Source organism: Natator depressus, chromosome 3 (genome assembly GCF_965152275.1).
Source record: "Natator depressus isolate rNatDep1 chromosome 3, rNatDep2.hap1, whole genome shotgun sequence".
NCBI classification, from domain to species: Eukaryota; Metazoa; Chordata; order Testudines; family Cheloniidae; genus Natator; species Natator depressus.
Genome location: NC_134236.1, coordinates 127,647,798 through 127,715,299, shown reverse-complemented (window position 1 = coordinate 127,715,299; position 67,502 = coordinate 127,647,798). Strand labels below are relative to the sequence as shown.

Genomic DNA, 67,502 nt, shown 5'->3' with positions numbered 1-67,502 from the left:
ATACTGAAATGTATTCTGTCTGTTGTGACTGTGCAGTGTACTTGCAGAAGTCTGTCCATTGTTGTGTGATTGCCTGTTTTCAATTATTATTTTCTTAATATTTTACATCCTTTTATTTTTTCTTCCCTAACTGTGATTCTCTAAAACAATTTTTCAAAAAAATATATGATGTCAGCCTGAGCCACAATTTTCCTTCCTTGGTAATGTGTTAATTGCATTTGTGAGCTTGTAGTTACAACTTCAATGAAAATCTAGTCTAGACTCTCTGGAGTTATCCTTGTTAGTCTGTGTTCCTTTCACAACCACCCCCAATGTTGTGAAAGAAACAAATTAAATGGGGCAACATCTGGCTTTTTCAGCAAAATAATTTATTCTGATTAGAAAAATCAGAGCTGTGAGCAAGAGCCCCCCACAGTTCTTAGCGTCTACCTTCTCCCAGTTGGGGTTAGCTCCCTTTATAAGTGATCTTCATTTTAACAAGTTTGTTATTCACACCCATCCTGGCCTAGATCCCTGCAGTTAAATTCAGGAATCCATAAATCTCTGTTACCCCAAGATGCTCCTCACTCTGCTTTCATGTTGAGCTTGTTTATATGATATTACTTAGTGCATTAAATCACTTTGCCAAGTAATAAATAATAATAAATGACAGTTCTTTAATGTTACATCCCTGTTCTCCCATCTTGTCTGTAGTTTGTATAGGCCAGACTGTAAAATTTTAGGGACAGGAAATCGGTCAAGATTTTGAAGAGCAGCTAGTGATTTTGGGTGCCTTAATTTTCAGGTGGTCAACTTGAAACATCTTAAAGGGGCTTGATTTTCAGTGTGTGGAGCCTTAGCCCATTCTGAAAATCAGACCCCTTCAAGGTGTCTCTAGTTGAGGCACCCAAAATCACTAGTCACTTTTGAAAATCTTCACCTTTGCCTTTGGAAACACCTATGGAATACAATGTGCACCAGGGGCATTGGAGCTTACCAAATTATGCAGTTCAGTGGGTATACATAAAAACTCCATTAATAAACAGCAATACTGTATCAAACAAATATACAGTAGTACCTTGTTAATCTGCACTGCACTGAAGAGGATAGGGGAGGCCCAGTGCACACGGGTGAGGTTTCTGACCTATGAGTTCCAAGCTTGGGGAGGAGTATTCTTAACACCAGGTAATTTTAAGTGCCCATGTCCTGTTTCCGGGTATTACTAGGAGAGAGATTGGGAAGTGAAATTTTGCTCCCCTAATGCCCGGTGGTGAGCATGTCGTCAAGCACATTAGCCTGCCCTCAACAGAGCAGCAGAATCTGTGCTTCAGTGACCTGCAAACCCAATTGTCAATGCAGATTTTTGGTTTTCCCAAGTGGAGTAAACATTCCAAGTATCATAGTCCTCTTCTTATGGACTGAAAAGCCAACCCTACTGAGGAAACATTAATGGCCTGGTTTTCATTGTGACAGGTTGGATCGCAGAAAACCCCTTTCAGAGTAGCAGCCGTGTTAGTCTGTATTCGCAAAAAGAAAAGGAGGACTTGTGGCACCTTAGAGAGTAACAAATTTATTTGAGCATAAGCTTTCGTGAGCTACAGCTCACTTCATCAGATGCATTCAGTGGGACTACCAACTGATGTGCCAAGACTACTTCTGCCCCGGCCTTCCCTGCCAGCTTGGGACTCCAGAACCCTGCCTGGTTGTGCCAGACACGCTTGCCGACTACAAACACAGACCCAGGTCTGAACCACATCCTACAGATTGCAGGCTTAATTGAAAGCAGCTTAAGAAGTGTTCCTGTCTTTAACACTCAGATGCCCAACTCCCAATGGGGTCTAAACGCCAAATATATCTGTTTTACCCTGTATAAAGCTTATAAAGGGTAAACTCATAAATTGTTCCCCTTCTATAACACTGAGAGAGAGAGATGCACAGCTGTTTGCCCCCCCCCCAGGTATTAATACATGCTCTGGGTTAAATAATAAGTAAAAAAGTTATTTTATTAAATACAGAAAGTAGGATTTAAGTGGTTCCAAGTAGTAACAGACAAAACAAATTAAATTACCAAACAAAATAAAATAAAACACGCAAGTCTAAGTCTAATACAGTAAGAAAGTGATTACAGATGAAATTTCACTCAGAGATGTTCCAGTAAGCTTCTTTTACAGACTAACCTCCTTCTAGTCTGGGTCCAGCAATCACTCACACCCCCGTGGTTACTGTCCTTTGTTCCAGTTTATTTCAGGTAGCCTCTCTACCCCTAAAGGATATCTCTTGAGCCAGCTGAAGACAAAATGGAGGGGTGTCCCAGGGGTTGAAATAGACTTTCTCTATTTGTGGGTAGACACCCCTCCCTCTCCCTGTGAAGAATCCCAGCTACAAGATGGAGTTTTGGAGTCACATGGGCAAGTCACATGTCCATGCATGATTCAGAACTTACAGGTAGCAGCCATGGTTCACATGCTACCTTGAACGTCCTCAAGTAGACTTCTTATGAGGATTGGAATCTTCCAAGAGCCATTGTTCGTTAAGTGTTTCTTGATTGGGCACTTAATTTGCACATTCCTTTCTCAAGAAGCTGACCAGATGCTTTACTAAGGCTACTTAAAATCAAGCAAGTACACAGCTAATATTCATAACTTTGAATACAAACATGATACATGCATGCAAATAGGATGAATATATTCAGTAGGTACCTTTACAGAGATATGTTACATAGCATATGTAGCATAAAACATATTCCAGTTATGTCTTATATTCATTCATAAGCATATTTCTATAAAGCATTATGGGGTGCAAAGTCACACTCTTTTCTTAGAGGGCCCCTATTTGTAGGCAGGCAGCAATGCAAGTTTAGCAGAGTTAGTTTACAAGGGAGCACCAGTAACATGTTGTCAGTCTATGTGAGCGCTCTAGTGGTACTAAGCCAATAGATCCCCACCTCTCTGCTCCAACTGAAGTAAGTAGCTTGACCTAGAGTGTCATATGGGTAAAGCATTTGAGACTTTACTGTCATAAACCACCATCCGTAAGAGCTTCCACTTGTAACCTCTCATTGTCAGCCTCAGCAAGGGCCAGATTCAAATAGCCAGGGGTCCCTCTTAAAACTGACAAACACCACTGTTTCAAGCTCCCACCTAGAATTTCTGGTATCCTTAAATACCTTCCCTAGGCACCCTTAACTGGCAAAACTTCTCCACTCTCAATGCTGAGTCTGTGTATGAAACAAGAAAAACTTTATTAGGAGAAAAGGGAACACAGCATCAGCCTGGGAAAACACAGTACCAGTATACCTATGCAAATGATCAATAAAACACTCCCACAGGGTAACTTTGGCAGTAGTCCTCTAACTGTTCCCCACCTGCCGGAGTGAACATCCAACAGGCACATGTCTTTTTACCACGTCACTTCCCTCTGCCCCATCAGCTAAACCCCACTCATGGTTTGGAGTCAGTGGTTAAGGTAGGCCTGTCTCCAGTCCCCGATGGAAGTGCTGCCAGATCCTGTCCTGAGGTTCCACCACCTAACCCAGCTATAGCAATTTCAGCTTTATTTCATGGCTGGGCGGGGGGGGCTCACTGGAGTTCACTCAGCCCTGCTGCTGTCCTCTGCAGCTTCAGCAAAGAGCCCTCTCTGCATTGCACCCTACCAAGGAGCCACCTCTCATTGTTGAGTCCTCCCAACAGTGCAGGATCCTCAGTGGAAGAGAACCAGTAGCATATACAGCCCTTGATCAGAGTCCTTGCCAAAAAGTAAGGACTCTTCCTCTGTACTCTCAGTTCAGTTCCACTAAACAACCAATTCTGAGTTTGTGTACCATAATGGTGACTCCCAGGGTGTCACTGGAGGAATTCTGGGTAGAAGGTTTATACAAATTTAGCCATACTTCTCACTTTTCATTAATCAATGGGGGCAGAGAGCTCCTCTCAGTCTGGCGCTTCCATCTATCTGGAGTTCTGGGTAAATCACTTATGCAGAGGAATCAGCTTTGTGGCCATTCCTTACCTGTTCACCAACAGATGGGAGCAGAGAGCTCCTTACCCTCTAGAGCAGAGATGGGCAAACTTTTTGGCCCAAGGGACACATCTGGGAATAGAAATTGTATGACGGCCATGAATGCTCACAAAATTGGGATTGGGGTGTGGGAGGGGGTGAGGGCTCTGGTTGGGGGTGCGGGCTCCGGGATGGGGCCAGAAATGAGGAGTTCAGGGTGCGGGAGGGGGCTCTGGGCTGGGGCAGGGGAGGAGGAGTTTGTGGTGTAGGAGGGTGCTCTGGGCTGGGATGGAGGGGTTCGAAGGGCGGGAAGGGGATCAGGGCTGGGGCAGAGAGTTGGGGTGTGGGAAGGGGTGCAGACTCTGGCTGGGGGTGTGTGCTATGGGGTAGGGCTGGGGATGTGGGGCTTGGGGTACAGGAGAGAGCTCTTGGCTGGGATCGAGGGGTTTGGAGCATGGGAGGTGGCTTAGGGCTGGGGTAGGGGCTTGGGGCAGGCTCAGAGGTGCAGACTCCAGGCGGTGCTTACCTCAAGAAACTCCCAAAAGCAGCGGCATGTCCCTTCTTTGGCTCCTATGTGGAGGTGCATCCAGGCGGCTCTGCATGCTGCCCCATCCACAGCCACCACCCTGTCTGCAGGCGCCACCCCTGCAGCTCCCATTGGCTGTGGTTCCCAGCCAATAGGAGCTGCGGGAGCGGCGCTTGGGGTGGGGGACAGAGTGCAGAGCCCCCTGGCTGTCCCTACATGTAGGAGCCAGAGGGGGGACAAGCTGCTGCTCCTGGAAGCCGTGCAGAGTGGCCCTCGACCCTGCTCCCACACTGGAGTGCTGGAGCCGCTGCTTCCGGGAGCTGTGTGGAGGAGCCCCCAAACCTCCTCCCCGGCTGGAGCAGGGCAAGTCCCAGATCCTGCTCCCCAGCGAGAGCTCGAGGGCCGGATTACAACAGCCGGTGGGCCGGATCTGGCTTGTGGGTCGTAGTTTACCCACCCCTGCTCTAAAGCTTCAGACCACAGGGCTTACACATTTGTGTGGCTTTTCCTGCCCTAGCATGAGAGTTTGTTTGTCATATAATAAAGATGGAGTTGATTAAAGCATGTCTGGTCCTGGCTTAGTACGTCATTGCAACCACTTGGAACTGGCAGCATTAGACAAAGCTCCACACCCCATGTGCATCCTCTCATTGGCATAATTATTAACTGTCTTGATAGTCACCGCACTAACATGAGTCATAAACTCCTTTTTGGGTGTTAATGTAGGTGCACTGTATAACTTTGTAGGAATTCCATTGTAAGGGCCAGGCTTTCATTGTAGCACATGAAGGATTATGGGCATACAACTCCTGCTGTTAGTAGGGCCTTCAGTGCATAGCAGTCCTTGTGCGCCACAGGGAAATTCCATTCAGAAGTGTCTCATGAGCAATGGTACCATTACTCCATGTACAAGCGCTGAGGATAATCAAATTCACTACTTATTAATTTAGATGCATCATGTTTTCTTCTTCATGATAAGTGTTTCCTGAAAGCTGCCGTTCTCTAAGGCTGGAATTTTGAAAGGGGTTTAAGGAAGTTTGATCCTCAGCTCCCATTGAAAGTCCGTGGGAGTTGGGCCATCTAACTCCCCTGCATACCTTTGGAAACTACAGCCCAAGCTAATTAAGAACCATTTATTATAGTGTCTTGATGAATGACACAACTAGGGTGACCAGATGAAACGGACAAAATATCGGGACACATGGGGGGTGGGGGGTGGGGAAAGTGGCCAGAGCAGAGTTGCTGAATCAAAAAAAAAAATGTGGCCAGAGCGGCCAAAGCCACAATATTCGGACAAATGGCAACCCGGTCGGGATGCGGGACAGAGAACTAAAAATCGGGACAGTCCCAATTTTATCGGGACGTCTATCACCCTAGACACAACGGATATGCTATCAGCGCTGGTTATTCATATACCATGTGATTGGGCACTGTATAAAAATCTGGAGAAAACATAAGTGCTTTCCTAAAGCATTTACAATTCAAGTAAAAGCATAGGAAGAATAGGAATAAGCACTGGACCTAGCTGGTAGGAGGGAATGCAACACATAACCATGACTGAGTCTGAATCTCTGCTTAACTCCTCTTATTTGGAGTACTGCAAAGAGGATACTAGTAGTGCCAGAAGGAGACCATTCTGCTACACCTTTTATCTTTACTATTAGCGTTGGGGCACAGATGATGAGTGACAAACGGAACTCTGCTTCTAATGTCACTGAATTTGAAGGGGAGGTTAATTGTAAAGGATCGCACACAAGACACAGGGCAATGAGAACATTTGCTCTGCAGGGCCAAAACAGGCCCCTGTCGGGGGATGAGTTCTTCAGCGTGAGAATCGGAGAGCGTAAGTCTAACCAACGTTCACACCGTGTGATTCTTCATCCCCCTCTAGTGGCTAGACAGTTTATGACTCTGTTCCTTTGTTTGAGCTAATACAGCTGGTCCTTTAGCTCAACCAAAAAACATTTACACTTTTAGATGTAGAGGTCTTGGATTCAGTTCCTGGCCTAGGGCGTCACTGCATATAGAAAATTTAATGTAGAAACTGTAAGTACTTCACGAAGATTCAGGGCTAAAAAGTCCCAACCTTTCTCTAAAAGAAAAGGAGGACTTGTGGCACCTTAGAGACTAACCAATTTATTTGAGCATGAGCTTTCATGAGCTACAGCTCACTTCATCGGATGCATTCAGTGGAAAATACAGTGAGGAGATTTATATACACACAGAACATGAAAAAATGGGTGTTTATCATGTACACTGTAAGGAGAGTGATCACTTAAGATGAGCTATCACTGTATTTTCCACTGAATGCATCCGGTGAAGTGAGCTGTAGCTCACAAAAGCTTATGCTCAGATAAATTGGTTAGTCGCTAAGGTGCCACAAGTCCTCCTTTTTTTTTTTGAGAATACAGACTAACACGGCTGCTACTCCGAAACCTTTCTCTGTCACCCAAGATTGCTTGATGGATTCTCACCAATGACTTTCAGGTAAAAAGCTCTTCAACCTATTACTTACAATCTGAACCATCCAGTGCCTCATTGTACTCAAAGCTATGTAGTACTGTTACTGTGCAGTAACACCATAAACTAGTAAGGCTTGGGAGCAGATACAAACACTGCTTAGTCCACTTGCCTGTTTTGATTTGGAAGGAGCCTTGAAACACATGATATCAAGGTACTTTTGCAAATTCCATCCTGAAGTTCCAAAAATAGACAAAATGAATGTGTCTACAAAAAATGAAGATGCATTCAAGTACTAAAACAGTTACATCTGCTCTGTCCTCTACTCTTTCCCTTTGTCTATCTGTGGTACGGAGATATAAAGCAATGTGACACTCCTGATAAGATAAGATACAATTTAAACAAAATTTTAAAAACTAATCTCTCTTCCCACCTCTCTCCCTGTCATAGATCATATATAAATTCATGTTGTCTGTGATAAATCCCTCACTTAATTTGTATAATGAAGCCCTTAGCACAGGCTGCTGGCTGTGAAGTTGTGCCAAAACACATTTAAACCTGGTGCTATGGGCTTTTCGCACCATCAGTTCTTATGGATTGCTCCTAACTTAAATGAGTTTAAAAGCATTAAGTCTCTGGTGATTTTTCATAGCATTGCTCCCTAAAGCATAGCTACTAACAGAAAGCAATAACAAAAAAAATGGATTTTAGCACAGCCTAAACGAATGCAATTTGCCAATCTCTGTGAGTGACATTTCCCATAAAATCTTTCTCTGTTTAACCAACCTTTTTATCACCTCAACACTGTGAATAAAACAAAGCTCCTACAGATAGACACCTGTGATGGAAATACCTTCTAACAAGCTGCTCCTACTAGTAAGTGGGCCTGAACCAAAATCCCAGTTCTGCAGTGTTGAGGTGTTTGGAATCTGATCCCAGATGCACACAAGAATTTTGCAAAAGATTCCTGACTTTACAATTAAAATACCCAGATCCAAACACCGCTGAAATCTAGATCAGGATCCAGATTTTGTGACTTCCTCAGAGGTCAGATTACATGATAGATCGCCTAGTTTATTTTGATTAACTTTTAACTTCCCCTGTCTTTTCCACATCTTTTTTGAAGTATACCAACCAAAACTACGCTCAGGATTCTTACTGTTAAAGTAAAAAAAGGGATAATATAACCTTTCTTGTTCTTTATGAAATCCCTCTGCAGTATATACATATCCCAGGAGTGAATTGGCCTTTTTCAGCAGAATTACACTAAGAATGTATAGTCAGTTTATTATTGACAGTTACCCATATGTCTGTTTCCTTAGACATGATTGTTTTCTAGGAACATTCTCCCCGTGTGTATTATCTTATGCTTCTGCACACTATATCTCATCTCACATTAGTCCAACAAGATCTCCCAGTTGCCTAGTTAAATGTGTATTTGTGTTCTGCTTTCTTCTTTACTTGCTAGATCTCCCAGATTTATATCATCAGCAAACATTGCTGAATTTACACTAGGTCTCTAGTGAATATGTTGAATAATATTCATTGCAGAATGGATTCCTTTCATATCCCTGCCCAACCAACCCTACTCCCTCACCTACCAGCTCATCCTGATGTACAGAACAGTCACACCATTGATAACAGCTAGTTGTTTCCTAGCTGTCAACTGTTTTTTGTCTACTTTTATTGTATTATAATTCAGAAAATAAATCTCCAGCCTCTCGGAGCTTCCAGAATGGTGGTGTCTGAGAGGTCTTGCTGAAATAAAGACAAAGTATGTCCCTCACATTCTCGCTACCCACCCACTCCACTGCACTGAAAAAGAGTAGCAAGTTATATTGGCATGATCTGTGTTTCATAAACTCTTGTTAGCTGTAACTCAGGTTTGTCCACAACCCTTATGTCTGGGAAGACAACAGCTCTATAGTAATATCTTATCCTTGATGTGACTCTTATCAGCTTAAACAAAGTTATGCCAGAAATGAATGGGCCCCACTATAATTTGAGTCTGGTGTGAAAATGAACTGGTCTGAAGTGGGGTTGGTGCAACCTGTCTCTTAGGCCGTGTTTACACTGGGAAAATGTATCATGCATCATGTTACAAATATGTTAACTGACACATTTTAACTAACATGGTGTTGAATGTGACTCAAAACAAAACCTAATGTAGACAGGGGCAAGTCGTGTTTAAAAATGTGTTAGATGGTCATGGATAATCCTGGGGAACTTTGTTCACAGTGGCTATGTCTAGACAATGAAGAAGAGTGCTTGCAAAAAGGGCTGTGTGTTCTTAACTCAGGTTAGCTAACTTGGGTTACAATAGCAGTGAAGACATGGGAGCTTGGCCTTTTTAACTCAGGTTAGCTGTTTGAGTTCAACCCCAGATGCCCCTATCGGCTTTATCTTGAGCTGCTAACCTACGTTAAAAGCTGACTTGCCATGTCTTCACTGCTATTATAACCCTAGTTCTTTCACATAAGTTAGCTAACCTGCGTTAAAAACACACCTTTTTTCAGGGAAGACATACCTGAAGTTAGCTTGACATAGTCAGAAAACCCCCTTCTTGCTCTGTAGACATATTTTAACACCTAAGAATCATGTTACAGCATGGCCAGCTAAAATGATTGCAAAGGAGTGAGACTGGGTCTACCTGACTGTTAAGGGGACTCCACAGTCATGTGGAGCTATTTTTAAAAGCACATTTTTGTCATGTGCACTGGACCACTAGTGGCTAGATTGTGTAAATCATGTTAGTTCATATATTCTGTAACCTGGTATATTTTCCAAGTGTAGACATGACCTTGATTTCACTTCAGGTCTGCTCCTGCTCCTGTTGAAGTCAATGGCAAAACTCTCATTGATTTCAATGGGACCAGAATTGTGGTCTTCAGCTACAAGGAAAACTGAGAAAAAACTGCCAGTGTTGCCAACTCTTGCAATTTTCTCACAATATTCAGTGTAGAAAGCCCCAGCTTTTGGAGTCTTGTGACTTCCAGAAGATCTCAGGTTTCATCTTTTAAAAAATAGTTCCAGCCCTCCTGGCTGCAGTGAAAATCTTGAAAACATGAAGACTCAAAACTAGAAACTCAAGAACCAGAAGGCAAATAAAAAGAACCCCAATTTTATTATTTTTAAAATCTCTTGATTTTTAAGCCAATCTCCTGATTCTTGGGAGCCTTATTCCCGTTTGTTGAATGCTTGAGATTGGTAATACTGCAGATCACGGACAGAATGCCGTAGCAAGACACAGATCTCAGGGGGAGTTTGACCCAGGCTTGGAGTTTAGCAGCTGTTATGTAGACATGAAACATCTGGATGATATTAATTTGGATTGATCAGGTAGTAATGATCATAAGCCACTTATAAAATATTGAGCATTTAAGATAAGGTAAGCTATTACTTTTAGCATTTTTTGTTCAGTTCTATTCTTATTTGGCCTGATTCTCATTTACACTAACAACCTTTATATGCCTCTGGCAGCAGATATCCCACTTTAAAGCCTCTTGATGCAAAGGGGCCTTAGTGTAAATGAGAATTGCATGCATTGAGTCCAGATAGAACTGTGGTTGAATCACCTCTAGTATAAATCTCCCCATATGGGAGCACAGCATAATAACAGCATGCACCCAGATATCCAACACTGAGTTGTTTCTCTATTTGTTCCTTTTAATTAGCCCCTTCAGTCCCCTGATGCATTCAGTTTATTACTTCAGTTGTAAACAAAACACTATTCAAGACCGTCTGGGGTTAATTAAGCTGTAAATATTCAGTCTGGCTGCTAAATGGTCATAAAGTACTATTTGTAACTATAGGACATTCAGTAAAAAGAACAGAATTTAATTGTTTGATGTAAATATAACAGACTGGGGTTTTTTTTTTTTACTATCATTTAATCGATAATTAGGTGCAGTGCATGTGAATGTGCTTTTGATTTCTATTGAGACATGCCAAAATTTTAGCTGCCCATCTTGGAAATCTCTCCCACTTTTTCCTGCTCTTGAACCCCCTTTTCTCCAAGGGCACTCTGGGTGAAATTAAACCAACTGTCCAAAAACAGAGGCACCTAAAATCACTAGTCAATTTTGAAAATCTTGGTCTTAGCTCTGCGTTAGGCACCTAAATGAAAGTCTATGGATCTGCAGTTGCTTAGCAGCTCTGAACATGAGACCACCTATTTAGGTAGCAAAACATGTATTTAGGTGTGTGTGTAACAACAGAAAAATGTGCTTGAAAAGAAACGCCACTCACCAAATTCAGTCAGAACTAGAGAGGTAGGGACAGATCCTCAGCTAGTGTAAATCAGCCAAGCCTATTTCCTCCAGATGAGGACCTGGCCCATAGTTCATTACACAGATCAACAGTTTCACATATTATTATTCTATTAAATGGTGCTGGAAATAGAATAGTTCACTGTTGATTAAACCCAGGCATGTTAAGCTGGACACTGGATAGTTTTAAGAGCTGTGTAAATCCCCAGACACATAGACACTTCCATAGGCATCTTTATCTGTCAAGTGATTTGTAATACTGACTAATTGATTCAGAAGCCATGGTAAGGGTTCTGTTTCTGATCTCACACCCATTTTGTTGGGGAAATGCAAACAAACATTAATCTGCTAATGTCATCAACTGAGTACTAGGTGCTAGAGGAAGCTCTGACCCTTTAAACCCCATAATCCTCAAGGGAGCAACAGGCCCATCATCTGCATTAGCTCCTAAAACTACTCATTTTAACTAGTATAAATTAGATTGACTGGGCGACATTCTGCTCTCTGCTACACAAGACCATCCCATAGATTTCAGTGTAGGGGATTACACAGGTGTATCAGAGCAGAATTTGACCCATTGTCTCTAAATGAAACAAACTGGAAAACGGATTGGAGGGTGAATCTATCTGAGTGATACCTGTTCCTGGTCCTAGTCTGAGATTGAACTAGGTGCAGTTTGGGCCCCAGTCCTGCAATGAGCTCTGTGGCTATAACTTGCTATTCATGCAAGGGGCTATTGATCTAGGTACTTATAGGGCCCCTGTCACTGTAGTATCTGAGCACCACACAATTTGTAATGTATTTATCCTCAGAATGCCTCTGTGCCTTAGAGTAATATGATTATCCCAATTGTACACGTGATGAGCTGAGCCACAGAGAGACTACATGACTAACCCAAGGTCCCACGGGCATGGGGCGGCAGCAGAAGGGAACTGAGCCCTGGTCTCCCAAGTCTCAGGCTAGTGCCGTGCCCACTGAACCTTCCATCCTCACCGCATAAGCCCAGTGTACATGTTGCTCACTGAAGGCGCAGGGCTTCGGTTTTACTATTGCATGTGTAACTAATCACCTTTAAAATAAATAAATAAATAACAAGCTCTCCTGCAAAGGTCTAGTCACTAATTAAGTGGTGACACAGGGAAGCATGCAACAAAATGAAAAATAATTGAGACAAAGAAGCCATCTGTGTTGGGTCTGGGATTTGTTTGGGGTTTTTTTTAATCAAGCCAATTAGCATCTTGGCATCTTTCCAAATACTTTATACTAAAATTGGGAATCATAAATCATTCACTTCAGTCAATTGTGATCTGTATTGTAATTGCTCAGAGCCCAATTCTACAGCCCTTCTTCAAACACAGTCACACTGACGTCAGTCATATTGTTCATGAGCCAGGCTCTCTGACATGAGTAAGGGTTGCTGGGTCAAGCCCTTATTTTTGCAGTGCTGACACTCTCCTCCTAATATTAGCAAACAGAACTCTGATGGTTTAAAGGGTGGCTCTACACTGAAAGGTGATGTCTTCTTATTCAGCAGGATCTGTTCCCTGTTCCCTGTGTGTATTCAGAGTCCTATCTGCTGACTTTACTAACTAAAAGAAGTACTCAATACTTTTACTCATATTAGGACTCTTGTCTCTTACAACATTGTTCCCTGGGCCCCCGCTGTTCTACCAGTGCTAACAACCTCAACTACATGTTTCTCTGCTCCCCAGTGTACATCTTCCTGCTTGTCTCTGGGCCACCCTTTCTTCCTGGAACACTCTCCCAGGATTGTTCCATGGCAAATCATGAGGTGAAGTTAAGGAGATGGGTGACAAAAGGATTGGATGAGCATGTGATGAGGATAGTGGATTGTGAAGAAATGAAGTGGGAGAGCCAAGAGTCAAAGCTGATGGGGAAGGAGGTTTAGAAGTAGCTGGAGCAGACTGTAAATGACAGCTACATGAAGAGAGAGAGAAGAGTCAGATGTAGTGTTGTTCAAAGGAAGCTAAGGAGTGGGAAATGAGAGAGGGGATGGAGATGGTAAGAGAAGAGAAGTGTGGGATGACAAAGGGTACCACTCTGTCACCCTTCTTGTTCAGTTTACATTTGGGGTTATTAGCAGGATTAGTTAGAAGGCATGGAGTGCAGTGTCTTCAGTATGCTGATGACACCCGACTGTACATCTCTGTCTCATCCAACTTGGATCATGCAGTTCAGCGCCTTAGCCAATCTCTAATTAATACAGGGGCATGGATGAGGGCAAGTGGTTGAAGCTAAGGAAGTGATGATGCTGGGTTAGGAGAAGCAGCCAACGGAGTTGGTGGAGCTAATATTGGTCCCTTTGATTGAGAGTGTGTCTATTATTAGTTACTAGGGTTCATAACTTAGGGGCAACTTTAGACCCCCAGTTGTTGTTGGATGATCCTGTTACAACAGTAACAGTGTCTGCTTTTTACCAACTACAACTGAAAATATTAAAACATGGAGAATGCGTTTGCTTGGTATTTGTTTGCGGTATATTGAAAAAATGCAAAAGCAGCCCCTTGCCCACAGGAACTTTCTTCTGCAATTCCCTGGTCCTTACTAACTCTCCCTAGTACAAGGTTGTCTTTTGATAGAAATATTTTTCCTATATGCCTTTCTGTAATAGACCCTTTAAATTAGGTACAGACAAGCAGTTGTATCCAAAGTTATCCTTGTTATAACTCCACTGCATACCACAGATAAATTTGACGCAATTTATTTGTGTGGCTATGACTGCATGAAGACTTTAGTCCTTTGGGAGGAAGGTGTAAATTAATCCCATCTGTGTAAGTAAATTGTGATCAAAGATTAAATGTGAGTCAGACTTTGTGGTGCAGAGTGTACAAAATGAGACAGGTGTGGTCTGGATTGTGGATCCAGGAGGCAGCTCAGGAATGTGATTTATTGGCCAGGTTGGTGACATTGCCTGGCTTGCAGATTCCATTGGGAAAGCTGTTCTCAGATGCATCACATTTCATAGAGGCTGGTGGTTAGCCAAGAGCTAATGTGGCTTTCTATTATTCATTTTTGGATTGTTTACACCATTGCAGTTTAGGCTTAGTGGAACTTCCCTCTTGATCCAGGTTTATTTTTCCAATTGCATCTCCTTTTTTTCTGATACTTACCCCACTTACACACATTGACATGAATGTGGCATCTCACGGAATGCCATATCCATGCAAGTTACCATAACTTTGCCAACTTTACATCCATTTTCTAATAACTCACGCTCAATGACTACTCTACACCACCACATTACTCACTGACGAGCTTTGCCATTTGTTCATGTGTTGAAAGAGCTTAAGAAAAGGCATGATACAAGGACTGGGAAGAAAGGACTTCCTGCTCCCAAGATGGTTCTTGCAATAATTTGCAGGCTGCCCCACTGACACCCTCCTTTCTTAATTCAGATCTGTAGGGGAACCATGTTATTTTCACAAATAGACAAAAGATAACAGGCAGTCAAGAGACCATAAGTCTGCATCATGCCTGATAACTGAGGCTAGGACTTTAGCCAGGAACATCCAAATGCCTGTCCTCACATTGTAATGAAGTAGTTATGCCATCAGCAATGCAGTTCTGAAGAAAAATGGCCCCTTCAGAATTGAAAAGGACCCACAAGAATGATTGAAAACCTCACAACACTCAGAACTGGACTGAACACCCATCTCTGTGCCCAAGCTTTCCTGTAACAGTACCTCTACTTGCCCCAACCACCACCCGCATTCAATACTAATTTAAAAACAAGCAGAGAAACAGAAAACTAAGCCTGCCTCTTGTCAACAGGGAAGGAGGAGAGAGATATCATTCATGTTCTCACATCTGGGAGATGTTCCGATACTATGAGGATAGGCATCTGTATAGGAACCTAGACAGTTCCTGAGATTGTTTGTATACAGAAAACACATAAATAAAATCAGGGAGCAGGTCCAACAACCATAGAAATCAGCTGCAGAATTCCCATTGATTTCAATGGTGCACAGTCAAGTTCCAGGAGAATAAATTAGCTTTTGATTAGTTTGGCCAGGAGTTTTGCTTCAGAGAATATTTAAATAAACAAAGAGGGTTAGCTGTTGTCCTGTCCACAATCTCTGCGATTTTAGGCCTCTGCCATCAAAAGAGATAAGGAGGGACGCTACTTGCCAATAAAAAGGTGAGGTTGTTGTGAAGGAAGTTACTTTAGGATCTATTTACTACTCAAAAAGGGTCAGAGGTGTCTCTCCCAAGTTCTCTCTGTTTGCCTTTAATTTGTGATTTCTGAAAAATAATAAATATTTTTTAACTCGACTGTTGAGTTGCATTCATTTCCTAAAATGTTAAAATTCAAAAATAACTTCTCATAAAGAAAGCCAGTCACAGTGAGCCAGTCACAGTGTGTTTGCATTGAATGCAGAGGGAAGTATTCTAATGATCACCTGAAAGTCAAGGAGTCTGAGACATTATTTTCCTGATTTTTTTTTTAAAGGATTCATTGACTGAATTTTCATCTGATTGGGTCACAAGGTCATGATCACTCAAAACTCCAAAAGTTAGAGGGAAGGCGCTGGATAACTCACAAGGCTGCTAATTGGTCACTGAGGATATGTCTACACTGCAATGTAAACCCAGAGTTAGTGGGACTCAAGTGACCCATGTTAGGGAACCCTGGGCTTGAGCGCCGACACTGTATTTTAACCCTCCCTTAAGAATTTTCTGACCCATGCTCAAATCTAAGGCTCTGGTATCCACACTGCAGTGTGCAAGACCCAAGTCAAAGTAACCATATCCCAGAGTCCCTTGAGGGCTGCCCTCCCCCGCCACCTGAAATGTTGCCACTCTATCGCTACGATCCTGGTGCACTGTGGGAAAACTTTACTGCCTGCCCTGCACATTACCTGGAAGCAGCTCGCTTTGCAAAAGGCTTGATCAGTTCTCTCTCCATTGCAAACTGAGAAAGCTCTCTGATAGTGTGCTTGCAGATCGATGATCAGAAAATAATAGGTTAACACTGACCTGAGCTGCTGCTGCCTACTAGGGCGGTGGTTTGGGAGAGGGGCTTCCATTTTCAGTACAGTGGATTGCAGATTGTTGGGATAAAGAGGCTTCAGGAAGTTGTCCCATGGAACTGAGGGATACTTCCAGATGAGTCCTGGGACTTGAGTCAACTGGGGCTGTGGCTAGACTGCAAAGAAATAGGGGTCAGACCCTGGGTCTCAGCTTGACTTGAGCTTGGATCCTCCAGCCCTGCAGGGTCTTGGAACCCTGGGTCCAAGCCCTGGGATAATGCAATTGCAGTGTAGACATAAAAGGGAATAGCCTTGAACACAGGCTCAAGCACAAGTTTACATACCCTCATGGTATGTCTACACTGCAGTGTAAGCCCAGGGATCAAACTCAGACTCAAGCCTAACCCCCCTTCTGTTACACATAAATTGCTCTAACCTAGAGCTTGGATCCAGGGTTCTGGGACCCCATGGAGTGCAAGGTCTGAGCCTGAGTCAGGCTGGGATCCAGGGTTCAAGCCCTATTGCTTTGCAGTGTAGATGCAGCCCCATTGGACTCATGCTCTGGGAGTTCACCAAAAGTATTCCACAGTCCCATAGGCTGACTTCCGTTGTCCTCTTGATAGTCGAGTTAGATGGAGAGTCAAGTTTTCCCACACTACATCACGAACAAAGGACGAGGGTGGCCACATTCTGGGAGGGCACTAGGAAGTCTGGGATGCGGATGGTTGGACTCAGGCCCACATAATGCAGTGTAAGGCCAGGCTTCAACAGTTCCTAAGCTGGGGCTACAAATGAGTGTAGACACTCAGGCCCTAGGTTAATAAACCCAGGGTCTGCTAACTCAAGTTCTACTCACCCTGAGCTTATATTGCAGGGTAGACATACGCTGCCTGAAGCCTTTCATTTCTAGTTCTGATGGGGTGTGACTGAAGGTCATTATAATCCAAAGGCTCTTTGGTGGCCTTTATCAAATGCATTGGTGATTTGACAATTCCTAGTGGACAATATCCACACAAAATCCACAGTCACAACTGGCACTAACCTGTATTGCTTGTTAGCAGTCTTAATAGAGAAGCCAGTGTGTGAAGGGATTTAGAGATTGAATTATGCCCTCTCACACTCTAGAGGTGCTCCTTCCAGATCAGGGTTGAGGCATATTTGTAGAACAGGGTGAGGATGGATGAGCTACTGATGTCTGTTCTATACCTGTTCTTTGGATAATAGTTGCCTTCAGGCCCTAGGGCAATGAATCTGACAATCTCATCAGCACTAAAAATTCACTCAGCTAAAAAGATGGGGAGGGGGGAAGAATATTTCAAAACCACAACAGTCAAGTCATAATCTAGGAATATGAAAGCCCAATACCTCTGAGTGCTGTTGGAGATTAAATCTCCCAGAGTTAAAGTTAACACAAAAGATCTTTCATTTGCTGCAACTTGTTTCCATGCAATTTCAGTTGGAAGCAAGGAGAATACTGTTTGCCAGCTAAAATGAACATCCTGCTGTGGGATATTTCTCTCTTGCTTTCATAGAGTTGTTGAAACAATAAGTGCCCTGTCGTCTGCAAAGTAAATTACCTTATCATAAAGTACCTGCAATGGCATTTCTTTTTGGCTTTTTATTGAACCCCAAAGAAAGCTATAAATACATGGAACTGGAGGATACCAACTTGCTAACCCAATGTGTAACCTTGATTTTTAATTGTTCAAGTTAATATTAAATAGTTATATCTAAGGAGGCAATAAATCATACTTAGTTGCTCAGGGTCAAGCCTCTAGGTTGGTTACAGACAATTTAATTTAGTAGAGGACCTTGGATGACACTTTGAATGATAAAACCAAACTTTATTTAAAAGAATGATTAGTTATGCAAACAGGCAAGCAATTAACATTTACACAGGTACTACAATTATACTCACATTAAAAGATGGAGTGGTGTAACAGGGTGATCAGTCCACTGATAATCGAATGAAGTTATCCTTAAGCTGTTAATTGGACTCCCCCAATTTAGCAAGGGTACTCCTTTTATACCCTGTTAAAATACTAATTAAAATTAAAACTAGCTATTACCATAGTCACATTTCCGCCACCTGTTTATTGGCTCTTTACAGTACAATATTTAAATTAATATGTGCACCAGTATCCTTCCCATACTGTCAATATTGATAGCATTTTAATAAAACATTCCAAATTCTCAAAAACACTCATTAGAAACCTGCTAAAATCAGTTATAACCAAAACCTCCCCACAACGTAACCCTGGGTCATGTCCTTGCTAACTTCAGTTTTCCCATTGTACTTTCTCCAACTTATCTCTAACTTTTGCTCACACTAACAAACTCAATTTCCCAGGCTCCTCTATACTGAGCCTAACTTCAGCAAAAGCCTAATTTCTACATATTTCTTAACCTAACACATTGTATGGGTTACACCTGTCTTGCTAGTGTAACCAGTGTAGACATTGGTGGCTCTTTAAGAGATTTGATGGTGGTAAAGATGATGATGCTTAGAGAGACAGTGGAAAATGTGACACAAGTAATTCTCACTTAAAATCATGGGTGTTGGCAGGCAGCTTCCATACGCACCATGAGTCTGCTTTAAATTTCCTATGGAGTTTGTTTCTTAAGTGATTTGTTGTATGTTTTTTATTCTTCATCCAGCCTTTTATTAACATGCTGCCACACACTTGTTGTAGTTTCCTGTAACAATTGTGTTACTAATGCCACTCTTTGTCATTAGATATTTTCCATATACAAAGAACAACAGATACTTTCATTCGAATTACCTTTGGTATCATTCTTTATGTTAACATAAAATCTTCAGAAGAGAACACACAGTGTGTGTGTGTCTGAGACAGTCTTCCCTGAAATGAACACAAAATGGTCATCTTTGCCAAGTTCTTGGTGGTTTAAAGGACACAGCACACACAAGCCAAAGATATAATAATTACATATACCGAAGGAGACTATGGGGGTGAAGAGGTTAGCAATGTATCTGCCAGTGTGAGTATAAATTTCATATCATTAGCTATGCTCTTGGTTGAAAGAAACTTATCATGGTGGGTGGACTATTTTGCAGAGTAACAGACATTTTTTACTCTACGTCCATGTACATACTCATTAAGGTGGAATATTTCTTAAACACAGAATTTAAAAAACATGCATAAGTTGTTCTGACGTTTTAAAAATTAATTATCCTTTACCTTATCATTCTCATATGTCAAGATTGATAGGATTTAATTGTGTATACTTTTAGACCAACTCTTGTTGCGTCAAAAAAACCCTATGTTTTTTGCCTATGCAAAGGGGTAGAACTTATCACTAAAATAAATGCATGTCTGAGACATATTTAGTGTGTTGCCTACTACAGGAAGAGCAGACTGCTCCTCCATTTGTGTAATATAGCATTAATGAATAATCAAGGCAAAGGCAGATCGATAGCTGTCATGAATATAGGGGGAAGGGTAGCAACCTTTATGTAGGTTTCAGAGTAACAGCCGTGTCAGTCTGTATTTGCAAAAAGAAAAGGAGGACTTGTGGCACCTTAGAGACTAACCAATTTATTTGAGCATAAGCTTTCGTGAGCTACAGCTCACTTCATCAGATGCATACTGTGGAAAGTATAGAAGATCTTTTTATACACACAAAGCATGAAAAAATGGGTGTTTACCTTTATGTATGCAGTAGCATGTAATCCCTCCTTGGCAGCTGTACTGGATTACCTTACCTGTAAAGGGTTAAACAGTTCAAATAATCTAGTTGGCACCTGACCAGAAGGACCAATGAGGAAAGAAGATACTTTCAAATCTGGGGGGGGGGAAGGATTTGTTTTTTTGTTCTGTGTGTTGTTCCCTCTCTGGGTGAAGGGAGAAGCCAAGCAGGTACAACATCTCCTGAAAATATACCTGGAATAATCCATCTAAAACCACAGAAACTGTGAGTAGGGCAAGGAAATGCATTAGGTTATCTTTTCTTTTGGCTTGTGAATTTTCCTATGCTACAGAGGTAGTTTCATTCCTGTTTTTGTAACTGTGAAGCTGTCCCTGGAGGGGAATCCTCTGTGTTTTAAATCTTTTTATTACTCTGTAAAGTTACCTTCCATCCTGATTTTGCAGGTGTGATTTTTTTACTTTTTTCCTTTAAATAAAGTTCTTCTTTTAAGAACCTGACTGTTTTCAGTGTCCTGAAAACAAAGGGTCTGGTCTGTGCTCACATTGCTAAGGCAACTGGTTGGTAGTTTATTCTCAAGCCTCCCCAGGAAAGGGGGTGAAGGGGCTTAGGGGGATATATTGGGGGGGATAGGGATTCCAAGTGACCCTTCTCTGAATTTTTGGGAAAATCACTAGGTGGTGGCAGCAATACCGTTCAAGGACAAGGAAAGGAATTTGTGCCTTAGGGAAGTTTTAACCTAAGCTGGTAGAATATAAACTTGGGAGGGAGGGTCTTTCATGCGGGTCCCCACATCTGTTCCCCAGAGTTCAGAGTGGGGGAGGAACCCTGACAATAGTACTGTCCAATTATACACTTGAAGAGTATAGTGCTTCAGGAATAGGAATGCAGCACCTCAGATGACAATCCCTCATGAAAAACCCTAACCCAAAACAGAACTCCAGAAGATCACAAGAAATAATTCATTCCATGACGATGCTCCTAAGGGAGAGTACCGTTTGTTCTGAATGGAAAAGGAAAATTACACAGGTTCTGCCAACAAATTGTCCAACTGAAATGGTATTGGGGACCTAGGCATCTCTGGTCTCTCCATAAAATAACTTTGCCACCTCAGCAGAGATCACTTCAGGGCAGCTTTCTAGAGGATAAACAAGACTGCATTATGTTTGGTTACTGTTAACAGGGATGTGTAGTAAGCAATTCATGCTGGTAAGGACTAGTGATCCTTCGGGCCTTAAAATCTATGATAACTGTGCAGCCTTTGGGCCAAACTCTAATCTGTGTTATACTCATGTAACCATGGGGTTGCCTGGTGTGATGGAGTGTATAAACCCTGCACTGGATAACCCTGGGTTAACAGGATCCTGAGCCCAATTCAGCCACGGGGTTGCACTTGGTCTGGTGTCAGGCCTAACTGGTGATCAAATACAGCTGAGAAGGACCTGGGTCTTTGTGACGTTATTGACATAAACTGTGACCGTATAGATCATTGTTGCAACCGCTGTTATATATTTGCAGCAAATATTGTACAAAGGCTGTCCTGTGAGGTGTCTATAAAAAGGTTATGATTTGCTGGTTATGATTATGCTATCTGTATGTGTGTATCATTTTTGTAGTTGAAGATATGAATATTGGCTATGTACTTGTATCTCAATGTGTTTTGATTCTAAGTAGCCTCAGTGAAGCATTTGGTCAGCTTCTTGAGAAAGGACTATTCTCAGTAAGTGCCCAATCAAGAAACACTTACCTGACAATGAACTTTGGGAGATGCCAATCCACATCTGAGCTTTCCTGGGAACGTTGTAAACATGTAAACAATGGCGTCGGCGTGCAAACTGAGTCATGCATGGACATGTGATTTGCCCATGTGACTCCAAACTCCATCTTGCTGCTGTGATTTTCCACAGTAAGAACAAAGGGGTGTCCTTTCACAGGGCAGAACATATAAAAGGCCCTGAAAACCCCTCCATTTTGTCTTCAATCCTGCTTCTTACTTCTGGAGGAAACTTGCTACAAACTGAAGCTCTGAACAAAGGACTGAATGACCCATCCCAGCTGTGGATGTACTCCAGAGACTTGATTTAAACCTACAGTTTATTCTGTCACTGCTACAAGCCTGAACCAAGAACTTTGCCATTACTGTATGTAATTGATTCCATTTTACCAATTTCAGCTCCCATCTATATTTCTTTCTTTTTATGAATAAACCTTTAGATTTTAGCTTCTAAAGGATTGGCAACAGCATGATTTGTGGGTAAGATCTGACTTGTATATTGACCTGGGTCTGGGGCTTGGTCCTTTGGGGTAGGGAGAACCATTTTTCTTTTATTGCGGTATTGGTTCATAACCATTCATCCCCATAATGAGTGGCACTGGTGGTGATACTGGGAAACTGGAGTGTCTAAGGGAATTGCTTGTGTGACTTATGGTTAGCCAGTGGGGTGAGACCAAAGTCGTTTCTGTTTGGCTGGTTCTGTGTGCCTTAATGGTAAAGAAAACCCAGCCTTGGGCTGTAATTGCCCTGCTCTAAGCAATTTGTCCTAAATTGATACTCTCAGTTATGTCCCACCAGAGCCAGCATCATTACAGTCTTCATAAAGGAAGGCACACAAGGCAGTGGGGAAAAGGCCAGAGACAAGACCAAGTTGAGAGAGAGAGAGAGAGAGAGAGAGAGATGGGAGTTTCTTCCATTGGGCTAAAGGCAGAGAGAAGCCTGGAGCAGAGGGTCTTGAGCCTCAAGGAAGCCTGGGCAGCCGTGGGCAGTGAAGCCTAGGGCTAGAGGTGGACTGTCTTGAGCCAGGAGGAAGTCAGAAGCAGTGAAACCCAAGAGGCAGTGACAGTAAAACTTAAGGGATGTTTGGACTGAAGTTTGAGAGACTGCAGGGAGAAAGGGAAGAACTCTGCCATCACTCTTGGTAGTAGAACAACTCAGTGGGGAACAACTCGTCTTCTGAGTGAGGAGGAAGCCCAGGGGAGAAGATCCGTGGAAGTCACAGAACTGGAGCAAGCTGCTGTGTCTGACCCTGTCAAGGCTAATTCCCCACTGTGGCATTTCAAGTGCAGAAAGTGTGGACCGGCAAGGATTCTAAATTCTAAAATTTAATACTGGCCACTCCAGGCTTGTATTAAACTTCCAAGGTTACAGCTTCTCTCTGAACTTGGATGGGTAGATGCTGCCACCACCCAAATGCAAAACCCCTTGGAATCCATGAAGGCACACTTGGGAATTCCTTACTGTGGGGTACCCTTAAGCCCTTTTGCCCTCCCTCCAGGGAAGAGCTGAGAAAGAAAACAAAGGAAATTAGCTGTTGCTCCCAGCTAATTAAACAACATATGCCCAAACCTCTTAGGACACCAAAAATCCAATCCTGTTCTTAAAAAAGGTAAATTTTATTAAAAACAAAAAGAAAGAAAATACATCTGGAACTTAGGCTTTTGCTAGATTTAAAAAACCCACTTACAAAAATTAAACATCAAGAATTACCTTCTTGAGGCCCAGCTTAAAGGTTACAGGCAAAACAAAAAGCATTTGGGGTTAGCACAGAGGAGTCCACAAGCCAATAAGAAATAAACAGAAATAAACCTAATCGTGCCTTTCTAGACATTTTCTGATTTATGAGAACCACAACACCCAGACAAAGGGAAGTTTTTTCCCCAATTTTAAGAAGTCAGGTGCCCACTCCCTTTCTTTTACCTATGCAGGGACTTTTTTAACCCTTTACAGGTAAAGCCAGAAGAGAACAGCCACCAAGATAGACTTTATAGCTAACTGGCTGGCTGGGTGTCCATAAAAAGGAGCTACCCCGCCTCTCATTTATCATACACCCTGACACAAGGGCAGGAACTGGACCTCTGGGGAGAAGCCCTGGGAGGTGCTGTTCATTACAAAGAGCCCAGGAAGGGGATGGGGGGAAAGGCTAGTGGTAGGAAGGAGTCCAGAGAGGCAGCTGCAAGGTGTCTGATGGAGTAGGCCTTGGCTGCCCATCATGGGGCCCCTGGCCTGGAGCCCGGCTGGTGTAGAGGGTGGGCCTGGCTTTCCCAACCAGCCAGCAGGAAGATGGCATGAAGCCCCTGCCCTCAAGGCATAAGGATGATTTGAAAGGATTTGGAAGGACCTGGGGGCTGAGAGTTGGGTCTGAGGACCAGATGTAAGGATGCTGGATTTTCTGCTGGACTTTCTGTTACCCCAGAAGGGGAAGAACTAAAGCATGACCTGGCGAGTCACAAGAAGAGGCCAACCACCATTAGATCAGAGTGACTGTCAGCAGGGGCTGCTAGAGAAGAAAGAGCTGGTGTGGAAAGCCCAGCTGTTAGGGGTTGCATCAGCAGTGAATTCCTTCTTCTACATATGGGTGCAACTAAGAATAGAATTTGGCCATTTAAATGCACCAGATCATTGCATCTCAGGGCTAAATTGGTTCTGACTTATGACCATAGGGAGAGCAGAATTTGACCCCCTAGTAAAGTATATTACATCTAAAATTCCTTGTATCTGAGCATATGTTAGAAAGATTGAGACGGTTTCCCACTTTCTCTACGACAGCAATTTTTTCACCATACCCAGCTGTTAAATCCTGGAAACCCCACTGAGATCTGCTAATACAAAAAGATTTTGAACATGAAGTCACCCCTTTTCCATTGATGGAAGTTAGTCTCTGGGGTATATGTCAGCACATAGATGAACTGGCAATGCCATGGTAGGATTAAAAACTGCACCATTCAGCTGAAACAATAAAGAAGGAAGGATTATTTTCCATCTTGATAGGCTATATTTTTTGCCATGTGCATGCGCCAATAAAAAAAATACCCCACAATTTCTGGGGATGGGGTGGAAGTTTAGGGTAAAATAAACCAACCAAGGAAGCACAATGAGTAATCCTGCAGGTTTCATTATGAGATATTAATTCTGTGATAGGAGCTATATTGTTATCCACATACCAAGATGTTTTATCTAAATCACCATCAATGTGGTTCAGGAGTTTATCTGACCCCAGAGGATGCTGCTACAAAGGGGAACACAGGTTAGCCCCTTTGGTGACAGTTTAGTCTCACTTATCATTTGAGCAATACTCATTTGTCTGGTTGACTAGATCAGGATCAGCTGTTCTGAAATAGAAATGATTTTCAGTCTAAGGCTGTTCCAGTGCTTTTTCTCCAGTGTAAAATTATTGCATCTTGGCGCCTAGTGATTTTAAATGCAATCATTATTCACTTTATTATTCATAGAAGCACTGATTTACATTGCTCCAGTTTAAGGTAACCAGATGTCCCAATTTTATAGGGACAGTCCTGATATTTGGGGCTTTGTCTTGATATAGGTGCCTATTATTTCCCACTCCCAGTCCCAATTTTTCACACTTGCTATCTGGTCACCGTACTCCAGTTGCTAGTAATTGGAATCTAAATTTTGAATGCTATGGGTCATGTATGATGGTACTCAGAGAGCTGGCTGACTGCATGGTATTGGTTCGCCTCTTTGTTTCTAGTTACTGCATTGCACTGAAGACAACTGAAATATATAAAGTATTTTCTGTTTGTCTGAATTAGCCCTTGGAGAAATGCCTGGTTTACAGTTTATGTTAGGAGGTGAGTATGTACCATCAGTAAAGCCCATTCTGACTGAATCTCTCTCTAGAATGAGCATCACTTCCTTATGAGTACTTATGATTATATCTGAGCAAGTTCACCAAAATTAATTATAAGCCTCGTAAAAGGTCTTTGCACACACAGACATAACCTCTTCAGGTTGCAGTTGAACACTGCATTGCTGTAAATAAGCTAGATGTGCTTGTCCTGTGGTGCAGTCCCTTCTCGGTTACGGTTTAAAATAAGGCATTTTTGTTTATATGGAAAGAAAAATGAACAGATTCCCCAGTTCTTCACTAGTGCTCTGTGAAAACACACAAACTCCCGCTGCATGTGGTTTGTCACAGGGAAAGAAAAATGTTTTGGGGGTTTTTTTAAGTCCCTTGTTAAAATATTGGCAGTACATCGCTGGTGGAGGGCAAGGGTTTCTCAAGCTGGCGCAGGCATTTCCTTTTCTAGATTTGGAAACTTAAGACGACAGCTCAAGATCTAACCTCGCTTTCATAAAGGGTGCATTTTGCTACCATTTAAATACAATGAGCACTGTGGAAATAATCCTTGATACATGTTATCACCTGCTATAAAAAAAACCAAAAACACTCCAGCTTTTCAGAGGCCTTCTTAAAAGCTTTTATAGTCTTCCTAAGCACCATCTGTGGGAGTGTTGGCAGTTGCTGTAAACTTTTGCAGCTGACATGCCAAGACAGTCTGGAAAGCAGGGAACGAGAGACCACAAAAAGGAAAACCAGACCTCCAACTCATCTAAAATTGCAGGGACTGTTAGAAAAACCTGGTGCATGTCCAGATACAATGAAGAAAAATCTACTACAAAAGAACTCTGCCCCATTTTAACAATATAGATTCCTCCGCATCAAATTCCTTAAGAAAGATGAAAGATCCCGAAGAGCTGAAAATATGAGCAAATACAATAACTTTATTCACAAAGGAATCTAGGGGAGATCCAGGAAATACAAAGCTGGCGAAGCTAAACTCCAGGACTCAGGAAAATACGGGAAAGATTAATCACAGAAGAGTAGGGCAAAACTTAGACAGCTTTAAAAAACAAAATCATAGTTCACACTGAGTCATAAAGGGAAATTACAATTTTAAAAAATCACAGGCCTAAAAAGAAGGTTAAGTCAAAGGAATTTAAGTTGACATCCAGCCGCTGCAGTAATTAAGTTGGGCGGGTGTGTCCACGTCACACTCATTATGTCAGTGAAGCACAACAGTGCACTTGGGGTAACTAACACAAAAAGCAATGGTAGCTCAGTGGTAGAATTCTCATACACCACCCGGAAGGCCCGTGTTTGATTCACGGCCAATGCAGCGCCTCTCTTGATGGGGCCCCCGGCTCTTCTGGTGTGCCTGGCTCTCCAGCAGTTACCCGCCCTACGCCTCTGAGTGCCAAGGTGCACTTTATTTGCTGAGCTTCTCCAAGGGGCCTCTTGGCAGGGGTGCTTCTGTTCCTTCCCTTTCCTTTCATTTTGAGGACCTTCCGCGGGGCCAAGAGCAGCTTGCTGAGAAGCCTGCAGTTTCGGGGGCAGTATTCAGCCCCTTCCCGCTCTTCAGCTGGGGCCGCAGCACATGCTGACGCGTGGACTGGGAGACCTTCAGCCACCAGGTCAACCCGTGTGCGGCTCAGGAGCCTGCTTCACCCCGAGGGAAGGGCCCGACTGGTCACTTCTCAAGGCCCCTGGATGTGGTTCACATCCCAGCGGCTTCCTTGGATGGTGGGCGCGCTAAGTCCTGGCTCACGCAACACGGAGGAAAGTCAGTCTGCCCTTCCACCCCCACTCTCCCAGCCGCCACACGCTGTTCCGGCCTCCAGCTGGCCTCGTGGCGCAAGGGTAGCACATCTGACTCCAGATCAGAAGGTTGTGTGTTCAAATCACATCGGGGTCAAGCAGGTGACTGTTGCGCCTTCGTCCTGGTGCACCTTGCTTGGGGAGAGCGTCCCTCCTGACAGAGCCGTGGCCTTTGCCTTTAGCAACCCTGCGCAGGGCCCAATGAGCTTGCTATTCCTTCGAAAGAGGTCAAAGGGAGGCGCAAAAGGAGGGCCACCACACCGGACGGGACGGGCAGCAGGGGCACGTGCCACAAGCCAGGCAGGAGTCGAACCTGCAGTCTTCTGATCCGTAGTCAGACGCGTTATCCGTTGCGCCACTGGCCCCCGGGGCACGGCCTTTTGCCTGCCGTGGCCGCCCTGCCTACGAGAAGCAGAATGGTAGCGTGAGGGGAGACCTTCTCTCTCTCAGCCCCGCTTTCCTCTCCCACCAGCGCAGGAGAGAACGCAAGAGGAAAGGCAGCGGCGGGCACAGACCAGCAACGGCGAGGACGCAACTCGGCTTCTGAGCTCCCCCGAGCGCCCGCCCGCCCGCGCCCCTTGTGGAAGCCTGTTTTCCCTCCGCTTCATTGGGAGCGGGAGCAGGAGCAAAAGCAAAAGCAAAAGCTGAAGCCGGGCTGTTTCTGCCTGGTTTTGAACCAGGGACCTTTCGCGTGTAGGGCGAATGTGATAACCGCTACACTACAGAAACCAAGGGCCAGCCGCTGCTGGGTAGAGGTCCCGGAGCGGCCCCCTTTGGCTGGCCCGCAAGCCGCCTCAGGCCCCGGCCAGAGGCAGAAGGAGCCTGGCCGGCATTGGCCGAAGCCCTTGGCCGAAAGCACCGCCTCTGCTGGCAAGCGCAAAGGAGCAGGGCATTGGTGGTTCAGTGGCAGAATTCTCGCCTGCCACGCGGGAGGCCCGTGTTTGATTCACGGCCAATGCAGCCACTTTCTTGCCGGGGCCCCGTCTCTTTTGCTGTGCCTGGCTCTCCAGCAGTTCCCCGCCCTACGTCTCTGAGCGCCAAGGTGCACTTTATTTGCTGAGCTTCTCCAAGGGGGCTCTTGGCAGGGGTGCTTCTGTTCTTTGCCCTTTCCTTTCATTTTGAGGAGCCCTGCCGCAGGGCCAAGAGCAGCTTGCTGAGAAGCCTGCAGTTTCGGGGGCAGTATTCAGCCCCTTCCCGCTCTTCAGCTGGGGCCGCAGGACATGCACACGTGTGGGCTGGGAGACCTTCAGCCACCAGGTCAACCCGCGTGCGGCTCAGGAGCCTGCTTCACCCCGAGGGAGGGGCCCGACGGGTCACTTCTCAAGGCCCCTGGATGTGGTTCACATCCCAGCGGCTTGCTTGGATGGTGGGCGCGCTAAGTCCTGGCTCACGCAACACGGAGGAAAGTCAGTCTGCCCGTCCACCCCCACTCTCCCAGCCGCCACACGCTCTTCCGGCCGCCAGCTGGCCTCGTGGCGCAAGGGTAGCGCATCTGACTCCAGATCAGAAGGTTGTGTGTTCAAATCACATCGGGGTCAAGCAGGTGACTGTTGCGCCTTTGTCCTGGTGCACCTTGCTTGGGGAGAGCGTCCCTCCTGACAGAGCCGTGGCCTTTGCCTTTAGCAACCCTGCGCAGGGCCCAATGAGCTTGCTATTCCTTCGAAAGAGGTCAAAGGGAGGCGCAAAAGGAGGGCCACCACACCGGACGGGATGGGCAGCAGGGGCACATGCCACAAGCCAGGCAGGAGTCGAACCTGCAGTCTTCTGATCCGTAGTCAGACGCGTTATCCGTTGCGCCACTGGCCCCCGGGGCACGGCCTTTTGCCTGCCGTGGCCACGCTGCCTACGAGAGGCAGAATTGTAGCGTGAGGGGAGACCTTTTCTCTCTCAGCCCCGCTTTCCTCTCCCACCAGCGCAGGAGAGAACGCAAGAGGAAAGGCAGCGGTGGGCACAGACCAGCAACGGCGAGGACGCAACTCGGGTTCTGAGCTCCCCCGAGCACCCGCCCGTGCCCCTTGTGGAAGCCTGTTTTCCCTCCTGTCAAGGTTCTTCCCCCACTCTGAACTCTAGGGTACAGATGTGGGGACCTGCATGAAAAACCTCCTAAGCTTATCTTTACCAGCTTAGGTCAAAACTTCCCCAAGGTACAAAATATTCCACCCTTTTGTCCTTGGATTGGCCGCTACCACCACCAAACAAATACTGGTTACTGGGGAAGAGCTGTTTGGACACGTCTTTCCCTCCAAAATACTTCCCAAAACCTTGCACCCCACTTCCTGGACAAGGTTTGGTAAAAAGCCTCACCAATTTGCCTAGGTGACTACAGACCCAGACCCTTGGATCTTAAGAACAATGAACAATCCTCCCAACAGTTCCCTTTCCACGGAAATGTTGGATAAAAAGCCTCACCAATTTGCATAGGTGACCACAGACCCAAACCCTTGGATCTGAGAACAATGAAAAAGCATTCAGTTTTCTTACAAAAAGACTTTTAATAGAAATAGAAGTAAATAGAAATAAAAAAAAATCCCCCCTGTAAAGTCAGGATGGTAGATACCTTACAGGGTAATTAGATTCAAAACATAGAGAACCCCTCTTGGCAAAAACCTTAAGTTACAAAAAAGATACACAGACAGAAATAGTTATTCTATTCAGCACAATTCTTTTCTCAGCCATTTAAAGAAATCATAATCTAACACGTACCTAGCTAGATTACTTACTAAAAGTTCTAAGGCTTCATTCCTGGTCTATCCCCGGCAAAGACAGAATATAGACAGACACACATACCCTTTGTTTCTCTCCCTCCTCCCAGCTTTTCAAAGTATCTTGTCTCCTCATTGGTCATTTTGGTCAGGTGCCAGCGAGGTTACCTTTAGCTTCTTAACCCTTTACAGGTGAGAGGAGATTTCCTCTGGCCAGGAGGGATTTTAAAGGGGTTTACCCTTCCCTTTATATTTATGACACGCCCCCCAAATCTCAGCTAGGGTGAAACACTGGCTGGGATTTCTTCCTGGAGCCCTAGGAAAAACAGAGTTAATAAGACACATGCATCTCTAAATAGACTACCAAGTACATAAAGACTAACAATATTTTCTACATCTCAAGGACAATTTTAACCAGTTGATTCTGGGAAACTTTCACGGGAGAGTGCATCAGCCACTTTGTTAGAAGCTCCTGAGATGTGTTGGATGTCGAAATCAAAATCTTGGAGAGCTAAACTCCACCGAAGAAGTTTTTTGTTAGTTTCTTTGACGGTGTGAAGCCACTTCAGTGCAGCATGGTCGGTTTGCAGGTGGAAACGCCGTCCCCAAACATATGGGCGTAGCTTTTCCAGAGCGTAGACAATGGCGTAACATTCTTTTTCAGTGATTTGACCAGTCGCTTTCCCTCTCAGACAGTTTTTTGCTGAGGAACACTACAGGATGGAATTCTTGATCAGGTCCTTTCTGCATTAAAACTGCTCCCACACCACGCTCGGACGCATCTGTGGTTACTAGGAGCGGTTTGTCAAAGTCTGGTGCCCTTAGTACAGGGTCAGACATGAGTGTCGCTTTAAGCTTGTTAAAGGCCTTCTGACACTTTTCGGTCCACTACACAGCATTTGGCTGTTTCTTTTTGGTTAGGTCTGTCAGTGGGGCGGCGATTTGGCTGTAGTGCGGTACAAATCGTCTGTAATAACCGGCCAAGCCTAAGAAGGATTGAACATGTTTCTTTGACTTTGGGACAGGCCACTTTTGGATAGCATCCACTTTGGCCTGTAGGGGGCTGATAGTTCCTTGACCCACCTGGTGTCCAAGGTAAGTCACTCTGTTTAGGCCTATTTGACACTTCTTAGCCTTAACAGTTAGTCCTGCCTCCCTTATGCGCTCAAGGACTTTTTGTAGATGTTCCAGGTGGTCTGCCCAGGAATCCGAAAATATGGCCACATCGTCAAGGTAGGCGACTGCATATTCTCCTAATCCAGCTAGGAGACCATCTACAAGTCTTTGGAAGGTGGCGGGTGCATTTCGCAGCCCGAAACGGAGTACATTAAATTCATACAGCCCGAGATGTGTGGTGAAGGCTGACCTTTCCTTGGCAGATTCATCTAGCAGTACCTGCCAGTACCCCTTGGTTAAGTCCAAGGTAGAGATGAACTGGGCCCGTCCCAGTTTCTCTAATAGTTCATCTGTGCGTGGCATTGGATAGTTATCTGGGCGAGTTACAGCATTTAGCTTACGGTAGTCCACGCAAAAACGTATTTCCCCATCTGGTTTGGGAACTAGAACCACTGGAGATGCCCATGCACTTTCAGAGGGGCGGATTACACCCATCTGTAACATATCCCAGATCTCCCGTTCTATAGCAGTTTTAGCTTGAGGAGACACCCGGTAAGGTTGGACTCTAATTGGGCGAGCATTACCTGTGTCAATGGAGTGGTATGCCCGTTCAGTCAGTCCTGGGGTGGCTGAGAACGTTGGCGCGTAGCTAGTGCACAGCTCCTGGATCTGCTGTCGCTGCATACGCCCAAGGGTCATGGAGAGGTTCACCTCTTCCACACCACCAGCACATTTCCCTTCGTAGTAGACACCTTCAGGCCACTCAGCGTCATCTCCTCCCTGGGCTGTAAACTGACAAACCTTTAATTCTCTGGAATAAAAGGGCTTTAGAGAATTAATATGGTACACCTTAGGCTTTCGGTTGGAGGTGGGGAATGCTATGAGATAATTAACAGCTCCCAGGCGCTCCTGGACAGTGAATGACCCTTCCCACGATGCTTCCATTTTATGGGCCTGGAGCGCCTTTAAGACCATGACCTGGTCCCCTACTTTGAAGGAACGCTCTCTGGCATGTTTATCATACCAGGCTTTTTGCTCTTTTTGAGCATCCTGTAAGTTTTCTTTAGCAAGGGCTAAAGAGGTTCGGAGGGTGTTTTGTAGGTTGGTTACAAAGTCCAGAATGTTAGTTCCTGGAGAAGGTGTAAATCCCTCCCATTGCTGCTTCACCAACTGCAATGGCCCCTTAACCTCACGGCCATATACAAGTTCAAATGGGGAAAACCCTAAACTGGGGTGTGGTACAGCTCTGTAGGCAAAGAGCAACTGCTGCAACACTAGGTCCCAATCATTGGAGTGCTCATTTACGAATTTACGTATCATGGCCTCCAAAGTTCCATTAAACTTCTCCACCATGCCATTTGTTTGATGGTGGTAAGGAGTGGCAACCAAGTGATTTACCCCATGAGCTTCCCAAAGGTTTTTCCTAGTTCCTGCCAGGAAATTAGTCCCTGCATCTGTGAGGATGTCGGAGGGCCAACCTACCCTGGCAAAAATGTCTGCTAGTGCCTGGCACACACTTTTAGCCCTGGTGTTGCTTAGAGCTACTGCTTCCGGCCATCGGGTGGCAAAATCCATGAAAGTCAGTATGTACTGCTTTCCTCTGGGTGTCTTTTTCGGAAAAGGACCCAGAATATCCACAGCTACTCGCTGAAATGGAACTTCAGTGATGGGGAGTGGCTGGAGAGGGGCTTTGACCTGGTCTTGGGACTTTCCCACTCTTTGGCACACCTCACAAGACTGGACATAGGTAGAAACATCCTTGCCCATTCCCTCCCAGTGGAATGACCCCCCCAAACGGTCTTTGGTCCTGTTCACCCCAGCATGGCCACTAGGGTGATCATGGGCTAAGCTCAAGAGCTTGGCCCGGTATTTAGTTGGAACTACCAACTGTCTCTGAGGATGCCAGTCTTCCTGGTGTCCACCAGAAAGAGTTTCCTTGTATAAAAGTCCTCTTTCTACAACAAACCTGGATCGATTAGAAGAGCTGAGAGGAGGTGGGTTGCTCCATGCCGCCGTCCAAGCTCTCTGGAGGCTTTCATCTGCTTCCTGTTCGGTCTGGCACTGTTCTCTTGATGCTGGAGACATCAGTTCCTCATTGGATTGTGGACCTAGGCTTGGTCCCTCTGGAAGCGATATAGGGGATGGAGCTGTTTCTGTTGACTGTGAACCGCTCTCCGCTGGTGCACTATGTTGGGATTCAGGCTCCAGCTGAGCCTCTTGTGTCGGGTTATCGGCTGCTGCCAGTTCAGGGTCGGTGGGGCCCTCTGGTGTTGAGGTTGCAAGTACTGGATTCAGTGCTGACAATGGGTCTGGTGTTGGTTGTTCGGTTGGTTCCGGTTCTGGGACTGGTTCCGTCTGGATCTCTGGGACTGGATCCACTACTACTGTTGCAGACATTGGCCTGGGGTCCGGGTCCATCACCTCTGACCGGGTCCTGATAGAAGTTTTCGGAACAGAGCTAGGCCTCACGGCTTGTTTAGCCTGGCTGCGGGTGACCGTTCCCACCCTCTTGGCCTGCTTCACATGATTGGCCAAGTCTTCCCCCAACAGCATGGGGATGGGATAATCATCATAGACTGCAAAAGTCCACATTCCTGACCAGCCCTTGTACTGGACAGGCAACTTGGCTGTAGGCAAATCGAAAGAGTTGGACTTGAAGGGTTGAATTGTCACTTGGATCTCTGGGTTGATTAAATTGGGGTCCACTAAGGAAGCATGGATAGCTGACACTTGTGCTCCGGTGTCCCTCCACGCGGTGACCTTCTTCCCGCCCACACTCACAGTTTCCCTCCGCTCCAAGGGTATCTGGGAGGTATCTGGGCCTGTGGACCTCTGGTGTGATTCCGGTGCAATGAACTGTAATCTGTTGGGGTTCTTGGGGCAGTTGGCCTTTACATGCCCCAGCTCGTTACATTTAAAACATCGTCCAGCTGACGGGTAACTGGGGCGAGGAGGGTTGCTGGAGAATGGGGTGGTGGGACGATAAGGGGTCTGGAGGGTTCTTTGGGAGGTAGGTGGGGCTTTGGGCGGCCCCCGGTAATAGGGTGTGGTCTGGGGTTGTCCCTTCTGGTCTCCGCTCCAACTGCGACCAGTTTTCTTCTTCTCTGCCACCTCCACCCATCTGGCTCCAATCTCTCCTGCCTCGATTACAGTTTTGGGCTTCCCATCTAGGATGTATCTTTCTATTTCCTCAGGAACACCCTCTAAGAATTGTTCCATTTGCATTAGGAAGGGCAAATTTACTGGAGACTCACCACTTGCTCCTGATATCCAGGCATCCCAATGTTTCACAATGTGGTAGGCATGTTGGGTAAATGACACGTCTGGTTTCCACCTTAGGGCTCTGAACCGCCGACGAGACTGCTCGGGTGTTATCCCCATTCTGACTCTCGCCTTGGATTTAAACAGTTCATACTTGTTCATGTGTTCTTTAGGCATTTCAGCTGCCACCTCAGCTAAGGGTCCACTGAGCTGCGGCCTCAGCTCTACCATGTATTGGTCGGTAGAGATGCTGTACCCAAGGCAGGCCCTTTCGAAGTTTTCTAAGAAGGCCTCAGTATCATCACCTGCCTTGTAGGTGGGGAACTTTCTGGGATGGGAAGTGGTACCTGGAGAAGGATTGCTAGGGTTTTTTGGTATATTCTGCTGAGCCTTTATCTTCTCCACCTCCTCCACATGCTTCCTCTCTTATTCCTTCTCCTCCTTCTTCAGCCGCATGAGTTCTATCTGTCTTTCATGTTCCCTTTGTCTTTCCTCAGCCTGAAATCTGGCTAATTCCAGCTGTAGTCGAGCCGCGGATTTTGTCATTCTAACCTCTCTGTTTTTAACTAACTTTACACCCGAGGTTTAGAAATAAACAAACAAAACTTGGCTGTAAAATTTTGCTGTGCTGGAATAGAATACCTATTCTCTGATAGTGATTGTCAGCCTACAGAAAAAGACAATTCCCTTGTCTCTGCTCTGGGCCCAAATCAAAGCAAAAACTTCCAACTACTTGGAAACCTGTTTACCCAGCCCAAAGAAAAAACAAGTTTCCTTTTTAAACTTGTGCTCCTTGTAAAAAATCAAAATCCAAAAAAAAAAAACCCCTGCCACTTTTGTCTCCAGGCAAATGGGTAGAACACCCCCCCTTCTATTTACTTTTAGGGGAAAAAAAAAAACTCTGGGTTGGAAGACTGTGAATTTCCCTGCAGGAGTTAAGTACCCTGCCTCCAGGCAAAGAAAACCTGCAATTCACAAAGATAATCCCCTTTTGTCTCTGCTTGGCCACAAAGCAGAGAAAAACAAGCTGCTTTCTGGACTTCCTTTCCAAAGGAAAAAAAAAATCTCCTTTTTTAAAATCTGTATTTCTAGTTCAAAAAATCTCAACTGGATCTCAAAACGATTTCAGGTTAATCCCCCCGCTATGCCACCATGTCAAGGTTCCTCCCCCACTCTGAACTCTAGGGTACAGATGTGGGGACCTCCATGAAAAACCTCCTAAGCTTATCTTTACCAGCTTAGGTCAAAACTTCCCCAAGGTACAAAATATTCCACCCTTTTGTCCTTGGATTGGCCGCTACCACCACCAAACAAATACTGGTTACTGGGGAAGAGCTGTTTGGACACGTCTTTCCCCCCAAAATACTTCCCAAAACCTTGCACCCCACTTCCTGGACAAGGTTAGGTAAAAAGCCTCACCAATTTGCCTAGGTGACTACAGACCCAGACCCTTGGATCTTAAAAACAATGAACAATCCTCCCAACACTTGCACCCCCCCTTTCCAGGGAAATGTTGGATAAAAAGCCTCACCAATTTGCATAGGTGACCACAGACCCAAACCCTTGGATCTGAGAACAATGAAAAAGCATTCAGTTTTCTTACAAAAAGACTTTTAATAGAAATAGAAGTAAATAGAAATTAAAAAAATCCCCCCGTAAAGTCAGGATGGTAGATACCTTACAGGGTAATCAGATTCAAAACATAGAGAACCCCTCTAGGCAAAAACCTTAAGTTACAAAAAAGATACACAGACAGAAATAGTTATTCTATTCAGCACAATTCTTTTCTCAGCCATTTAAAGAAATCATAATCTAACACCTACCTAGCTAGATTACTTACTAAAAGTTCTAAGGCTTCATTCCTGGTCTATCCCCGGCAAAGACAGAATATGGACAGACACACATACCCTTTGTTTCTCTCCCTCCTCCCAGCTTTTCAAAGTATCTTGTCTCCTCATTGGTCATTTTGGTCAGGTGCCAGCGAGGTTACCTTTAGCTTCTTAACCCTTTACAGGTGAGAGGAGATTTCCTCTGGCCAGGAGGGATTTTAAAAAGGTTTACCCTTCCCTTTATATTTATGACACCTCCGCTTCATCGGGAGCGGGAGCAGGAGCAAAAGCAAAAGCTGAAGCCGGGCTGTTTCTGCCTGGTTTTGAACCAGGGACCTTTCGCGTGTGAAGCGAACGTGATAACCGCTACACTACAGAAACGGAGGGCCAGAATGCAGCCCTTTCCTTTCATTTTGAGGAGCCCTGCCGCTGGGCCAAGAGCAGCTTGCAGAGGCAGAATGGTAGCGTGTGGGGAGACCTTCTCTCTCTCAGCCCCGCTTTCCTCTCCCACCATCGCAGGAGAGAACGCAAGAGGAAAGGCAGCGGCGGGCACAGACCAGCAACGGCGAGGACGCAACTCGGCTTCTGAGCTCCCCCGAGCGCCCGCCCGCTGTCTCTGCGCGCTAAGTCCTGGCTCACGCAACACGGAGGAAAGTCAGTCTGCCCGTCCACCCCCACTCTCCCAGCCGCCACACGCTCTTCCGGCCGCCAGCTGGCCTCGTGGCGCAAGGGTAGCGCATCTGACTCCAGATCAGAAGGTTGTGTGTTCAAATCACATCGGGGTCAAGCAGGTGACTGTTGCGCCTTTGTCCTGGTGCACCTTGCTTGGGGAGAGCGTCTCTCCTGACAGAGCCGTGGCCTTTGCCTTTAGCAACCCTGCGCAGGGCCCAATGAGCTTGCTATTCCTTCGAAAGAGGTCAAAGGGAGGCGCAAAAGGAGGGCCACCACACCGGACGGGACGGGCAGCAGGGGCACGTGCCACAAGCCAGGCAGGAGTCGAACCTGCAGTCTTCTGATCCGTAGTCAGACGCGTTATCCGTTGCGCCACTGGCCCCCGGACACGGCCTTTTGCCTGCCGTGGCCGCGCTGCCTACGAGAGGCAGAACGGTAGCGTGCGGGGAGACCTTCTCTCTCTCAGCCCCGCTTTCCTCTCCCACCAGCGCAGGAGAGAACGCAAGAGGAAAGGCAGCGGCGGGCACAGACCAGCAACGGCGAGGACGCAACTCGGCTTCTGAGCTCGCCCGAGCGCCCGCCCGCGCCCCTTGTGGAAGCCTGTTTTCCCTCCGCTTCATCGGGAGCGGGAGCAGGAGCAAAAGCAAAAGCAAAAGCTGAAGCCGGGCTGTTTCTGCCTGGTTTTGAACCAGGGACCTTTCGCGTGTAGGGCGAACGTGATAACCGCTACACTACAGAAACCGAGGGCCAGCCGCTGCTGAGTAGAGGTCCCGGAGCGGCCCCCTTTGGCTGACCCGCAGGCCGCCTCAGGCCCCGGCCAGAGGCAGAAGGAGCCTGGCCGGCATTGGCCGAAGCCCTTGGCCGAAAGCACCGCCTCTGCTGGCAAGCCCAAAGGAGCAGGGCATTGGTGGTTCAGTGGTAGAATTCTCGCCTGCCACGCGGGAGGCCCGTGTTTGATTCACGGCCAATGCAGCCACTTTCTTGCCGGGCCCCGTCTCTTTTGGTGTGCCTGGCTCTCCAGCACTTCCCCGCCCTACGCCTCTGAGCGCCAAGGTGCACTTTATTTGCTGAGCTTCTCCAAAGGGCCTCTTGGCAGGGGTTCTTCTGTTCTTTGCCCTTTCCTTTCATTTTGAGGAGCCCTGCCGCGGGGCCAAGAGCAGCTTGCTGAGAAGCCTGCAGTTTCGGGGGTAGTATTCAGCCCCTTCCCGCTCTTCAGCTGGGGCCACAGAACGTGCACACGCGTGGACTGGGAGACCTTCAGCCACCAGGTCAACCCGCGTGCGGCTCAGGAGCCTGCTTCACCCCGAAGGAAGGGTCCAACGGGTCACTTCTCAAGGCCCCTGGATGTGGTGCACATCCCAGCGGCTTGCTTGGATGGTGGGCGTGGTAAGTCCTGGCTCACGCAACATGGAGGAAAGTCAGTCTGCCCGTCCACCCCCACTCTCCCAGCCGCCACACGCTCTTCCGGCCGCCAGCTGGCCTCGTGGCGCAAGGGTAGCGCATCTGACTCCAGATCAGAAGGTTGTGTGTTCAAATCACATCGGGGTCAAGCAGGTGACTGTTGCGCTTTTGTCCTGGTGCACCTTGCTTGGGGAGAGCGTCCCTCCTGACAGAGCCGTGGCCTTTGCCTTTAGCAACCCTGCGCAGGGCCCAATGAGCTTGCTATTCCTTCGAAAGAGGTCAAAGGGAGGCGCAAAAGGAGGGCCACCACACCGGACGGGACGGGCAGCAGGGGCACGTGCCACAAGCCAGGCAGGAGTCGAACCTGCAGTCTTCTGATCCGTAGTCAGACGCGTTATTCATTGCGCCACTGGCCCCCAGGGCACGGCCTTTTGCCTGCCATGGCCGCGCTGCCTACGAGAGGCAGAACGGTAGCGTGAGGGGAGACCTTCTCTCTCTCAGCCCCGCTTTCCTCTCCCACCAGCGCAGGAGAGAACGCAAGAGGAAAGGCAGCGGCGGGCACAGACCAGCAACGGCGAGGACGCAACTCGGCTTCTGAGCTCCCCCGAGCGCCCGCCCGCACCCCCTGTGGAAGCCTGTTTTCCCTCCGCTTCATTGGGAGCGGGAGCAAAAGCAAAAGCAAAAGCTGAAGCCGGGCTGTTTCTGCCTGGTTTTGAACCGGGGACCTTTCGCGTGTGAGGCGAACGTGATAACCGCTACACTACAGAAACCGAGGGCCAGCCGCTGCTGGGTAGAGGTCCCGGAGCGGCCCCCTTTGGCTGGCCCTCAGGCCCCGGCCAGAGGCAGAAGGAGCCTGGCCGGCATTGGCCGAAGCCCTTGGCCGAAAGCACCGCCTCTGCTGGCAAGCCCAAAGGAGCAGGGCATTGGTGGTTCAGTGGTAGAATTCTCGCCTGCCACGCGGGAGGCCCGTGTTCGATTCACGGCCAATGCAGCCACTTTCTTGCCGGGCCCCGTCTCTTTTGGTGTGCCTGGCTCTCCAGCACTTCCCCGCCCTACGCCTCTGAGCGCCAAGGTGCACTTTATTTGCTGAGCTTCTCCAAAGGGCCTCTTGGCAGGGGTTCTTCTGTTCTTTGCCCTTTCCTTTCATTTTGAGGAGCCCTGCCGCGGGGCCAAGAGCAGCTTGCTGAGAAGCCTGCAGTTTCGGGGGTAGTATTCAGCCCCTTCCCGCTCTTCAGCTGGGGCCACAGAACGTGCACACGCGTGGACTGGGAGACCTTCAGCCACCAGGTCAACCCGCGTGCGGCTCAGGAGCCTGCTTCACCCCGAAGGAAGGGTCCAACGGGTCACTTCTCAAGGCCCCTGGATGTGGTGCACATCCCAGCGGCTTGCTTGGATGGTGGGCGTGGTAAGTCCTGGCTCACGCAACATGGAGGAAAGTCAGTCTGCCCGTCCACCCCCACTCTCCCAGCCGCCACACGCTCTTCCGGCCGCCAGCTGGCCTCGTGGCGCAAGGGTAGCGCATCTGACTCCAGATCAGAAGGTTGTGTGTTCAAATCACATCGGGGTCAAGCAGGTGACTGTTGCGCTTTTGTCCTGGTGCACCTTGCTTGGGGAGAGCGTCCCTCCTGACAGAGCCGTGGCCTTTGCCTTTAGCAACCCTGCGCAGGGCCCAATGAGCTTGCTATTCCTTCGAAAGAGGTCAAAGGGAGGCGCAAAAGGAGGGCCACCACACCGGACGGGACGGGCAGCAGGGGCACGTGCCACAAGCCAGGCAGGAGTCGAACCTGCAGTCTTCTGATCCGTAGTCAGACGCGTTATTCATTGCGCCACTGGCCCCCAGGGCACGGCCTTTTGCCTGCCATGGCCGCGCTGCCTACGAGAGGCAGAACGGTAGCGTGAGGGGAGACCTTCTCTCTCTCAGCCCCGCTTTCCTCTCCCACCAGCGCAGGAGAGAACGCAAGAGGAAAGGCAGCGGCGGGCACAGACCAGCAACGGCGAGGACGCAACTCGGCTTCTGAGCTCCCCCGAGCGCCCGCCCGCACCCCCTGTGGAAGCCTGTTTTCCCTCCGCTTCATTGGGAGCGGGAGCAAAAGCAAAAGCAAAAGCTGAAGCCGGGCTGTTTCTGCCTGGTTTTGAACCGGGGACCTTTCGCGTGTGAGGCGAACGTGATAACCGCTACACTACAGAAACCGAGGGCCAGCCGCTGCTGGGTAGAGGTCCCGGAGCGGCCCCCTTTGGCTGGCCCTCAGGCCCCGGCCAGAGGCAGAAGGAGCCTGGCCGGCATTGGCCGAAGCCCTTGGCCGAAAGCACCGCCTCTGCTGGCAAGCCCAAAGGAGCAGGGCATTGGTGGTTCAGTGGTAGAATTCTCGCCTGCCACGCGGGAGGCCCGTGTTCAATTCACGGCCAATGCAGCCACTTTCTTGCCGGGCCCCGTCTCTTTTGGTGTGCCTGGCTCTCCAGCACTTCCCCGCCCTACGCCTCTGAGCGCCAAGGTGCACTTTATTTGCTGAGCTTCTCCAAAGGGCCTCTTGGCAGGGGTTCTTCTGTTCTTTGCCCTTTCCTTTCATTTTGAGGAGCCCTGCCGCGGGGCCAAGAGCAGCTTGCTGAGAAGCCTGCAGTTTCGGGGGCAGTATTCAGCCCCTTCCCGCTCTTCAGCTGGGGCCGCAGGACGTGCACACGCGTGGACTGGGAGACCTTCAGCCACCAGGTCAACCCGCGTGCGGCTCAGGAGCCTGCTTCACCCCGAGGGAAGGGCCCGACTGGTCACTTCTCAAGGCCCCTGGATGTGGTTCACATCCCAGCGGCTTCCTTGGATGGTGGGCGCGCTAAGTCCTGGCTCACGCAACACGGAGGAAAGTCAGTCTGCCCGTCCACCCCCACTCTCCCAGCCGCCACACGCTCTTCCGGCTGCCAGCTGGCCTCGTGGCGCAAGGGTAGCGCATCTGACTCCAGATCAGAAGGTTGTGTGTTCAAATCACATCGGGGTCAAGCAGGTGACTGTTGCGCTTTTGTCCTGGTGCACCTTGCTTGGGGAGAGCGTCCCTCCTGACAGAGCCGTGGCCTTTGCCTTTAGCAACCCTGCGCAGGGCCCAATGAGCTTGCTATTCCTTCGAAAGAGGTCAAAGGGAGGCGCAAAAGGAGGGCCACCACACCGGACGGGACGGGCAGCATGGGCACGTGCCACAAGCCAGGCAGGAGTCGAACCTGCAGTCTTCTGATCCGTAGTCAGACGCGTTATTCATTGCGCCACTGGCCCCCAGGGCACGGCCTTTTGCCTGCCATGGCCACGCTGCCTACGAGAGGCAGAACGGTAGCGTGAGGGGAGACCTTCTCTCTCTCAGCCCCGCTTTCCTCTCCCACCAGCGCAGGAGAGAACGCAAGAGGAAAGGCAGCGGCGGGCACAGACCAGCAACGGCGAGGACGCAACTCGGCTTCTGAGCTCCCCCGAGCGCCCGCCCACACCCCTTGTGGAAGCCTGTTTTCCCTCCGCTTCAGCGGGAGCGGGAGCAGGAGCAGGAGCAAAAGCAAAAGCTGAAGCTGAAGCCGGGCTGTCTCTGCCTGGTTTTGAACCAGGGACCTTTCGCGTGTAGGGCGAACGTGATAACCGCTACACTACAGAAACCGAGGGCCAGCCGCTGCTGGGTAGAGGTCCCGGAGCGGCCCCCTTTGGCTGGCCCTCAGGCCCCGGCCAGAGGCAGAAGGAGCCTGGCCGGCATTGGCCGAAGCCCTTGGCCGAAAGCACCGCCTCTGCTGGCAAGCCCAAAGGAGCAGGGCATTGGTGGTTCAGTGGTAGAATTCTCGCCTGCCACGCGGGAGGCCCGTGTTCGATTCACGGCCAATGCAGCCACTTTCTTGCCGGGCCCCGTCTCTTTTGGTGTGCCTGGCTCTCCAGCACTTCCCCGCCCTACGCCTCTGAGCGCCAAGGTGCACTTTATTTGCTGAGCTTCTCCAAAGGGCCTCTTGGCAGGGGTTCTTCTGTTCTTTGCCCTTTCCTTTCATTTTGAGGAGCCCTGCCGCGGGGCCAAGAGCAGCTTGCTGAGAAGCCTGCAGTTTCGGGGGCAGTATTCAGCCCCTTCCCACTCTTCAGCTGGGGCCGCAGGACGTGCACACGCGTGGACTGGGAGACCTTCAGCCACCAGGTCAACCCGCGTGCGGCTCAGGAGCCTGCTTCACCCCGAAGGAAGGGCCCGACGGGTCACTTCTCAAGGCCCCTGGATGTGGTTCACATCCCAGCGGCTGGCTTGGATGGTGGGCGTGGTAAGTCCTGGCTCACGCAACACGGAGGAAAGTCTGTCTGCCCGTCCACCCCCACTCTCCCAGCCGCCACACGCTCTTCCGGCCGCCAGCTGGCCTCGTGGCGCAAGGGTAGCGCATCTGACTCCAGATCAGAAGGTTGTGTGTTCAAATCACATCGGGGTCAAGCAGGTGACTGTTGCGCTTTTTTCCTGGTGCACCTTGTTTGGGGAGAGCATCCCTCCTGACAGAGCCGTGGCCTTTGCCTTTAGCAACCCTGCGCAGGGCCCAATGAGCTTGCTATTCCTTCGAAAGAGGTCAAAGGGAGGCGCAAAAGGAGGGCCACCACACCGGACGGGACGGGCAGCAGGGGCACGTGCCACAAGCCAGGCAGGAGTCGAACCTGCAGTCTTCTGATCCGTAGTCAGACGCGTTATCCGTTGCGCCACTGGCCCCCGGGCACGGCCTTTTGCCTGCCATGGCCGCGCTGCCTACGAGAGGCAGAACGGTAGCGTGAGGGGAGACCTCCTCTCTCTCAGCCCCGCTTTCCTCTCCCACCAGCGCAGGAGAGAACGCAAGAGGAAAGGCAGCGGCGGGCACAGACCAGCAACGGCGAGGACGCAACTCGGCTTCTGAGCTCCCCCGAGCGCCCGCCCGCACCCCTTGTGGAAGCCTGTTTTCCCTCCGCTTCAGCGGGAGCGGGAGCAGGAGCAGGAGCAAAAGCAAAAGCTGAAGCTGAAGCCGGGCTGTCTCTGCCTGGTTTTGAACCAGGGACCTTTCGCGTGTAGGGCGAACGTGATAACCGCTACACTACAGAAACCGAGGGCCAGCCGCTGCTGGGTAGAGGTCCCGGAGCGGCCCCCTTTGGCTGGCCCTCAGGCCCCGGCCAGAGGCAGAAGGAGCCTGGCCGGCATTGGCCGAAGCCCTTGGCCGAAAGCACCGCCTCTGCTGGCAAGCCCAAAGGAGCAGGGCATTGGTGGTTCAGTGGTAGAATTCTCGCCTGCCACGCGGGAGGCCCGTGTTCGATTCACGGCCAATGCAGCCACTTTCTTGCCGGGCCCCGTCTCTTTTGGTGTGCCTGGCTCTCCAGCACTTCCCCGCCCTACGCCTCTGAGCGCCAAGGTGCACTTTATTTGCTGAGCTTCTCCAAAGGGCCTCTTGGCAGGGGTTCTTCTGTTCTTTGCCCTTTCCTTTCATTTTGAGGAGCCCTGCCGCGGGGCCAAGAGCAGCTTGCTGAGAAGCCTGCAGTTTCGGGGGCAGTATTCAGCCCCTTCCCGCTCTTCAGCTGGGGCCGCAGGACGTGCACACGCGTGGACTGGGAGACCTTCAGCCACCAGGTCAACCCGCGTGTGGCTCAGGAGCCTGCTTCACCCCGAGGGAAGGGCCCGACTGGTCACTTCTCAAGGCCCCTGGATGTGGTTCACATCCCAGCGGCTTCCTTGGATGGTGGGCGCGCTAAGTCCTGGCTCACGCAACACGGAGGAAAGTCAGTCTGCCCGTCCACCCCCACTCTCCCAGCCGCCACACGCTCTTCCGGCTGCCAGCTGGCCTCGTGGCGCAAGGGTAGCGCATCTGACTCCAGATCAGAAGGTTGTGTGTTCAAATCACATCGGGGTCAAGCAGGTGACTGTTGCGCCTTTGTCCCGGTGCACCTTGCTTGGGGAGAGCGTCTCTCCTGACAGAGCCGTGGCCTTTGCCTTTAGCAACCCTGCGCAGGGCCCAATGAGCTTGCTATTCCTTCGAAAGAGGTCAAAGGGAGGCGCAAAAGGAGGGCCACCACACCGGACGGGACGGGCAGCAGGGGCACGTGCCACAAGCCAGGCAGGAGTCGAACCTGCAGTCTTCTGATCCGTAGTCAGACGCGTTATTCATTGCGCCACTGGCCCCCGGGCACGGCCTTTTGCCTGCCGTGGCCGCGCTGCCTACGAGAGGCAGAACGGTAGCGTGCGGTGAGACCTTCTCTCTCTCAGCCCCGCTTTCCTCTCCCACCAGCGCAGGAGAGAACGCAAGAGGAAAGGCAGCGCCGGGAACAGACCAGCAACGGCGAGGACGCAACTCGGCTTCTGAGCTCCCCCGAGCGCCCGCCCGCCCGCGCCCCTTGTGGAAGCCTGTTTTCCCTCCGCTTCATCGGGAGCGGGAGCAGGAGCAAAAGCAAAAGCAAAAGCTGAAGCCGGGCTGTTTCTGCCTGGTTTTGAACCAGGGACCTTTCGCGTGTAGGGCGAACGTGATAACCGCTACACTACAGAAACCGAGGGCCAGCCGCTGCTGGGTAGAGGTCCCGGAGCGGCCCCCTTTGGCTGGCCCTCAGGCCCCGGCCAGAGGCAGAAGGAGCCTGGCCGGCATTGGCCGAAGCCCTTGGCTGAAAGCACCGCCTCTCCTGGCAAGCCCAAAGGAGCAGGGCATTGGTGGTTCAGTGGTAGAATTCTCGCCTGCCACGCGGGAGGCCCGTGTTCGATTCACGGCCAATGCAGCCACTTTCTTGCCGGAGCCCCGTCTCTTTTGGTGTGCCTGGCTCTCCAGCACTTCCCCGCCCTACGCCTCTGAGCGCCAAGGTGCACTTTATTTGCTGAGCTTCTCCAAAGGGCCTCTTGGCAGGGGTTCTTCTGTTCTTTGCCCTTTCCTTTCATTTTGAGGAGCCCTGCCGCGGGGCCAAGAGCAGCTTGCTGAGAAGCCTGCAGTTTCGGGGGCAGTATTCAGCCCCTTCCCGCTCTTCAGCTGGGGCCGCAGGACGTGCACACGCGTGGACTGGGAGACCTTCAGCCACCAGGTCAACCCGCGTGCGGCTCAGGAGCCTGCTTCACCCCGAGGGAAGGGCCCGACTGGTCACTTCTCAAGGCCCCTGGATGTGGTTCACATCCCAGCGGCTTCCTTGGATGGTGGGCGCGCTAAGTCCTGGCTCACGCAACACGGAGGAAAGTCAGTCTGCCCATCCACCCCCACTCTCCCAGCCGCCACACGCTCTTCTGGCCGCCAGCTGGCCTCGTGGCGCAAGGGTAGCACATCTGACTCCAGATCAGAAGGTTGTGTGTTCAAATCACATCGGGGTCAAGCAGGTGACTGTTGCGCCTTTGTCCTGGTGCACCTTGCTTGGGGAGAGCGTCCCTCCTGACAGAGCCGTGGCCTTTGCCTTTAGCAACCCTGCGCAGGGCCCAATGAGCTTGCTATTCCTTCGAAAGAGGTCAAAGGGAGGCGCAAAAGGAGGGCCACCACACCGGACGGGACGGGCAGCAGGGGCACATGCCACAAGCCAGGCAGGAGTCGAACCTGCAGTCTTCTGATCCGTAGTCAGACGCGTTATCCGTTGCGCCACTGGCCCCCGGGCACGGCCTTTTGCCTGCCGTGGCCGCGCTGCCGACGAGAGGCAGAACGGTAGCGTGCGGGGAGACCTTCTCTCTCTCAGCCCCGCTTTCCTCTCCCACCAGCGCAGGAGAGAACGCAAGAGGAAAGGCAGCGGCGGGCACAGACCAGCAACGGCGAGGACGCAACTCGGCTTCTGAGCTCCCCCGAGCGCCCGCCCGCGCCCCTTGTGGAAGCCTGTTTTCCCTCCGCTTCATCGGGAGCGGGAGCAGGAGCAAAAGCAAAAGCTGAAGCCGGGCTGTTTCTGCCTGGTTTTGAACCAGGGACCTTTCGTGTGTGAGGTGAATGTGATAACCGCTACACTACAGAAACCGAGGGCCAGCCGCTGCTGGGTAGAGGTCCCGGAGCGGCCCCCTTTGGCTGGCCCGCAGGCCGCCTCAGGCCCCGGCCAGAGGCAGAAGGAGCCTGGCCGACATTGGCCAAATCCCTTGGCCGAAAGCACCGCCTCTGCTGGCAAGCCCAAAGGAGCAGGACATTGGTGGTTCAGTGGTAGAATTCTCGCTTGCCACACAGGAGGCCCGTGTTCGATTCAAGGCCAATTCAGCCACTTTCTTGCCGGGGCCCCATCTCTTTTGGTGTGCCTGGCTCGCCAGCAGCTCCCTGTCTATGATTTCAATGGAGCTGGATTGGTGTTTTTAATGTATGGAATGATGTTGCCCACAACTAGAAAGACCAATTTGGCCCAGTATTGGTTTTTGCTCTTATAAGCAGCTATTTGTGCACTGCAACATATGTTTTTCACTTTTTTAGACTTTTTTTTAGCTTGTGGAGGCTTGTCGTCAACCGTGTGTTCTGAGGGAAGCAGAGCCCTGATTGGGGACCGGGGCTTCCCTGATGAGGGGGCCTATATAATCAGGAAATTGATCAGCCAGCGGCACAGGAGCCAGCCAACAGAGCTGTAAAGAGGAGCATGTGAATGGGGGTTTGGAAGGAGGCCGCAAGGAGCCCAGCAAGGTTTGGTGCGTCGTTGTTGTCAGTGACTCCGTGACAGGAATGTGGTAGTGAAGGCAGCGACCGATACACAGACAGCATCAGTAGTGACCCGAGCGATGACAGAGACGGTGTGCATGACCAGATGTGGAAGCTGCACAAGTATATGACCCTAGAGCCGGTACCTGAACAGAGCTTTGTTCTTGGGCAGTACCGCCCGATTAAACTCATGGTTTTAGGCTTATAAGGAGCTCCGACGTTGATGCAGAACAAACCCACCATCCCGAGGCAATGCACCTGTCTTTTATAATAATAAGTTCCCGAACAAGTCTGTAGACTCTGCTGTGTCACATGGGAGCTGTTAGTCGGGATTGCTCCCAATCAGCATTACTGTGGGTTGTTACTGGGAGTCCCTGCAGCTGTTTCTTATCTCGTTCCTCTGGCTCCATTCTATGTCTTGTCCTTGGTGCGTATGCCTTTTCATTAGGGTTGTCAGTCTGCCATCCGGGTGACTCTGATAATAAGGTTAGTGCCTCTCAGTTTCTCCACTCCCCACTCGACCATCCAGTCCATCAGTGCTGGTGTCTCCTAGCATGTCATACATTCTTCACTCACTCACAAACCAGTAAATAATTTCAAAAGCAAGAACTGGAGCCATAACACTTCTGTCCTTCTAAAAGCAATAATTAATACGTAGAGCAAAGAATAAAGCCAAAACATTTTCTTCTTACTAACTCAAGGCTACCAAAATAAGCAAAATGGAGTACTATTTACTCGAGACAATTTCTCCCCATTAGGCTTTTGGCCTACAATAGAAGAGAAGATCTGAGGTTCAGAGATGCAGGTAGAAACTATAGTTTAGTTTCGAAGTGGGTTTGAGCAGATAACGGAGGAAAGGCAAGAGGAGGAGGAAGGGACAAGTAGAGACTCACAGATGCAAGCTGGACTGGGGTGGGAGGAGTCTGCTTGGGCAGGAAAGTGGTCCGTGGAAGCATGTGTCTACGAGAACCAGGCTGAGGAAAAGACAGTCTAGTGAAGGAGAAATAGAGCTCAGGAACAAGTTTGCTGAGCTGGAAACCAAAGAGGGGGCACAGCAGGCACTAACTGAAGGTGGGAGAGCACAGAAGAAGAGAGGAGCATCTAGTTCTATAAGAAGAAGGGAAGACCTAATGGAGATACCCAGTGTGACACTGCACCCCATATTCTTCCCAGTGACATTATTTTGATGTGATTATGACATAATTATAATGTATTTTATGCAAGATAAGTCATGTGAGGTGGCATGTATCATTTTTGTATCTGGAGTTATGAATATTGACTATGTATCTGTATTTTAAATGTAGTTATGCCTCAGTAACACCCACTAGACAAAATGCTTTCAATCCAGATAGTGGGTGGGGAAGGGCCTGTTCAGGGCAATGAGCCATTAGGAAAAAATAATAGGCCTTAGGAGAAGCTTTTCTCGCACCTGATACCAGGGCTAACCACTGTTAGAATATTCAAAGGGCCTCAACTGAAAGTATTTAAAACTGTTTATGACCAGAGCTGGGTAGGAATTTTCCAACAAATGGTTTATCATCTAAATTATTTTGTGTGTGTGGAAATGTATCCATTTCTAAACAACTTTCATTGGGAAGATTTTTCATGTGCAGGAGGAAATTTCTGATCAAAGCCAAAGAGAGAGACAATACCCACCTGGTGGTAAGAGCACTCACCTGAGATGTGGGAGACCCAGCTTCAAGCTGCTGCTCTGAATCAGGCAGAGCAGGGAGTGGAATCTGGTTCTCCCACACTCCAAGTGAGTGCTCTAACCACTGGGCTGTTCTGCATGGGGGGGCAGGCTCCTACTCTAGGTTTTAGTGAAGAACTGCAAAAGGTCTTGGTTTTATCCAGATGTGAAACAATAAAAAAAAAAAAACCTACATTTTTGCAGGATGGGAAAATTGTTTCCCATCCAGCTCCATTTATAAGATTTGTGTTTTTGCAACTAATTGTCTTCAGGTTCTCATTAATAAATAACTGCTCCAGGTAATAAACCCTCCTTCGAACCACCTGCTGTTAACCTCCCAGAAAAGTATGTTGAGAACCCTGGTATATAAACCGGACTTTTCTTTGTTTAAGAAGGATGTGCTCTAGGCTAGGTTAACTTCTTAAAATCAACACAAAAACCAACAAGCAACAAAAGGATCCAGCTTTATGATTCTAGTGGTGAAGAGATTGGCCACCCATCCCTTCTGGTCTCAGTAGAACTAAATGGGCCAGAACAAGCATTTGATGCTGCCAACTTTCAGCCAAATGGATTATCAGGGTGTAGAACCACACAATTAAATGTGTAATGTCAAATACAAACAGAGCCCTAGGCATCAGTTACGGATGAGGAGTACCTTTCAGGACGTAAAACATGTGATGTTTAGTTTAATGTTCCACATTTGTTTGTTTTGCTTTTTGTAATATATTAAATACACTCTTTCATTTGCAGAAATTATCTTCACCAACAATGGGTTTGAATATTTATCCCAATTTTCTCAGTCACCGCCAGTTATTCGATCTGAATCTTCTCCCAGAAAAGGAAGGGACAGTTTCAAAATGCAAATTATAAAATATATGAACAGTTGTTCTAATGTACAATAACTAAGTAATTCAAACACTGTGTAATGCTTGCAAAGTAAAATTGATCTTTTCAACTAAGTAATAGACACATGATAGTAATATTCAGTAAGATAGCACAGTCCTAATTCAGGGAAGCACTTAATTCTTATTTACTTCAAAGGGACTTCAGCATATGCTTAATTTTAAGCATGTGTGTGATTTTCAAAAGCACGTAAGTAATTTAGAAGCACAAGGATACATGTTCCTAAATCACTTAGATGCTTTTGATAATCTTGTGCCTGTGCTTAAGTGCTTTCATGAATGGGGGTGTTTGTCTGAATTAAGGCCCATATAGTAGTAATGAGAAACAGTGATCCTTTCATTAAGAGAATCAAACCATTGCTACAATAGGCCTGATCATAGTCCTTATGCATCTAAAACTCCTATACTAGTCAGTGGGAGTTTGGGGTGAGGGTGGGATCAAAGACTGCAGGATTGCATAGAATGAACAAGAACTTGTATCAGACTCCAACAATGAATTAAGCATAAAGAACGACAATGAAAATACATTGGTCTGTTGCTCAGTGTTCACTGTGATTTGCCCCCTTCCTCCCCACTCTTTTCTGTGCATTTGTATCTTTCAGTAAATTTTTTGCTAGGATTTTCAAAGACACTTTAGGGGATTAGGCATCAAACTCACTGGACTTCAATGGCAGCAGGGCAACTAAAACCCTGAGAGCCATTGGAAGTCCCAGCCTTAAAAAATAAGTTAGAGTTCATTTGATAAGTCTCTTCTTTCATGTTCCCTGTAGGGGGATGGAATATACTTGTACACACCCTTAGTATTCTTAGGCCCTTCAAACATTTACACACGTGCTTAATTTTGCATGTGACTAAATAGCCCCACTGGCTTCAATGGGGCTACTCGTGTTTTAACATTAAGTACTGTTCACAGGGTGACTGGCTCCTTTAAAGGGAAACCGGCTCATTTCACCTTGTGAGTTATCAGCTGCATGGGCGGCCCATGAACCCCCCATTTAGGGAGGCTAGCCACCAGCCCCACCCCTTTCACCCGAGGCCCTGCCCTCACTGTGCCCCTTCTGCCCTCCTCCCCTCCACTCTCGCCCACCAGAGCCAGAGGAGCCCTGAGCCCCCCACCATGGACAGAGGAGCCCCAGCTGGCCTGGCTAAGCCGCCCCAAGCCCCAGCCCACCCATGTGCACTGCCCTGAGCCCCAGCCACCCAGAGGAGGCCTGAGCCCTGCTACAGCCTGGCCCCAGGACCGTGGCAGAGAACAGTAACTGAGGTTGGTGGAGGCTTAGCCTCCCCAAGCCTCCATGACCACCGCCCATGATCAGCAGCCTCCCAGCTGAGGCTGTTGGCTTAGGGGTCAGGTAAAAGCATGAAGAGGACCTGTCCTTATAAAAGCCTGGAAGAGAGGGGTGGATGTGTGTATGTGTTCTGTTGTCCGACACTGGGGAGTGAGAATTAGTAGGAGTCCAGTATGCATCCGATGAAGTGAGCTGTAGCTCACGAAAGCTTATGCTCAGATAAATTGGTTAGTCTCTAATGTGCCACAAGTACTCCTTTTCTTTTTGCGAATACAGACTAACACGGCTGTTACTCTGAAACCTCTGGGAACTGTTGCCCTTGTTGGTATTTTGCCCAAGTTTTTTTAATAAATTGTTCCCTGAGGCAAGGGCCTGAAATAGACTCTGGGTTGGCATTGATCCTGGTCAGACAGCTCAGAGGTGTACAAATGTATGTCAGTATTTGCAAGTTTGGGGCCTTATAGCCTTGACTAATCATGGAAACCCCAAAATTTTGAAACATCCTCTAAAAAGACTAAATGTCAAGGACCTTATGAAATTGTACCTGTCAGCAAGGTGGCATGATAGCTAATAATATCTAACAACGTAGTGTTGCCAATTCATGACACTAGATGTTTTTCTTAAACCCCTGCTCCAGGAGATGGGTGATCATGTGAAGATATTAGCTTTCATTTTCTTTTAAACTATATTTTGTGCCCTCCTGCTTGTGGAGAAAAGCTTGAAAATGTAACCTGAATATCTATGCTATATAGTTTGTTATACTATACTCATCACCTAATAACTCAAAAACCAGAAGGCAAATAAAAAGAACCCAAATTTTATTATCATCTTTTAAAGTCTTATGGTTTTTGAGGCCTGACTCATGATTTCTGACTGTTTGCCGTTGGCAACACAACAAACCAAAATATCATTTCTAACTTACATTCTTAAGGAAATCGGATTAAATGAAAACAATAGGAAATGCTTTTTATTGAAAAAATAAGGAGGTGGACATCTGTGAAAATAAGTACTTTGGACGAAAAAATTAAGTCTGGTGCAACCTTACCTATGGTGCTGTTCCCACTCTACTGCAATACATGTGGAGCAACCAATTTGCCAGGTGCCTAAGCATTGAAACAACTTTGTATGTAACTGTAACGATGCTGCCTTTGGTGGGACACTACTGAGAGTATCAATTCAAGACAAATTGCTTAGAGCAGGGCAGTCACAGCCCAAAGCTGAGTGTCCTATATTACTAAAGCACACCAAAACCAGCCAAACAGAGAAGACTTTGGTTTTACCCCATTGACTGAAATCATACAAGCAATTCCCGCAAATACTCAGTTCCCTTGTATCCCCACCAGCACCGCTCCTTATGGGGATGACAGGTTGTCAAGGTTCCTTCCCCACTCTGAACTCTAGGGTATAGATGTGGGGACCTGCATGAAAACCCCCTAAGCTTATTTTTACCAGCTTAGGTTGAAACTTCCCCAAGGTACAAACTATTTTACCTTTTGCCCTTGGACTTTATTGCTGCCATCACCAAGCGTCTAACAAATATATAACAGGGAAAGAGCCCGCTTGGAAACGTCTTTCTCCCCAAAATCCTCCCCAAACCCTACACCCCCTTTCCTGGGGAAGGCTTGATAAAAATCCTCACCAATTTGCAGAGGTGAACACAGACCCAAACCCTTGGATCTTAAGAACAATGAAAAAGCAATTAGGTTCTTAAAAGAAGAATTTTAATTGAAGAAAAAGTAAAAGAATCACCTCTGTAAAATCAGGATGGTAAATACCTTACAGGGTAATCAGATTCAAAACATAGAGAATCCCTCTTGGCAAAACCTTAAGTTACAAAAAGACACAAAAACAGGAACATACATTCCATTCAGCACAACTTATTTTATCAGCCATTTAAACAAAACAGAATCTAACGCATATCTAACTAGATTACTTACTAAGTTCTAGGACTCCATTCCTTTTCTGTTCCTGGCAAAAAAAAAAAAACAACACACAGACCGAGAGAACCTTTGTTTCTCCCCCCCTCCAGCTTTGAAAGTATCTTGTCTCCTCATTGGTCATTTTGGTCAGGTGCCAGCGAGGTTATCCTAGCTTCTTAACCCTTTACAGGTGAAAAGGTTTTTCCTCTGGCCCGGAGGGATTTTAAAGGTGTTTACCCTTCCCTTCATATTTATGACACAGGTTATGAAAACCAATACCCCAGTAAAAGAAAAAGGTTCTCTCGGTCCCAAAGGACCAAGCCCCAGACCCAGGTCAATATACAAGTCAGATCTTGCCCACAAATCACACTGTTGCCAATCCTTTAGAATCTAAAATCTAAAGGTTTATTCATGAAAAGAAAGAAATATAGATGAGAGTTAGAATTGGTTAAATAGAATCAATTACATACAGTAATGGCAAAGTTCTTGATTCAGGCTTGTAGCAGTGATGGAATAAACTGCAGGTTCAAATTTAGTCTCTGGAGTACATCCACAGCTTGGATGGGTCATTCAGTCCTTTGTTCAGAGCTTCAGTTTCTAGCTCCAGAGGCAAGAAGCAGGATTGAAGACAAAATGGAGGAGATGCAGCTGCCTTTTAAAAGTCTCTGCCATGTGGAAGGACACCCCTTTGTTCTTACTGTGGAAAATCACAGCAGCAAGATGGAGTTTGGAGTCACATGGGCAAGTCACATGTCTGTGCATGACTCAGTTCTTTTACAGGGAGAGCAGCCACTGCTCACATGCTACCTTGAACGTTCCCAGGAAGACTTTTTATGTGGATTGGAGTCTCCCAGGGTCTATTGTCAATTAAGTGTTTCTTGATTGGGCACTTAATCTGCAAATTCCTTTCTCAAGAAGCTGACCAAATGCTTCACTAATGCTACTGTAGTGGGGTGGCCGCCCTGCTCCGGCCCTGAAAGGGTTAAAGGCCAGCCTTTGGAGAGGGCTGGGGGTGGGAGCCAATATGAAAAGGCTGGGAGGCAGCCAATCAGTGTGAAGCTGGACCCTATAAAAGAGCTGCAGGGCTAGAAACTAGAGAGTCAGTCTCTCTCTCTCTCACATGTGCTGTGGAGAGAGAGGGAGCTGGCTGTCTGGGAACTTAAGGTACTGGGAGCAGAGCAGTGCTGGGGAAAGTCAAGAGGAGCTAGAGAGCTCCAGCCTGGCAAATCTGCAGGCTGAGGCGTTGCTAAAGGCCAAAGCAGGTACTGGGGTTGCAGAAGTGCAGCCTGGGGATAGGTAGAGGCAGCTGGTCCAACCCCCTTGCCAATGATGAGTGGCCATTATATACTGCAGTTTGCCCCAGTGAGAGGGGGCTAGATAACAACTGGCAGTAGCCACTGAGGCAAGGTGGGTGTAGAGGGTTGGGGGTTCCCCTGGAAGGGGAGACCCAGAATGTGGGGGTACTGTAGTGGGCAGAACCCCAGGGTAAGGGGCACTACGGTCTGGGAGGGACATGGGGGCCCTAAGACATGCAAGATACTGGCCTGCAGAGGGTGCTCTGAGCTGGACAAGAGCTAATTCCCAAGATGACCAGCAGGAGGTGCCGCACCAGTGAGTCTCAATCTGCTACACTACTTAGAATCAAACACATTGAGATACAAGTACATAGCCAATATAAATACTTCAACTACAAAAATGATACACACATACAGATAGCACAATCATAACCAGCAAATCATAACCTTTACATAGACACTTCACATGACAACCTTTGTACAATATTTGCTGCAAATATATAACAGTGGTTGCAACAATGATCTATGCGGTCACAGTTTATGTCAATAATGTCACAGTAACTTTAAAATGTGTAATCAAAATTAAATATATGCAACCATATTTTCTTGGTATTTCTATCTTCATCTACAAAATGAGTTGATGTTCCTGTTTGAGTTCCCTAGTAATAAAAGATGCAGTTTCATCAGATTTGTCTTCAGTCACTTGGAAAAGGCAATTGCAATCCAGTTTGGAACTCCGCAGGATACATTCTGCCCAGGGGCTGCACTGTTGGCACCTCTGTGTTTATATTTATTTCTGAGCTTCTTGGGAAAGAAGGCAATTTTGTACTGTTGAACTGACTCTCTTCAGATCGAGGGGGAAAGGATTTAGAGGGAGCAGCTTTTAAAGTCAGGTAGGTAGCACTGATGAGTTTAACACAACACAAACATTTTGTTAAACGATTCTAAGGAAGATGAGATTTGTTTGTAAACAGGGATGAAAAAAATAGTGTGTGAAGGGGGGGAAACCTCTGGAAAGGCTACAGTGAATGTGGCTTATAACAGTCCTTCCCAGCTGCTAAGCTTGCCTTTTGTACCAAGCAGAATGTTACATACTTTGAGAGCGGCTGGGTGGCCAGTAAAAGTTACACAGAAAGCAGCAGCCCTGATATGGGAGTAGAATGGAGGTCTTGATGCAAAGCATTTTCAGCAATAACCGATCAACAGCCTAGGAAAACACTCACCGCATTGACATGCATTACAGTTTCAGTGAACAAAACAGTTAAAATTATTACAGAATGTGCTAAGGTCAGTAAGAAGATAGTCTCTTATTTCTACGTATCCTGTTCACATCCAGCACAGGTCAGTAGAAAGCAAAAATCACCTAATCTTACATTGTTTGATATCCTGGGTGAAATTAGATGATTCCATTGGAAATCTGGACTATAAGGCACACTGCAAAAAACTACCCTCACAAATGGAACTAACTAAACTGCTTGTTGGCAATATCAGAAGTAATTACCTCTAAAGGTAACTCAAAAATGCAGTGTGAGGAAAAGCCCAATGCCTATGCAATAGCTGTTCTGTGCCTTTTAAAAAAAAAAAAAAAAAAAAAAAAACGCACACACACCCCTCCCCCACAAGGCTTCCAACCCAGTCAAATTTTGGAAGGGATCTAAAACCTCCTGCTTCAGGCTTTAAACCAATCTCTAGCCATTAGAAATTAGGAAGAGACTATCTGCCTACTGTGGGGTTGTGTGTGTGAGAGATTACAAGTTTGGTTGATAAACATAAGAGTGTTGATGTAATACACTTAGACTTCTGTAAGGTATTTGACTTGCAACCATGTGATGTTTTGTTTTAAAAAAATCTAAAACAGTATAAAAATAAGCTAGCACACATTAAATGGATTAAAAGCTGGCTAACTGATAGGTCTCAACATGTAATTGAAATGGAGAATCATCACTGGGCAGGTGTTTCTGGTGAATGGGGGGAGTCCATTCTCGGAAGCAGTGACTCTGAAAAAGATTTGGAGGTTGTGGTTGATAATCAGCTGGATATAAGCTCCCGGTGTGGTGCTTTGGCCAAGAAAGCTATTGAGATCCTTGGATTCATAAACCAGGGAATCTTGCGTAGGTATATTGAGGTTATTTTATATGGCACTGGTGCGACCGCTGCTGGAATACTGTGTTTAGTTCTGGTGTCACTGATTCAAAAAGAAAGTTAATATAGTGGCTTGATTACAGTCTGTAAGTGCCTACATGGGGGGACAAATATTTGATAATGGGCTCTTCAATCTGGCAGAGGAAAGTATAACAAGAGCCAATGGCTGGCAGCTGAAGCTAGACAAATTCAGTCTGGAAATAAAGGATTAAGTTTTTAATGGTGAGGGTAATTAACCATTGGAACAACTTACCATGGTCATAACGTATTCTCCATCACAGGCAATTTGCTCTAGAAATTATTGTGGGGAAGTTTTATGGCCTGTGTTATAAGGAGGTCAGACTAGATTACCATAATGGTCCTTTCTAGCCTTGGAATCTATGAAAACCTTCCTCTAATATACCTCGTGCTGCCCACTGTCAGAAACAGGCTACTGGATAGATGGACCTTGGGTTTGATCCAGTCTGGCAATTGCTATGTTTTTATGTTACAGCCCAGCCCCTTTTACAAGCATAAAATTGTTTTAAGAAATGTTATATTCATGGACTGAGACCATGGGAAGTCTGGCCATGACTATAATCTCTCCATTAAGGTCTGCATGGCTTCTATCTGAAGGAGGCCCAATGGGAAAGATTTATCAGGAATCTCTTAAATATTCCATTGCATGGTTCCACATTGTTAACTGAAAGCAGCTTCAAACAAAAACAGCTTTTCACTAACAGTTGGTACGTTTTATCATAACAAGAATGAAACAGCAACATATTGTTAATGCAGGAAGGAATTTGTGGTTCTCATAACATTTTAAAACGTGCTAAAAACTATACCTTTCTATAGCTATAAAATTAGTATTTGAGAGACCAAGATTGATGCTTATAAGCATCACGCTAGGCTTCCATAGGCTGGAGTTAAAGGTGCAGAAAGGGAATAGTGCAAAAATTCACTGAGGCTTCAGAACTAGCCTAGAAATACTGAGCCTCTTCATTCTGATTATCTCTTTCCTTTTTCCAGTCTTACAGGACCATTCCTTATTACAGCTGAGCCACAATCTAATACCAAGGATTGAAACTAGTTTAGTTCAATATCACACTAGATCCATGTCATAGAATGGAGTCCTGCAGCCCTGAGATGAGTCACTATCTTGTGATGACAAGACAAAGATACTAAAGTGAATCATTGAGAAATCCAGAGTAGATCTAGGTTCCAGCTTCCAGAGGGGAGGGACAGCAGAGAACACAGGATCTGAGGTCTAGCCTGTGGAAGGGAGCTGAAACCAGAGTTGCAGCTAGTGAGAAGCTACAGGTACACTTTGAGGGAGAGTCAGGATTTCAGAAACTGAGAAGACTCTTCCAGTGAAAGGAATCCAGATAGACATTTTATTTGGGTAAAATACGAATTGCAATTTTAATTACCAAATCAAAAAGCTCTAAGCTCATTGACTTTCACATGCAAAACCTTTTACAAACCCAAGCCCATGAAAGCAAGGAAATGAATAGTTAACAAACCTTACATTGCCCACATCATAAAGAACACATTCTTACCCAGTATAAAGAAATCCATGTCAACACAAAACAACACCCTTAACTCTGACCCACAAATTGTTGCATTTTATTAATGTATTTTTTAATCTGGGGGGTATGTTAAATAGAAAATATAAGTTAATATATTTATAAATGAACAGTAATTTTTGGTAGATAACAGTGCTATTTCTTGAAAACAGATGGAGTTCAACAGAAACAACACAGAATATCATTACTTAATGGTAAACTTATTTATGTATGTGGATTTACATGTGAGTCTGGACAATGCATTAATAGGTACATACAGAGAGCACAGTTCTTTGTTGTCTTGTGCATTCGGTAGCCATTACCTCCATGCACGGAGGAGGTAAAACCTCTACTAAATCAGAAGAGTAGAATTTTACACCCACTCTGCACTCACATTGCGCAGGCAAAAATGGCCCCGCAAAGTGCAAAGCATTGAAGAACCAGGTCTAGATTTTTTTTTCCACACAAAGGATTTTTGTGATATTTTAAATGTGGTTATATTTTGAGATTACTGATGAATAAATAGTGCGTATTTGGGGTCAGATTTAAGTGTGTTGTATCGAAATATGCATTTCTTTATAAGAATAACATGTTTGTTACATGAAAAGTAGCAAATTTCTTGCTTTTAAGCGCTTGGACTACACAGTGAGACTATTAACCCTAAAGCTGGGTGAACAATAATTTTTGGGGGTGTTGTAGAATAATGTATTTGAAAACCATAATAATATCAGTACATTGGATGACAAATATTATTCAATCAGCTCTAGTCAAAGCTAGCATTATGAGCTCATGTATCCTGACGCAGTCTAATACCCTAGACCAGGGGTGGCCAACCTGATTCTGAGAAGGAGCCAGAATTTACCAATGTACATTGCCAAAAAGCCACAGTAATATGTCAGCAGCCCCCCATCAGCTCCCTACCCCCGGCTCCCAGCACCTACCAGCAGCCCTGCCAATCAGTGCCTCCCCCTCCGTCCCCACACCTCCCGATCAACTGTTTCGTGGCATGCAGGAGGCTCTGGGGAGGAGCAAGGGCATGGCAGGCTCAGGGGAGGGGGCAGGAAAGGGTGGAGTGGGGGCAGGGCCTGTGGCAGAGCCAGGGGTTGAGCAGTGAGCACCCCCCGGCACATTGGAAAGTTGGTGCCTGTAGCTCCAGCCCCGGAGTCAGTGCCTATACAAGGAGCCACATATTAACTTCTGAAGAGCCGCATATGGCTCCGGAGCCACAGGTTGGCCACCCCTGCCCTAGATCTCAGTGTCACCCTAGACAAGTCCAATAGCCTTAATGAGCATCAGTTTTCAAATATGTAAACTCATGAAAATATTTATGGATTCTTTTTATTGTGTTGGCTCCTAGAGGCATCAGCCAGGTCTGAACCTCTGTGCTAGGAATTCTATAAATATATAGAAGATGACACTCCAAGCCCTATATATTTTACAATCTAAAAGACTAAACATAAGTGGATGAGATGAAGAAGGGGTTGGGGCATGAGGGACAGACAGAGTAACAAATAATAAACTGGGCACAATTCTTAGCCAATCAAGAGCAATAATCATAATTTGCCATCTACCTAGCTGTTATCAAGTTGTAGTTTATTCATGCATTTTTGAAGAGGGACTTGGAGGATAAGTTTGGTGGCTCGATGAACTTGAACTGGGATTTTTTTCCCCCAGTTTTAATGGGTGGCCCAGGAGAAAGTGTGTAAGTGCTTGTCAGAGAAGTGAGTGATTGAGGCTGGCATTGAAGATGATGGATTCTCCCATTGCTTCGATGGATGGGTGTTCAGATAGTATTGACTTAAGTTGTTGGTTTATTTGTTTTTATGGCTTCTCACCTGGGAAGCGAGTCCAACCCTGGATTTTCAAATGCGGTTGCATGTCTTGCAAGTGTAGTCATTGTTGAAGGGCGGGTTTGAGGTATTGGTCTTACAATGTGCTCTCTTCTCCTGCAAAGACCTCACATGCCACTCCTCAAAAGCGGACACAGCCTCATGGCACATACCTCTCCATCTGGGTCTGTCAAGTAAAATGAGTTCCCAGGTTTTAACTACTATTTTGCATGCTTTGAGCTTGACGTTCAGGGTATCTTTGTATCAGAGTATTTGTCAAGCTTTAGAGCAGCTTCCCATGCCCGGTTGGCTGTAAAGCACCACTTTGGGTATATGGGAAGCCTCCATACAGACCATGTGTCTGACCCAGTGAAGGGTCAGTGAAGTTGAGTCCTGATCATGCTGTCAATACCAGGGATTTGGCACCTCTCAAGGACTTCAGTGTTGGGAATCCTGTCCTACCACTTGATGTTGTAGATGGATCTTAGGCAGCAAAGGTGGAAGTTCTCCAGCTGTTTGATGTGGTGTCGGCAGAGAATCAGTGTCTCTCAGGCACAGAGGAGTGAGGTGAGAACAACGCTGTGGTAGATTTTTATCTTGGTTCTGAGGCAAATTCCTTGCTCCCTCCAGAGCCTGTAGGGGAGCCTGCCAAATGCTAAGCTGGCCTTTGCCAGGCTCAGATGATCTCCTCATCCAGTGTAGCATTGCTGGAAAGTATGCTACCCAGGTAGCAAAACTTCATGATTGAGTTGAGGGATGTATTGTCAATTATCGCAATGGGATCATGATGCTAGTTATGCTGGTGTTCTGTTAGTGGCTTGTCCATTACCTCTATATTTTTCAGGCTGATTGTGAAAATAAAGCATTCTGAGGCATAGGCAAAGCAGTCCATAATAAGCTGAATGTCCTTGTGTGTGTGCGTGCGCAAAGAGGGCACAGTTATCAGCAAACAGAAGTTCTCTTAATAGCTGTTCAGTTACCTTGATATGGGCCCTGAGTTGCTGTAGATTGAATAGGCCCCAATCTAATCTAAACGGGATGTGTAGACCTTGATCAAAGTCTTGGAATGAGAATAAAAGCATGGCTGAAAAGACAATGGCAAAGAGGACTGGAGCCATTACCCGCTCTTGTTTGGCGCCATTGGTGACAGGGAAGGTTTCGGATGAGTCACCACACTCCATCACCCTGGCCGTCATGCTATTGTGAAATGAGGGGATGACAGCAATTGTCTTCTCTAGGCAACCAAATTTATGGAGTTTCCATAGGCCCTCATGATTCACCATGTCAAAGGCCTTGGACAGGTCAACAACATGTACAGCTCTTTGTTCTGTTTACGAGCCTTCTGTTGTATTTGTTGGGCTGCAATAATCATGTCCGTAGTGCCATGCCAGCATGAAAGCCATTCTGTGGCTCTGGATACACTGAGTTCACTAGGTGAGAGACAAGCCTCTGGAGGACAACCCATGCATGAACCTTCCCCAGTATAGGCAGCAGTGAGATTCTGCGATGGTTGTCACAGCTAGATATGCCTCCCTTCCTTTTGTATAGCAGGATTAGGAAGGCATCCTTATACTCCTAGGGCATGATATCCAGTTCCCATATAGTCTTGAAAAGGCTGGTGAGTTTCCTGACCAGGTGGGTACCTCCACACTTGTACACTGCAGATGGAATGCCATCAGGGCCTGGAGACATGTCCGTGGACAGCTGCTTGATGGCCTTAATAACCTTGTTTAAAGAAGGGTCCATGGACAGCTCCTCTAGGATAGGACGATGCAGTCATGGCTTCATCCTATATAGTGGACTAACAGTTCAAGAGACTTTCAAAGTGCTTTGCCCAGCGAGAGAGAATATCACTTGTCTGTGAGCAGCTGGTTACCATCTGCTGTGAAGACAGGGGCTGCACCACTTGACTTGGGGTCATACACAGCACTGAGACATTCATAGAAAGCTTTCATGTCATGCTTGTCAATGGCTTCCTGCAGCCTTCTACTCCCAGTGGTTATTCGTCATTAGCCTTAATCAGATTTGTAGTGTATGTTTGGCCAATGGTACCTGGCCTCCTTCATTGCTGATTTCTTGTCCAGGCAGTAGGACTTGTGTGGGGCATGCATGGTCTCCTGTAGCTGGTCTGTCTCAGGATCATTCTCATCGAAACAGTCTTGGTGTTTCAACCTTTCAAAGTCACAAACCTTGGATGCCGTGTTATGTCACAGCTCTGAACTTCCACCAGGTTGACTCAATATTTGTGGAGTTTTCTGGGACATCAGATAACTCAGTCTCCAATGTCTATACCAACTTTGCTTGTTTGCTGGGGTCTTTCATGGCAGCCACATTGATCTTCTGCCATTATTTGATAGCTAAATACTGCGTGCATTCAAGAATTTACCAGTGGTAAATATTATTGTCCCTGTTTACAGCTGGGAAAATAGGCTGAAAGAGAAAATTACCTGCCTTGGGTGGGACTGCTTTCATCTAGTGGATTAGGCATAGGCCCTAGTAATGAGTTCCCCTGTATTCTAATACAGTTTTTCCATCGTTTGTGATATAGTGTACTTAAAGCTCACAATCCAGGATTCATGTGATTAAATGAGTGCAGATTTCTAGCCCTCACTGTTGCAGAGAAAAGCTTGAAAATATAACTTCTAAGGGCTATGACACCAAATAAAAAGACCTAAAATTATTTTTAATTGGCTTAAAAATAAGATTGAAAACAATCTCAGGATTTTGGATGTTAGACTCATGATTTCTGAATGCTTGCGGTTGGCAGTACTGAGTCTAGCCATAAGATATGGGTGAATGTTAATGAGAGGTGCAATTCTTGAGTTTGTTACTTTGATCTATTCAAAACCCCACATTTAAGTGCTTCCTTCCCCCACCCACTGACTGACTTGACTTTCTGGTACTTTAAAAATGACTAGTAAGTCAACTTTTATGATTTTTGTGAGCTGGCTCCCCAGTTAGCAGATTTCCTGAAATTCGCCAAGTTTATCCTTTATAAAACAAATTCTAGTATTTGATCCCATCATTGCCCAAAACAGAGCAATATCACTTGTATGGTAGCATGCTTTGGGCAATTACTCTCAAATCATGTAGCATGCTTTTTAGACGCACACACAGCTATTCCTCTGAACAAAGTAAGAATAAGCTTACCAAAAAGAGAACTGCAGCGGAACAAAAGAAACTGCTGCTGAGACAAAACTCAAGAGATCCTGCTAACGAACTGATTTCCAGGGCCAGTGTGGAATACAGCCCCTTTCCTTAGGTACTGGCAGAAGGAGCTCTCCTAATTGACTCTTGCAGCCTCTCCCTTTTCCTGAATCTGTCTGCATGCAAGAGCAAAATAGGAATACAATTAAGTTTGGATCCCTAGTATAGTGTATACCCCACTGGGCCCTAGCAATAAAGGGACAAAACAAGTCTTTCCAATACCTACTGGCAATTTATCTTGGATAGCAGAAGCACCATTTTATGTGAGCGTCTTTTCAGGAATCTTTTTTATTTGGGGACAGGAAATACTATTTCTTCCCAATGTCCCAATCTATGTATTCCTCACCTTGGAGTTACCTTTGTTACTGTCAGACTACGGCTGTTTGGTAAATTGGGCTATTTGAAGCAAGTTGACATGCTGGCAACTCTGTTTCCTTTTCGTGTTACTACAGGCTTTCCCTTTGCCAAGGGCCCTGGTGTCTGTCCTACAGCAGAACAGTTTAGCTGTGCTCACCACTCAGTCAAATGTGATTGTCAATGTCTTAAGGCTGAGCTTAGGAGCAGTTTTGCGTGCTGACCTCTCTGGCAGGAGGGTAATATAAAGGTGATGGCTATAAACATGTGCAGTGCTTGGGAACTAAATGTACAGCTTGTCTTATCATAACTCTTGCAAGTGTCAGAGCATGTACTGTAATACCAGCAAGTGCCTTAGACAACAAATCCTTTGTCGTAGTCATTGTTATTGTCCTGGCGACATAAGGTCATCCAAATAGCTGCTTTACAGCCAGATAACAGGAAAACTCCATCAGCCTCCCTGCATTGGATTTCCTGTAAAATCTCCTTGCAAAAAAGGAGAATTTCTAGTGGGAAGTCCCCCAACTCCACAGATGCTGGGCCAGGCAAGGAGCTGCCTGATCTGCTATAAAAGCCCCTGTCAACATGTCCCTCCATGTGGCTCCACTGGTCCTCTTCCCTTCCCCCCACCCCTCCACCCCAATCATCCTGTCACTGGCTGGGTCCCCCTACAGCTGCCCCATTAGCAGCCACAGAGGACCCACAGAAAAATGATTCAATGAAGCTGCACTAGTTCCCATATGGATTTCTGCATGGAAATCAAGGGGCTTTTCAAGAAACAATGCCATGGAGTTCAGTCTCCACCTCCTTATCCACTAAACCCAATGGAGTCCCAGGGAGCATCTTCCATAGTGTGAAGTGGGAGCAGTGCCCCTGAGTCAGCACTTCCTCCCCTTACATGGAGAGGGGAGATCTGCCCATGTAGGGTCCCCTCCAAGTACATAATACTGAAGGCCTCCCTTCTTTTTAGTAAGGCATTTGGACCTTTTTGCTTCAAGGTGGTGAATTCCCTACAGTCTGAGATGTGAAGGATCAGATCCTTTGAGCCAAGAACCCTCAATTTTCATTGGCTTCAAAGAGTGCTTTCACCCCCCTGTGATTTTCAGGAAACAGACCTTTTGTGTCATCTTGTCTTATTTATTATTACGGTTATTGTAACTAATAATTTGCTATATAATCATAATATATTTTCATTTCTAAGGCACTCACGCCCAAATACCTGGGAGTGCCTAACAAATATAATTGAATCAAGATTTCCAAATAGTGTGCACGGCCCATTCTATCAAGTGTCCAATCTGGCAAAAATATTAATCTATCCGGAACCTTACATTTATTCTGCTGTTGAAAATTCACCTTATTGTGTAATTCATTTCTTGACTGGGGCTGAAAAATGGGCACAGCCCAGCTTACATTTTCTTCTTCCTTGATCCAGACAAAGTAACCCATCCCATAACAATATCAGACAGCAGAAGTTTTTCCCTTCTTGACTGTTGAATCACCCAGGGTGCTGTCCCATGTATAAGGTGAAGTATTTGACACTGTCCCCCTTCCATGGAAGCCTCAAAATCTATGGTGATTCCCGCTACAGGTGAGCACACCAGTGAAGGGGTTAAAAACAATCATCAGCATACATTAAAAAAAAAAAGGCTTTGTCAATTTTCATTGGTAAGAGTTGGAAACCTGCAGCTATCTGTTTTGCCTTGCAACAGCTGACATCAGGTCTTCAATCTAAAGTACTTATATGTGGCTCCCCTTACTATAGGAGCTGAACATTTTATAATCTCTAATACAATTAGCCCCACAACATTGCTGTGAAGTAGGAAAATGCAGTCATTTTTACAGATTGGGAGTTGGGACACTAAGCACTTTGCCCAAGGTCATACAAGAAGCCTGTCACCAATGAAAGATTTGAACCCATGTCTTTGATGGCCCAGGCTAACATCCTAGCCCATGGACCATCCTTTCTTCTGCTGTTTTGTACATAACCCAGCAATTGGCCAGCCTGTGGGTACATCCTACTCTACGTTACATTCTGCAGTCTTCTCGTGCTTCCAAAGATAATTTCTAAAGCCACTCAGCGGACTGATGGGAAGACGCTTGTGCTATCCCTGCCCTGTCAGCCTTTCAGGAGCTCTAGAGCTATTTAAAAAACAAAGAAGAGTAAGAGGTTATTCTGAACATGTGGAGCATGAGGGAGAAAGCAAGACACGCCACTGCATCTGCAATTAGAAAAAGCATGCCCTACAAAAGCCAGTTTAAAAAGTAGGTGAATTAGCCCTTCTTCCCCCAGGTGGGACACTGGACAGCCTATTCACTGAACCCTCCTGAGAGATGCGGGTTTCCGCAGATACAGTCTGGGTGTGCAACGCTCCCTATTTTATCTCGGATGAGCACAAAAATCCATAACACTCAGATGAAACATTTTCAGCTTGCAAATCTATGCTAACTGAACAGGAAATTTTGCAACAAATAAAAAGCAGTACGGGGGAGTAGTGGGTTACTGCATTTCCCTTTGACTTCTGGAGACCCGAGGTTACCATAGCCTTACTTGGACCATAAGTAGAAGTGAATTTGATAGGTGTCATTGGGGATCATGATGAATAATCATCTGAAAATGACCCCAAAAGGACTAATGCTTCCCTGGGATGCATAAACCAGGGAATCTCAAGTAGGAGCTTGAGACCAGTGTGACTGCCGCTGGAATGCTGTGTGCAGTTCTGGTGTCCACAGTTCAAGATGGATACTGATAAACTGGACAGGATTCAGAGAAAAACCTTAAGAATGATTAAAGGATTAGAAAACTGGCCTTACCATGATAAACTAAATATACTGAGCTCCTCGAGTCTAACAAAGAAGTGTAAGGGATGAATTGATTACAGTGACTCTGTAAGTACCTACATGGGAAATGAATATTTGCTAATGGGCTCTTGAATCTAGCAGAGAAAGGTATAATGCAATGCAATGACTGGAAGTGGAAGCTATACAGATATAAATGTTATCTGTGAGAGAGTAACCATAGGAACAATTTACTGGCGTCATGGTGGATTCTCCATCACCAGCAATTTTTAAATCAATCACAGAACTGTAGAAATGTAAGACTGGAAGGGACCTTTAGAGATTATCAAGTCCAGCCCCCTGTGCTGAAGCAGGACCCAGTAAACCTTAGCCATCCCTGAGAGGTGTTTGTCCAATCTGTTCTTAAAAACTTCCAATGAGAAGGTGCCACAACCTCCCTTGGACGCCTATTCCAGAGTTTACCTATCCTTCTAGTTAGAACATCTAATCTAAATCTCCCATGTTACAGATTAAGCCCATTACTACTTGTCCTACCTTCACTGGATATGGCGAACAATTGATCACCATTTTCTTTATTGCAGCCCTTAATATATTTGAAGATTGTTACCGGGATTAAAAAAAACCACACACGTCATCTTTTCTCAAAACTGAACATACCCATTTTTTTTAACCTTTCCTCATAGTTCAGGTTTTTTAAAACTTATACCATTTATGTTACTCTCCTTAGCACTCTCGGAAAGGTGTGGACAAACTGGAAAGTGTGGTGCTGCCCAGAATTGGACATAGTACTCCAGCACGACAACTAGCTCCTGTGTATTACATGCTTTATAAGATGCAGAATTATATTAGTCTCAGGACTGGATGTTTTTCTAAAAGATATGCCTAGAAATTATTTTGGGGGAGTTCTATGGCCAGTGTTAGTCAGAAGGTCAAGTCAGATTATCACAATGGTCCCTTCTGGCCTTGGAATCTATGAATTCTAATGCTGTTTGTCCACAGAGCCAACGATCTGGCAAAGTTCAAAAGAACTGGCAGTCTGTGCTGAAGAAATCTGAAGTAGCAGATGGCGCTGTAGGTCCTGATTGTAGCATCATGGCTTACCTGTGAGGAGGGGCCTCACTGAGTGCCTGCCACACTGTGCCTCATGCCAAACAGTGAATCGCATTTTCCCTTTCATGAACTGTAAAGTCAATCAAACCATAGAGTAGAACTGTAATGGGTTACCTAGGAAGGTGGTGGAATCTCCTTCCTTAGAGGTTTTTAAGGTCAGGCTTGACAAAGCCCTGGCTGGGATGATTTAGTTGGGGATTGGTCCTGCTTTGAGCAGGGGGTTGGACTAGGTGACCTCCTGAGGTCCCTTCCAACCCTGATATTCTATGAACTAGAACTTTCTGTATTCACCTGGAAAGGATTTACCTCAGATGATGGGGGGCAGGAACAAGACAATGTAAGAGTTCTGACAATTGATATAATGAAGAACTTTAATAGAGGATGGAAAATAACTACATATACTAGACATTGCTCAACAATGATGTTCTGCCAATATTTTAAAAAGGGCTTTCTGGGGGTGGAGGGAATCCCGGTAAGGTGATGAGCCTCATGTAACAAGAGTGACTAAAGGAGAAAAGGGGATTAGGAAATCCATCTAATTGTTTTTCCATTTAAACAAAGTATCTTCTCTGGTAACCATAACTAAGAAGAGAAAGAACACCATG

At 46.7% G+C, this 67,502-nt stretch overlaps 34 non-coding genes across 34 annotated transcripts; 16 read left to right on the top strand and 18 right to left on the bottom strand.

Annotated features, from left to right (window-relative positions):
* Nucleotides 1-27,305: 27,305 nt before the first annotated feature.
* On the top strand, nt 27,306-27,377 carry TRNAW-CCA (transfer RNA tryptophan (anticodon CCA)). Its single transcript has one exon. It is a non-coding gene; the product is annotated as a tRNA-Trp (tRNA).
* A 195-nt stretch (nt 27,378-27,572) lies between these two features.
* Nucleotides 27,573-27,645, bottom strand: TRNAR-ACG (transfer RNA arginine (anticodon ACG)). Its single transcript has one exon. It is a non-coding gene; the product is annotated as a tRNA-Arg (tRNA).
* Nucleotides 27,646-27,936: 291 nt separating this feature from the next.
* On the bottom strand, nt 27,937-28,009 carry TRNAV-UAC (transfer RNA valine (anticodon UAC)). Its single transcript has one exon. It is a non-coding gene; the product is annotated as a tRNA-Val (tRNA).
* A 160-nt stretch (nt 28,010-28,169) lies between these two features.
* Nucleotides 28,170-28,240, top strand: TRNAG-GCC (transfer RNA glycine (anticodon GCC)). Its single transcript has one exon. It is a non-coding gene; the product is annotated as a tRNA-Gly (tRNA).
* Nucleotides 28,241-28,746: 506 nt separating this feature from the next.
* On the top strand, nt 28,747-28,818 carry TRNAW-CCA (transfer RNA tryptophan (anticodon CCA)). The gene has a single exon. It is a non-coding gene; the product is annotated as a tRNA-Trp (tRNA).
* Nucleotides 28,819-29,013: 195 nt separating this feature from the next.
* Nucleotides 29,014-29,086, bottom strand: TRNAR-ACG (transfer RNA arginine (anticodon ACG)). The gene has a single exon. It is a non-coding gene; the product is annotated as a tRNA-Arg (tRNA).
* A 7,410-nt stretch (nt 29,087-36,496) lies between these two features.
* On the bottom strand, nt 36,497-36,569 carry TRNAV-CAC (transfer RNA valine (anticodon CAC)). Its single transcript has one exon. It is a non-coding gene; the product is annotated as a tRNA-Val (tRNA).
* A 333-nt stretch (nt 36,570-36,902) lies between these two features.
* TRNAW-CCA (transfer RNA tryptophan (anticodon CCA)) lies at nt 36,903-36,974 on the top strand. The gene has a single exon. It is a non-coding gene; the product is annotated as a tRNA-Trp (tRNA).
* Nucleotides 36,975-37,169: 195 nt separating this feature from the next.
* Nucleotides 37,170-37,242, bottom strand: TRNAR-ACG (transfer RNA arginine (anticodon ACG)). The gene has a single exon. It is a non-coding gene; the product is annotated as a tRNA-Arg (tRNA).
* Nucleotides 37,243-37,528: 286 nt separating this feature from the next.
* TRNAV-UAC (transfer RNA valine (anticodon UAC)) lies at nt 37,529-37,601 on the bottom strand. The gene has a single exon. It is a non-coding gene; the product is annotated as a tRNA-Val (tRNA).
* A 160-nt stretch (nt 37,602-37,761) lies between these two features.
* TRNAG-GCC (transfer RNA glycine (anticodon GCC)) lies at nt 37,762-37,832 on the top strand. Its single transcript has one exon. It is a non-coding gene; the product is annotated as a tRNA-Gly (tRNA).
* Nucleotides 37,833-38,337: 505 nt separating this feature from the next.
* Nucleotides 38,338-38,409, top strand: TRNAW-CCA (transfer RNA tryptophan (anticodon CCA)). Its single transcript has one exon. It is a non-coding gene; the product is annotated as a tRNA-Trp (tRNA).
* A 195-nt stretch (nt 38,410-38,604) lies between these two features.
* TRNAR-ACG (transfer RNA arginine (anticodon ACG)) lies at nt 38,605-38,677 on the bottom strand. Its single transcript has one exon. It is a non-coding gene; the product is annotated as a tRNA-Arg (tRNA).
* Nucleotides 38,678-38,958: 281 nt separating this feature from the next.
* Nucleotides 38,959-39,031, bottom strand: TRNAV-CAC (transfer RNA valine (anticodon CAC)). The gene has a single exon. It is a non-coding gene; the product is annotated as a tRNA-Val (tRNA).
* Nucleotides 39,032-39,181: 150 nt separating this feature from the next.
* TRNAG-GCC (transfer RNA glycine (anticodon GCC)) lies at nt 39,182-39,252 on the top strand. The gene has a single exon. It is a non-coding gene; the product is annotated as a tRNA-Gly (tRNA).
* A 505-nt stretch (nt 39,253-39,757) lies between these two features.
* On the top strand, nt 39,758-39,829 carry TRNAW-CCA (transfer RNA tryptophan (anticodon CCA)). Its single transcript has one exon. It is a non-coding gene; the product is annotated as a tRNA-Trp (tRNA).
* A 195-nt stretch (nt 39,830-40,024) lies between these two features.
* On the bottom strand, nt 40,025-40,097 carry TRNAR-ACG (transfer RNA arginine (anticodon ACG)). Its single transcript has one exon. It is a non-coding gene; the product is annotated as a tRNA-Arg (tRNA).
* Nucleotides 40,098-40,378: 281 nt separating this feature from the next.
* On the bottom strand, nt 40,379-40,451 carry TRNAV-CAC (transfer RNA valine (anticodon CAC)). The gene has a single exon. It is a non-coding gene; the product is annotated as a tRNA-Val (tRNA).
* Nucleotides 40,452-40,601: 150 nt separating this feature from the next.
* On the top strand, nt 40,602-40,672 carry TRNAG-GCC (transfer RNA glycine (anticodon GCC)). Its single transcript has one exon. It is a non-coding gene; the product is annotated as a tRNA-Gly (tRNA).
* A 505-nt stretch (nt 40,673-41,177) lies between these two features.
* On the top strand, nt 41,178-41,249 carry TRNAW-CCA (transfer RNA tryptophan (anticodon CCA)). The gene has a single exon. It is a non-coding gene; the product is annotated as a tRNA-Trp (tRNA).
* Nucleotides 41,250-41,444: 195 nt separating this feature from the next.
* TRNAR-ACG (transfer RNA arginine (anticodon ACG)) lies at nt 41,445-41,517 on the bottom strand. Its single transcript has one exon. It is a non-coding gene; the product is annotated as a tRNA-Arg (tRNA).
* A 293-nt stretch (nt 41,518-41,810) lies between these two features.
* TRNAV-UAC (transfer RNA valine (anticodon UAC)) lies at nt 41,811-41,883 on the bottom strand. Its single transcript has one exon. It is a non-coding gene; the product is annotated as a tRNA-Val (tRNA).
* A 150-nt stretch (nt 41,884-42,033) lies between these two features.
* TRNAG-GCC (transfer RNA glycine (anticodon GCC)) lies at nt 42,034-42,104 on the top strand. The gene has a single exon. It is a non-coding gene; the product is annotated as a tRNA-Gly (tRNA).
* Nucleotides 42,105-42,609: 505 nt separating this feature from the next.
* On the top strand, nt 42,610-42,681 carry TRNAW-CCA (transfer RNA tryptophan (anticodon CCA)). The gene has a single exon. It is a non-coding gene; the product is annotated as a tRNA-Trp (tRNA).
* A 195-nt stretch (nt 42,682-42,876) lies between these two features.
* Nucleotides 42,877-42,949, bottom strand: TRNAR-ACG (transfer RNA arginine (anticodon ACG)). The gene has a single exon. It is a non-coding gene; the product is annotated as a tRNA-Arg (tRNA).
* A 292-nt stretch (nt 42,950-43,241) lies between these two features.
* TRNAV-UAC (transfer RNA valine (anticodon UAC)) lies at nt 43,242-43,314 on the bottom strand. The gene has a single exon. It is a non-coding gene; the product is annotated as a tRNA-Val (tRNA).
* A 150-nt stretch (nt 43,315-43,464) lies between these two features.
* Nucleotides 43,465-43,535, top strand: TRNAG-GCC (transfer RNA glycine (anticodon GCC)). The gene has a single exon. It is a non-coding gene; the product is annotated as a tRNA-Gly (tRNA).
* Nucleotides 43,536-44,040: 505 nt separating this feature from the next.
* Nucleotides 44,041-44,112, top strand: TRNAW-CCA (transfer RNA tryptophan (anticodon CCA)). The gene has a single exon. It is a non-coding gene; the product is annotated as a tRNA-Trp (tRNA).
* A 195-nt stretch (nt 44,113-44,307) lies between these two features.
* TRNAR-ACG (transfer RNA arginine (anticodon ACG)) lies at nt 44,308-44,380 on the bottom strand. Its single transcript has one exon. It is a non-coding gene; the product is annotated as a tRNA-Arg (tRNA).
* A 290-nt stretch (nt 44,381-44,670) lies between these two features.
* Nucleotides 44,671-44,743, bottom strand: TRNAV-UAC (transfer RNA valine (anticodon UAC)). Its single transcript has one exon. It is a non-coding gene; the product is annotated as a tRNA-Val (tRNA).
* A 150-nt stretch (nt 44,744-44,893) lies between these two features.
* Nucleotides 44,894-44,964, top strand: TRNAG-GCC (transfer RNA glycine (anticodon GCC)). The gene has a single exon. It is a non-coding gene; the product is annotated as a tRNA-Gly (tRNA).
* Nucleotides 44,965-45,470: 506 nt separating this feature from the next.
* Nucleotides 45,471-45,542, top strand: TRNAW-CCA (transfer RNA tryptophan (anticodon CCA)). The gene has a single exon. It is a non-coding gene; the product is annotated as a tRNA-Trp (tRNA).
* A 195-nt stretch (nt 45,543-45,737) lies between these two features.
* On the bottom strand, nt 45,738-45,810 carry TRNAR-ACG (transfer RNA arginine (anticodon ACG)). Its single transcript has one exon. It is a non-coding gene; the product is annotated as a tRNA-Arg (tRNA).
* A 280-nt stretch (nt 45,811-46,090) lies between these two features.
* Nucleotides 46,091-46,163, bottom strand: TRNAV-CAC (transfer RNA valine (anticodon CAC)). The gene has a single exon. It is a non-coding gene; the product is annotated as a tRNA-Val (tRNA).
* Between the last annotated feature and the right edge of the window lie 21,339 nt (nt 46,164-67,502).